We start from the raw sequence: 72,089 nt of genomic DNA on the forward strand, positions 1-72,089 counted from the left end.
ATGGATGTCAAGTAGACATTTTTGAATGGAGAACTTGAAGAAGAGGTATGCATAGAACAACCTAAAGGTTTTCCTTTAATAGATGACAAAGACATGGTATGTAGACTAAAGAAATAATTTTATGGATTAAAGCAAGTCTCTAGAACTTGGTATGCAAGGTTAGACAAGCATTTAAAAAACCTTGGATTTAAAAAAGGTATGGCAAATAGTAATTTATACTGGAAAGAAATAGATGATGGATTGTTGATCTTGCTAATATTTGTTGACGATATTATATTTGGAGGAAATGATGATGAAAGTAAAAGTTTGTAGAAGAAACAAAGAAGGAATTTGAAATGAGCATATGATGGGAGAGATGAATTACTTCCTAGGATTACAGATTGTGTAGGATAAAGAAGGAATATTTATTTCTTAGACTAAGTATTTGAAAGATCTATTAAAAAGGTTTGGTTTGGAAATATTTAAACTAGTTGGAAAACCTATGGTAACTGGAGACAAGTTATCTACAAAGGATGAGACAACTACTATTGAGAAGAACAAGTACAAATCTATGATTGGAGTGTTGCAATATCTGACTTAGATAAGGTTAGATATAGAAAATGCAATCAAAATTATTGTGAGATTTCAAGATGATCTTAGAGAAGCACATTATGCAGCAATCAAAAGGATATTTAGATACTTGAAAGGAACACCAGAGTTCACATTGTGGTATGAAAAATCTAATGATTTCACTTTATATGCTTATACTGATGCTAATTGGGTAGGCAATATGGATGATAAAAAGAGCACTAGTGGTGCAACCTTCTCTCTTGGAGGAAGATTGGTTTCTTGGTTAAGAAAGTAGCAAGATTGTACCTCAAAAAATATAACAAAAGAAAAATATGTTGCAACAACAAACAATTGTAATCAAGTTTTTTGGATGAAGACGATGTTGAAGGCTATAAGGATATAATTTAGTGAACTTGTTGTCATACATTGTGATAACACAAGCACAGTGAATATGTCTAAGAATCCAGTGTTACATTCTAAGACTAAGTACATGTCTATTAAATCTCACATGTTGAGAGAGAAAGTTGTAGAAAAGGAAATTAGAGTAGAGTATTTAAGCACCAAAGAGAAGATTGCAAATATTTTTACCAAGCCTTTTCCCAAAGAGATTTTTGAGTATTTGTGAGTATGCTAGGGGTTATGCCCCTTCCTACATCAAAGTAAATGATGCAAGAGCGTATCAGTCCAGTGTTACAAAGCACTATTATTTGCCTGGGTTCAATTATAATGCTTCCTATATGGGGAAGTATCTGTGATGGAGAGATTCATCTAGGAATCTTGTTGGATGTTATTTTTGAATAGTGTCTTTGGACACTTGACCAAGTTAGAGACAATTGTTGCAAGATTGATGATTGCTAAAACCTTTGACATTGATGTCAATAGGGGAGAGATTACAACATGAAAAAGAGTTCGATATAGAGTTTATTAAAGATTGATATAGAGTACATTGAGGCATATCAATGGGGAGAATGATTGATGAAGAGGATTTGAAAAAAAGGGATAATATTCTTTTATAGTTGGTATTTTTGGAACTAGATGTTTTTCATCTATGTTGCCATTAATGCCAAAGGCTGAGATTTTTGGAAGCATAAATGTTGATGATACTTCTATGGGGGAGTACTATACAAACATGATTAGATCATTATCATGATGATATGTTACATTCATGACTATGTTTTTCATTGATGTCAACATAGTAGTTTTTTGTGGTATCTTATAGAAGAATAAAGGTAAAGATCAATTGGTATGGACATATAGTTAAGAATTTTAACAAAGCAAGGTTAAAGGGAGATACTAACAAGTGTCTAGTGTATGAAACTAACCTTGAAATAATAAGATATTAATTTTGGAAGAAGTTATACAAGTTTTGACGAAGACTATTCTAAGATAGAGTTTACTGAAGTATGTTATAGTAAACTTGTTATATCTCTTAGCAGAAATGATATTTTGAGAAGCTAAAGTTAATGATGTATAGAAGACATTCTAGAGATGACATGGATAAACTCACTCATCAAGATGTCACACATATGGAAAGCTAACATGTTCTTAACGAGGTCCTATAATGATTAATTAAGAAAGTGTAATAGCTGACTTAGGGAATTGTTTTATGGATTTGGTATAAAGGAAGGAAATTTTCCTTTATCATGTATGTAGTGCATGAATTATTGCAAGAAGCACAATGATTAGAATGTAAAGATAAGATGAGTAGAGAAAAGTTGGAGAGAACTTCTTTGTTGAGGTTTTATTTAGTGATTTGAGGTTTTGTATTTGGATCCGAGGTTTTGACCTAGTCTACAAGGTTTGACAGTGATTGGTCTAGTTGATAGGATAGAGGACAGAGGATAAAGCATAATACAAACAATTAGTCTACAAGAAATAGTTGAGAGATCAGTTGGATAGTGAGTTTAGTGGTCTTTCCCTAGAAGTTGTCTGGATAGTGGGTCCTTCTTCCTTCTATAACTCCTAACAAGCTTGGCACAACTCCTAATAGGGACTCATATGTACTAAATCTTGCAATAGACTCCTAATAGCATCCATTCTCTAACAAGGAATATTTATATTAGTACATCATATTTTGGTTATCATTCCCATCAAGGTTTCCCCTCTGATCAAGGGTTTCTCCAATTAACAAATATGGTGTAATTGTTTATGTATATCTTGTTATGATTGTTGTATACCTTGATTGAATGGTTAAGATTAATTAAGGTTGATAATAATTTTAATTGGATAACTAATTCAAATCTTGGTGGATTATTGTTTCTAAAAAACCAAAATGAAGACTAATGCCCTAATTGAGTCCCAACATTGAAGTCAAATTGCATCTAAGTGCTTGTAACAAGGCTACAAGGATTAGCCATCCAATTGCACTAAAATCAAGATAACTTGAAAAAATCCTTAACACTAGTCAAAACAAACAATCATTCCAGATACCCTTTTTAGATTTCTTAGAGATTTTGGAGGTCTTGGACTCCTAACATTTCTATACTATACGAGCACAATTTTAGCCTTAAATTAAGGGTTTTAAGGTTTTCAATGCTATCTGATGGAAAATCCTAACTTTCACACCTTAGGGTTCTTATCAAAGCTTCTCCATCATATTAGGGTTATCCCACAACACCTTCTTACTCTCCACATGGTTAGATTGAAGTATTATCACATCCAATCCCCTCCATGGCTCTCTCACTACTTCATTATCCCTAGCCAAGTTGAAATGACTTGCCTAGGGTATCATCTTACACATCACTATTGTGATGTCCATGGGACCTCCTTCACTATACATGGAGTACATGGAGTCTAGTTTTAAATCCCAAGAGACAATGTAATTCCTATTGTTGGAAGTGGACCTAGATCTCCATCTGTGCATATAGGCTATTTCAGGACAACAGACTGACAAGAATCAACATATTTATTCTACACACACAAAACCATGCTAAATGACAAATGAACTAAGTATAAAATTGATAAATGATATCTACTAACACTTCCAACACTAAAATAAATAAAACTAATCCATACACATACTAGAAACTAAGAAAAACATAAAAATGTTGTTCATTACTTGCTTTCTATATTGTACACATGCTTCATTACTTGGTTGAAATTTTTCCAAGATGTAAGAGGGAGTGAAGGGAAGAAACCAATATCAAAATGGAAGACTACATAAAGAAAGATAAAGGAGACCTATTTATTAGAGGACTATGAGATCAAAATTCACAAGAAAAGGTAGAATCTCAAAGAAAAGGATTTTGATGTGGCTACCCACACTGAAAAGTTCCTAAAACTAGCCCTGAGGTCAAGATTACATCAGATAGAAAGCATCAAGGTGCCAAGATACCTAAATTTCCTTAAGTGGCCTATCCAAGATGAACTAAGTTTTTTCAGTCTCACCACCTTGCATTATTCTTTTGAAATGGCATGAAAGGTGGAAGACAAATTGAGAAAGAAGAATGAACCAAGTTCTAAAGGTAGAGGCAAGGGTAAAGATTTCATATGCAACTTAAGGGGTGGTCCTAGTGGAATGAACAATGAACAAAGGATCTATGGAAAGTCTAAATGGACTGAGAAATCCTATGAGACCAATCAAAGGAGAGGCTCTAATAGAGGAAGTGGTTTCAATAATTATGACCAATGAAGATATGGGAATAGCACTAGGGGATCACATTTTAGCAACATGAAATGTTACCAATGTGGAAAGCTAGGGAATCTAGCCTATAGGTGTCTAGAGAAGGAATTAGCTTCTTATAGTGAGAAGAAAATAACATATGTACAAGAAGATGACAATTAGAAAATAGGTGAGGTAGACCTTGGGCTAGGAAAGGGTGATAACTTGATACTAAGAAGAGTTTTGGTCAAGGAACCAGTGAAGGGGGAAGCCAAACAAAGGGGGGAACATTTTTAGGACTACATGTAAGGTACTTGGAAAGGTATGTAGGGTGATCATAGACTCAAAATCTATTGATAATGCGATATTAGAAGAAGTAGTTCACAAGCTTGGTTTGACAAAAATTCCACATGTCTGTCTTTATAGGGTAACTTGGTTGAATAAAGGGAAGAATATACTAGTAAATGAACAAGTATGGGTGGAAATATCCATTGGAAATTACCAAGAAAAACTCCTATATGATGTACTTAGATAATGGATGATTGTCACTAGGAAGGCCTTGGTAGTATGATAGGGTAGTAGTACACTATGGTAGGGAAAATAAATATTCCTTCAAGAAAGATGGAATCACCTATAGAATATAATCCTTGTTAGTGGAAGACAAAGTTGAGAAGGCTACTGATAGTACAATGTTTATGTGTGGGAAAGAGTACCTAAAAGACTTAAAGGAAGGGGAAGGAGTTGGATATGTTATCATTGTGAAGCCAAAGGAAGAGGAGCTATTAGTTGAAGAACCTATACCTACAAAAGTACAAGAACTAATCGATCAGTTCAAAGACATTATATGTGATGGAGCACCACCAAAATTACACCTAAAGAGGGCCATAAGTCATCAAATTGACATTATACTAGGTGCATCCTTACCAAATAAGGATGCATACAAGATGATACTAGAGAGAATAAGGAGATAGCAAGACAAGTTCAAGAATTGTTTGATCAAGGGCTAATTAGGAAGAGCATCAATCCATGTGTGGCCCTAGTTGTTAGATACTTTAATAGAATTGATCTTAAGAGTGGCTATTATCAAATAGGGATGAAGGAGGGTGATGAATGGAAGTTTTCATTTAAAACTAATGAGGGTCTCTATGAGTGTTTTGTAATGCCATTTGGTCTTACCAAAGCAACAAGAACCTTCATGAGAGTTATGAATTAAGTCTTAAAGGATTATATTAGAGTGTTTTTAGTTGTGTACCTATATGACATCCTCATCTTTAGTAAGAAAAAGAGGAGCACATGAAGCACTTAGAAATGGTGTTGAGGAAAATTCAAAAGGAGTTGACTGTGAACCTTGAGAAGAGTGAATTCATGAAAGAAGAGCTATTATACTTGGGCTTTGTAGTTTCACAAGAAAGTCTAAAAATGGATAAGAGTAAGGTAGAGGCAATATTGTGTTGGCCTACTCTTAGATGTAATACCTAGGTTAGAAGTTTTCATGGCCTAGTAAAGTTCTATAGTAAGTTTGTGAGGAATTTTGGTTAAATTTGAGTGCCTGTGAATGATACCATCAAGGGAGGAATGAAGACAAAATTAACATGGACCAAAGTTGTAGCTGAGAGTTTTGAAAGTTTAAAGAAGGAGGTGACAACCTAGCCAGTATTGGTCTTGCTTAGTTTTGAGAAGCCATTTGTAGTAGAGTTGATGCTAGTAACATACCAGTTGGTTCAATATTAAGCCAAGAGGGGAGGCCTATGTTATTTTTTAGTGAAATAATTAATGATGCCAAGACAAGATATTCAACATATGACTTGGAACTCTATTCACTTGTCCAAGCCCCTAAGAAATGGAGGCATTGCTTACTACCTAAGGATTTTTTTTTCTTCACTAACAACCAAGCACTAAGTTTCATTAATTCATAGGAGAAACTTAGTCTTGGGCATATTAAATGGATGGAATTCCTACAATCCTACACCTTTACAATCAAACATAAGAAGGGCAGCAATATCAAGGTGGAAAATTCATTAAGTAGGAGATTGTTGATAGTTCAGGAAGACAAATTACAAAGTATAGGGAAGGAAGGACTCAAGGACATGTATGGTGAGGATAATGATCTCTCAGAGGCATATAAGGTAAGTAATAACTTTTAAAGTCACATTCATGGTCAATTTTTTGAGTATACATTACAAAATAATTTTTTGTTTAAGGGTCATCAATTGTATATCCCAAGAGAATCCATGATGGAGAATCTCATTCAGGAAAAACACAATGGAAGAATGAGTGGGCATTTTGTTCTCAACAAGGCCCCTAGTAGAAAGGTTTTACTATTGGCCCAAGATGCATAGGGATGTGATGAGATATGTAGAGAAATGTGGCATATGTTAGAAGGTGAAGGGAACCTCATCCAATGCAAGACTTTACCAAGCACTACACATTCCTAGTAGGCCTTAGGAATGCATCAATATGAATCTCATAGTGGCCTTACCTAGGATCAAAACAAGGTTAGACAATGTGTTTGTGGTAGTTGATAGGTTCATCAAGATGAGCCATATCTTACAATGCAAAAAAACTCATGATACTAAGAATATTGCTAACCTATTATTCGAGGAGGTTGTTAGAATTAATGGGCTACCAATAAGTATCATTGTTGACAGAGATATCAAGTTTATGGGGGATTTTTGGAAGACCCTATGGTAGAGATTGGGTACAAACTTAGCATATGGATTTTCCTACCATACCTAAATAGATGGGTAGACAAAGGTCATTAATAGGGTCCTAAGCAACTAATTAAGATGTCTTACTAAAGAGTATGGGCAATGTTGGGAACACATCATTCCTTAGGCAGAGTTTTCCTATAATGATAGCAAGAATAGAATGAATCCCTTTCAAATAGTGTATGGGTCACATTCTAGAGGCATAATGTAGTTGAGAGAACTATAGACACATGACACCATCAATGCACATGCATGAGATTTTGTTTAGTCAATGAAGGAGATACATGATTATGTTAAGAAGACTTTGATAGGGAAAAAATAGAGGTTGAACGAAAAGAAGGATGAAGGGAGGAGAGAACTCCAATTCCAAGTAGGAGATTTGGTAATGGTCTATTTGAGTAAAGATAGACTATAGAAGGACATCCCAAGCAAGTAGCAAGTGAAGAGGATTGGGCCATGCAAGCTGCTAGAGAAGTATGGTTATAATGCCTACAAAATTGACCTACCAAAATACATGTTCATATCTTGTATTTTTAATGTGAAAGACATGATAACTTACGAGGGCCCAGATATTGGTGAAGAAAAGTATCAGGAAAAGCTGAAAAAAGACATATTAGATTTTTAGGTACCTAAAAGGAAGCAACCATGAGTGGAGAAGATATTAGATTCAAGGGTGAAGAATAGCACGAGGAATTTTTTTTACAAGAAACATCTAGTAAAATAAAAAGATGCCCCTAAAGCTGAGGCAACTTGAATTTTTGAGAGTGAATTCAAGAAGTATGGCATTAGCAAGGAGTTCCTCTCCCCATAAGTGTAATCACCTAAAAATGGTCACCTAGACTATTAGCCCCCTTCTCAACATTTTGGCTAAATTAATTTAATCATTTACCTAGACCAAATTGTGAATAATCAATTTATTTGATTATAACCTATAGTTTGACTATTCTATCCTAAGTTAATTATTTGATTAAAAGAACATGTCCGCTTTTAATTAAATAAAAGACCCCATTCTTCTAACCCACTTAAAGTGCACACATAAAGTCATTTTTTGATTTTGCAATTAAAAGAAAAGGCTTTGTGACTTTTGTCCTATATGACAAGTCAACTTATATTCTATTGGTTTACTTGTGTGTGCACATGGATCACTCCTCTTTTCAAATTCCACCATTGATCATCCACCATCTTCATCTTGATCTCTACCATCTGTACAACTTTAAAAGGGAGAGAGCTTTCCCCCTCAAAGGATCCATCCATCATTTGAATATTTTTATGCTGCAGGTTTTCTAATAGGTTTCTTTGGAGCTTTGTGGAGAACTTCTCTTTCTTGTCTACATTCTCTCATCCATGGCATTCTAGCTTAGCTTAGCTTTCTTTTTTTACATTTAGCTTAAATCACATAGTCTAATAGCTGGATTGTAACACTCTCATACATGCTTAGCATAGCTATACTTTGCATCTCATTCTAGCTTAATCTACATTTGCATTAAATCCTTGAGGAACTCCTTGGGACATTTGCATTCTTGCATCTTGTCTTTGGAACCTCCCATTGCATGGTTTACTAGCAAGAAGAGTATTCCTAAGGCTCAACTAAGAGCCTTCTTATTCTTGAAATATACTCTCTTGCACTCCATGGATAGGGAGCTCTAAGATGGCATCCAAGCATTCCTAACTCATGGAATAATTTGGACAAAAGGGCTTAGAGTGGGACACTTTCGAGTGTACATTTTTTGTGCCCACTGTGGGGCTTGAATCAAGTTTCTAGCTCCATTTGCTTTTATTTTTTATCTCTAATTTTTTTATAGCAGCATATTGGATCTAATCAAGTGCTTTTGTAGAATTATCACTTTGGTTTTAAGGCCAACCCATAAGGAGATTGGTTTGAAGGCTAAAAATCTAGTTGGTTTAAAGATTTGATTATATCTTTTAAACTGCTTGGAGTTTAATTTTTGAAAAAAAAAATTGCAGGTTGGGTATATGACAAACATGTCTTAGTCCAATTTTTAGAGTATTTTGATGTGATTTGCGAAAGTTATGATTTTTTCTTTATTTTTCATAAAAAGTCATTTTTTATCACAAATCAATGTATTTTTCAGAAAAACTTAAATTTTGAGAAAGAATTTTGAATTCTAAGGGGGGTTCTTTCTTTGTGTTTTGACTTTTGAGGTCGTATTAGAAATCAAAAACCCGCTTTGATAAATCTGGCCTGTTTTGACAAAATGAGTCTCTAGGGCACAAATGAAGAGATGAATTTCTTACATTTTTGGAAATCTCTCTAGTTTTTAGTAAGGGTCTCTTCTTTCTATTTCTATTTTTGGGTCCAAAATCATAGCAAAAAAGTCAAATCTTGTTGACTAGGTCAAAATCAAAGAGTAAAAATGAGAGCATTTGTGATTAACTTGCACTTTCTTTGCATGCACTTGGTTGGAGGATAAATTGGATATTTGAGGCAACTAACCACTTTTTATTGCAGTTTTTTATGTTATTTCACACTAACTTGTGGTGCTAACAAGTTGTGATTTCAGGTTGCCATCCTTGTGAAAAAATTGAAACATTGCAAAAAAAGAACGCATGTCAAAGCTTCAAATGCACAAGAGCTACTAACGATTGTTTGTAGGGCTGCCCAATGCATAAAAACCCAATTTTTCTTGTTATTTACTTTTACATGTGTGGCATATACTAGTTGTTTATTTTTAGGCACATTACAACTTACATTTGGGATCTTTTGGTGCTAGCAAAGTATGCTCTTCACCTTTGTGGTGAATCAAAAATCTTGACTTACCATTTGGTTTCAAGAGTAAGAGGCAACTAAATCTTCTTGGAATGTTTGGAAGAAAATTATTGGAATAGGAGAGTATGCTCTTCACCCTTGTGGTGAATTAGAAATCTTGACTTCTAAAAGTTGATCCACTCTTTGTGTAGTTTAGAATCCTTTAGAGGGCCTGCTCTCGGAAAACCTAAGAGGAACGACCCAAGTGGGGACAAGTAGATTACCCGGCTCTTCCAACCCACTATAAACTCAAGGCTATCAAGGACACAAAACCTTGGTATACGTAGTGTTTTTCTTTGGCTAGTGTTATTTCTTATTGGATTGCGACCATAGGGAGATCACTAGGAAATAATGCTTAAGGTACTCTTGTGGTCATGAGATCAGTTACTCATCGCAAGGTGAGGTGTCATATAATTGGGAGAAAGAGGAACACTATGAATGGAAGCCCTATATAAACACCCTAAGTTAGTAACTACCTTTTTTAGCCGCTCAACTTCTTGGTGCAAGGATCGATCCTAGTGGACTACCCAGATCACCCCAAAATTTTACACTCACCATCTATGTTTCCTTGGTTATGCTTATGGCATTTCCATGACAAAGCCAATATCTCTTGTGGGCAACCACTTGGTGTGAGGTGAAGGAGCATCAAGCATAGGCCAAGTTTTTGAGTAATGGACCATGTCCCTTACGTAGATATTGCTTGATGTGTTCTCGAATGTGGTATACCTATGGAAATCTTTGGAGCATACACATGAAGATAGTTATACAAATTTCTTTTAAGACCTCATATATGCTTGTATCATGCAAGGTTTCTTTTTCCCTTGCTTGATTGTTTGAAGACTACTCCATGTGTCATTATCTTGCTTGAAAAGAAATTGCTTTTGAACATCAAACTTGCTATGCTATCAACTATTGTCAAACTTTGTCAACCAAGTCAAAACATCAAATGCAAACATTTTCTTGTGTTTCTTGCTAAGGGGAGTCTCATCATTTGATTTTTATTTTCTATGTCTCTAGTGCTTAAACATGCTTAAAGTGGCTCTTTGGTCTTAGTGATCTTGGTCTTTTTGTCTTCATGGTTACCTTGATTTCTTGACTACACTCTTGGGTTGGGAAAGTTGTTCACTTGTCACCCCACTTGCTCTATCTATTTGGCTATTTGGGCATCTTGCCTAGCTATTGACTTGAGTCATTCATGTCGTAAGTTTCTTGGACATATTGTTTGACAAGTCACTTTAATCTCTATCTACTATATTGGCAAGTGAATAATCTACCTCTCTAGTTTGGACATCAAGTTATCTTGTGTCACCTTATTAGCTTCCTCGAGTCTCCTTCATGCTTGATTATCTATCTACCACTATGGAATTCAAAGCTTGTGCTACCAAACCTCAACCAAATCTATATGATCATGATATCCTCCATGTCACTAAAGAGTTTCAAGATCTATATGTGCAATACAAAGAACTAGAAGAGAAAAATTATCTTTCTTACCTTCATCTCTATAAGCGCATGACAGAAATGAAGTCTAAACTTGAGAAAAGGTTAGAGGAGAAGATTGCATCATTACATGAATCTTCCTTAAGGTCTTTACATGCGTGTGAGTCACATACTTTGAGTTCATCCTCTTCTTCTAGGTCTACATTCTCTACTTCAAGACATCAAATGTCTTCATCTTCTAGATCTAAAGACCTCTTTAGAGAACAAGCAACTGATACCTCCTTTGAGCCTATGCTAAAATTTCATGATGGACCTATCTTTGACCAAGATAATGATGAAGACATGGATGCATACCATTCACTTGAGAAACAAAAAAAGGACTCTAGACATAACTTTGATGGAACTTTTACTCCCTTGGAAGATTCTTATGATGACACTTTGAAAACACTTCTTAGCACCAAGCTCATCAGGTTACCTAAGTCTAGCTCATATGGAAACCCATTCTTGGATATCTATTGTGCTTATCATCGACATAATGAGCATAGTACTTCAAATTGCATTGAGCTGAAACATAAAATCCAAGATCTTATTGATAATGGAATTATTGATACCTCTAATGACTCATGTGATGAGGATACTTTTATTGAGAAAGATTATATTAATGAACCTATGTCTAGTGATGGTTTCCTTGATACCTCCACTTCTTCCAACACTCGTGGATCTCCCAACACTTCAAAGCTTTCCAACATGCCTCCATCAAACAAAAAACCTAGTGCTTTCCATATGCAATATGCATACCCTCAAGGGCTACCTCTAAAAGAAACTCAAGCTAACCTTCACTTGGCTACAAACCTTTTCCATGCTACTAATCCTAAATAACCTCAACCTTCATGCACTACTATGACTAATCCATGCACTACTCCATTCACTCTTCATTCTTCCTTGTCCTTAGAAGTGGCTCCATGTCAAGAGGAATCTCAAAAAGAAAAAGATATAAATGTCAAGAAAGATCAAGATCAAGCACCCTTTCATCTCTTTCAATATTTTTCCCCTCCATATCTTATATCTTGTCCACCTCCTAATTATGATGAAGATACCACTTCCATTATATCCCTTGAGCTTACTGAAAATTATGAGAAAATTTCTCTTCATATGCTATCCGGAGCTACTTGTCAAGATCAAAGTGTCCCCTCATGTTCTACTTCTCCATATCCACTTCAAAATTGTGCTCAAGCTTCAAGTGCTCCTATTAAAAATGGTGTTCCTATCAAAGCTACTCATGAGTCTATTGATGGCTTTGACTATATTTCTCAATCTAAAGATGTTGATATCCCTTCCCACTATCCCTTTGCATCTTCTAAATCTATCCTTGGTCCTCATCCATCTAAGTTAAAGCTTTCAAACCTTCCATCCATATTGGGACCTTATGTTCGTCCATCTCCTACATTCACTCCTAGCTCTCCCATCATATCTCAAGATCAACAAAGACACTCATCATTGATGACTTTTCACCCATCTATCCATCTAAACCAGTCATGTCATCCTTATTCATCCACAAATCCCAAGTCCTTTGGAAGTGAGAATAAACATAAGAATCCATTGAAAAATAAAGATCACTATGTCCCATCTAATTGACATGTGAATGCTAAGAAGGAGAATGCACAAAAGAGACCGCAAAGGTCCACTATTAAAAAAGCTAAATCAAAGAAAATATGGGTTCCTAAACCCATTATTGAAGAAATGTGTTTTGAAGTATCCAAAGGAAAATATAAAGCTATATGGATTCCCAAGTCTCTTTTAAAAGACATGAATATTGAAAATACTTCAAAGTTGACATTTAAGCTTCCAAAGGCTTTCATTACATCTTCTTCCAAAAATATTTCTAAAAATATTCCAAAGCCTTCCACTCCACTTTTTTCCAAATATCTTCTACCACCTCATACATCTAAATCTCAAGCTATTTCATCCATGATTCCTCCATTGTTCCAATACCCTTCAAGGTGTGTGTCAATGTTGATCTTGTCCAATATTTTAGCTACCCTCATGAAATTCTCTAAAGCTTACACTTACTTTCTATACATGAACTCTTATCCTCCATATACTCTTCCTACTACCATTTCTCTTTCATCACCATATCAACATCTTTGAGCATACCTTTCTATGGCCTTCTCTTATCATGACTTATCTTTCCTATAGGAGCACTATCTACATTCAAAAGCTTGAGCTCTTTCTAAAAAGTAAAAAAAAATAAAAAATGAAAAAATGGAAAAAATGAAAATGTGCCTTGGTGAAAACCACTTCTTGTGGCACCTTGGCAGCAAAATTAAAGAGAAATAAATTTATCCTATGGTGAAAACTACTTCTTGTGGCACCTTGGATAAGTACCATGATGAAAACCTGTCAAATAGGCATCATGCGTAATTCTTCCATCATCCATCTATCCCCTCTTCTCTCTTTGATCTTGACAATGTTGAGCTATCTTTGCATATTGGCTATCTTATCCATGAGATTCTCTATTTTTTCCATCTCATTCCCTCATAGCCTCTATTCTGAGCTTTATTCTTATTGCTCTATCCCATTACTATCCTATCTAGTTGACCCTTGAGTCTTGATCATAATAAATGAAACATGGTTCTCATAGGTCTCTTGACATGGCTACTCTTTTGGACTACACACTTCATGCTATCTCACTTTTTGGCTTCATTTCTTATCCTACATGCTATCTTTCTTATTACTTCCATTGCTTATCCAAAATATTCTTCATATGACTATTTCACCTCTTTCCCTAGCTTGGATACTCTTGAGGAGTCAGTTCTTGAGGATCACTTTCACTTGCTTCACATTCCTTTCTTATGCATATTTGCTTATCCATCAGCTTGTTTCTCCATCATGTCCTATACCTTGCTAGAAATTGGGAGAAAATGATGTGATCTTGCTTGAGAACTAGTGATCTCTAAATTATTCTAAAAAATCCAAAAAATCATATATGATGCTGGAAAAATTCTAAAAATTAGAAAATGTCTTGAAAAAATGATCATCTTAGTGAAAACCTAGCAATAGGTGCTTTGATGTGTCACCAAAAAAATCAAAAAAATTAAAAATACAAAAAAAAATTGAAAAAAAGTCCTAAAAAAATCTGTCAAGTGGTGAAAACCTGGAAATAGGTGCTACTTGAAACCCTTTCACCTATGTCTATCAGTCTCAACCACCCCTTCGCTACACATTTCCTAGCTTGGAATTGTTTCTTGTCCTTGTCTCGGGGGCATAGCTACTTAGCCTATTGAGGTATTATTCTGCATTAGGGTTTCTTTGACAACTCACAAAATAGTGTTTCTCAACACTTTCCCCACCTTGACATCAAGTTTTTTTTCACACTTTTTAGATAGTTTACCTATGGTCTTCGATGTCGCGATATTTCTCACAATCAGAATCAAGTCTTGAAGAAATGGCCATGTGACTTACACACATGCACTTTAAACACTCAAATGACTGAGCTATGTTGATCTTTATCTACTTTGTGTGATGTCTATGATGATTTCTTTTCCATGTGTTCCCTCCCTAAACGTCTTTCGAGGATGTCATTGACTAGAAGACTAGGGGCATGGGACATATTTTTTTGATTTCTGCTTGTGGGTATACTTTGTTTGTCTATAGTGTTGTAAGCATTTATGCTTGTCCTATTCAACATTTTGACTTACAAATGTATCATCCTTGACTATTTTGCAAGACCACACTTGGGGTTTATCCTAGCGCTTATGCCTTGATATAGGTGTAATCTTGCTAAATTAAACTTAGGGAATCTAATCGCGTAGCTATCTTGACTTACATGTCTCTGATGCTTAGATTGGATTTCCACATACCTATCTAATATCAATCATATTCATATCCTCATAGTTATACTAGTGATGGTTGTATGATCTCATGATGTCCCTAATAAATGCTCAATGATGAAATTAAGAGTATAAATGTTATGCACTTCTTGCTGGTAAACCACTTTGCATATTAGCTTGCATTTTAGGTTCATTTTCTAGCTTAATCTTGTATTCTTGCATATAGGGAGAGCTCGCTCTTCATCTTTTTGTGGACATATTGGCTAACTCCATTCATATATTTCTTTCTTCTTGTTCATGTCTTTTCACCTTCTTAATCTTTCGCTTCATATCTTTTCTATCTTATCATCACATTATATAAAGTTTTGACCTCTTAAATAATTTCGATGTCTTAGATTCATTTTTGGGATCAAAATCCAAATTCGAGTTCATCTTGATGGTCAAAATTATCTTTTAAAATTCTACTTTCTTCTGAGCAGTTAGCTAACCTTTTGAGGTCTAATCTCTAAATCATCACTAGGGCATCTTCATTTCTTCATGTCTTCATCATTTCCATACTTCATATCTACCTCAATTCACTATTTCATGTCTAAGATCACCTTTCTACTCATTTCGACCTAATTTTTATGCTATATCCTTCAAGGTCAACTCTAGTCAAACTGGGGTATTTTATCAGTTTCTTATAGTCATTCTTGGGTTCTAATCCTCTATCTCTCATCTTGTACATGTCTATATTCTGATTTTCTCATATCTAGATTTTTTCTATGTCCCCTTACCTCATTTTGATTTCAATCCCAAGGGGACAAAAATACTCTATTGCTGATTGTTACAACTATCTATTTCTTAGAAGCATTTGTTTGACCTTATCACTTGCTCTCGATCTATTTTCTTTGCTCGGTGTTAGAATTCTTTTTGGATCCTAACATCATCCTCCTAGTGTTCAGTACTACCACTATTAGGCTATGCATTAAGGACTTGCTATCTATTTCTGCATTTCATTCTTCAGAATTAGACATTTATTTCTATTGCTGCCTACTTGGCTTCTATTTTCTTTGACATAACGTGTTCCCTGATTGATCATGCATTAGTCAAAGAGGGAAAAATATAATCACCTAAAAATGGTCACCTAGACTATTAGCCCCCTCCTTAGCATTTTGGCTAAATTAATTTAATCATTTACCTAGAGCAAATTGCTAATAATCAATTTATTTGATTAACCTATAGTTTGACTATGCTATCCGAAGTTCATTATTTGATTAAAAGAACATGTCCCCTTCTAATTAAATAAAAGACCCCATTCTTCTAACCCACTTAAAGTGCACACATAAAGTCATTTTTCTATTTTGCAATTAAAAGAAAAGGCTTTGTGACTATTGTCTTATATGACACGTCAACTTATATTCTATTGGTTGACTTGTGTGTGCACATGAATCACTCCTCTTTTCAAATAGCTTAAATCACATAGTCTAATAGTTGGATTGTAACACTCTCATACATGCTTATCATAGCTATACTTTGCATCTCATTCTAGCTTAATCTTCATTTGCATTGCATCCTTGAGGAACTCCTTTGGACATTTGCATTCTTGCATCTTGTCTTTGGAACCTCTCATTACATGGTTTACTAGCAAGAAGAGTATTCCTAAAGCTTAGTTGAGAGCCTTCTTATTCTTAAAATATACCCTCTTGCACTCCGTGGATAGGGAGCTCTAAGCCGGCATCCAATTATTCCTAGCTCATGGAATTGTTTGGATAGAAGCGTTTAGAGTGGGACACTTTCGAGTGTACAAAAGGCACCTTAGTCTTCTTCTTGTAGGGGAGTATGTTGCAAGAGTACCTTAGGGAAGGGAAAAACACTAAAGCATTTTTAGCTTTTAAATTATCTAACCAACCATTTGATGAATGAGGACTAATTATGAAGTCCTAAGGTGTGTCTAAGTGATGTAAATAGATAGAGGTGAAGTCCTAATCATAAACTTAGAAGATAGGACCTAAGTATGACTATAAGTCAAAATTTGGTCAAAGAGGCAAAATATAGAACAATTCTTAAAAATGGGGGAAGGAGTGATTTGGAAATGTCTTTAGGTGTTCTTGGAAAATTTTAGGATGTTTGAAATTAAAATGGATCAGTTTAGAAGGCTAAGAAGCCATATTAAAAAAAATGTCAATTTGCTCATTGACAACTTTGTAATTTTTTGCAAAGTTGCAATTACAAATTCTGCACTTTTAATGAAAAAGGGTAAATTAGAGTTTGTTACTTGACCTAAAGGTTTGATTAGTTAGGGAAATGGTATATAAGCATCATCCATCTCATTGATAGGGGTTTGTTTTGTGAATGTATGAACAATCCATGAAAGAACAAGAAATTGCTGAGAGGAAACAAGGTTTTTGATTAGAAGTTTATTTTCTTGCATTTATTTACTTATTGTTATGAATAGAATAAATGAGTAGGGTCATGTAGTGACTCTTTGAAATATTGGTTTGGTCTTTAGCATTCATTTTATTACGTTTTAAAAATCATTTTGTTTCATCATTTCTACTAGTTAGATTTGACAATGCTACACTAAACTGGCTAAAACTTGAGTCCTCACTATTGAAAACCTATGACCTTTTGCAATCAATTAATAGCCTATGTAGATAATTTAAATATAAATGTTGGTGGTTGTAGGAGTTACTTTTCTATTATTGCAAGTGAGCTATAGGAAAGCTAGTGAAATCTTGGCAAGGCACAATGATGCTTGCAAGTGAGCTCTAGTATGAATAGTGGATTGATATGTGCCAATCTTGGTTAGGAAATGGTAGATAAATGTGTCAAGTTTACAAAAACTAGTGGAGAAGGTTTGATACATAGGGTAGGTCATCTTTTAAGTTGGATTGCTATCATTGCCATTGAAACCCTTAAAAGTAGGCTAGAAAAGTAGTGCATGAACACCATGGAGGCCTAAGACCTAGAAATTCCTTGAGCCTAAGTCAATTGGAAAAAAATTCTAGAAGAAAAAAATAGGGCTTGTTAATATTTTTAACAAATTATTGAAGAACCCTTATGTTTAGGAGGGCTAATTTGAGCTCTTTGGGCTACACAGCCAAATAGAGCAAGAATGGGGTTTGGGTGTGTGAGACCTAACAAGATGGTGTAGAATGACTTGGAATGTGTTAGGAACCTCATGAGGAAGGTCTAAGCTTGGTTTTTCCTTTCTGGGGGCATTTTTGGACTTTTGGATTGATAGGCCAAAAAGGTGCATAGTTGGGATTTTGGAGTTAGATGAGTGAAAATTGAATTGATTGGTGAGTTTCTTGGTGGAAGGGGATTAGGAGAGGGTTATAGAAGAGACCCTAATAAGGCTAATAGGTAGCCTTGGTAGAGAAAAAAGTCTCTAAGAAGAAGAAGATCTTCATCAAGAAGGTAAACTAGGGGTGATACCACTATACAAAGCTACTTAAGAAACAAGAGTAATGCCTTGCATCAATTGAGTTGAATGACATATTTTATAAATTGATGTAGTGGACCTATCTAAAGTAAAGAAGGAGCCACAAATAGAAGATTTACAATTACATGCAAGGTGATAGAGGGAGAACTTGAATTGATTATATTTGTATGTATAGATGACAAGTCTTTTACATTGTTGTCAAAGATGGAGACATCAAAGAAAGATAGAGAATACACAAAGAGTTGTATCTAAAGAATGTATTGAGGGAGATAGAGATATCAGAATGATAGAGATATTAAATACATATAAGAAGGAAGGAGAAATATTATCAAAGAGGGACAAAATTAGATAAGAGAGAAATCAAAGGAAGAGATTAGAGTTTATAGAGGAAGGCTAATATACTAATAGAGGGAGAGATTTCAATAAAATGTATTAAGTTCTTTTTTGGTATTGTTGTTGGTATTGGTTTTCCATCAATGCCAAAGAGGGAGATTAATTGAAAGAATATTGTTGAAGTGAAGAGGATTGATGAAACCTATCATTGAACAATCATTCTTTTGTCAATGATGTCAAACCTACTACTTCTTGGTAAGACAATTGCTTACTTCAGGCTAAATGCTATCAATTGATTTATTGATGACGAGGATTTTAAAAGAAAGGACAAAAGGAGAACCTAGCAAAAGGTTGAGTTATATGGTTTATAAAAAGAGCACTAAGACCAAGCAAGACATTGATGATATGGTGTATTCTTTATCTACTTAATGTTATAATGAAAGGATACTTGAGAAAAAACTAGAAGAAGGATAAGTAAAGAAATGTGTCTGCCATGCCTAACCAAGAAAACAATGCAACCTGAGAAAAGTTAGTATTGGCTGAACAAAAAATTAGTTGAAGCTGAGAAATTAGTTTAGTGTTAGTCGAGAAAGAGAAATTTAGTTGATTTTGAGTTAAGAAATTTAGTATGTGTCGATCAATAGTATAGATTTATTAGATGTCAATAAACCTAGTATTGGTCAAGCATCAAAAGACATTGTTTTCTAAGAAAGCAAAGTGTTACTACTAAGTGATAGTAAAATGAGTTATATCAAGGATTTAAAAACTCTAAGATGACAAAGTTGTAAGGAAACTCAGGTGTGAAAACAACTTCCTACACTAATCTCATATGGAAAGTATGGTGCAAATCCTATTAAAATCTTCTACACTTATAGATTCAATATCATGTAAACAACAATATTGCAGCCAACCATGCATACAAAAAATAGATAGAGAAAAGAACACATAACACAAAGATTTTCTGGTGGGGTAAAACCTTTCGGTAAAACAACCCCACCCCTTAAGAACCTGTACAATGTATTATCTTCAACAAAAGGTTACAATACACTTGCAGTGCAAGCTCAACAGTGACAACAGAAGACTCTAATAGCAACTCACAGTACCAACAATACACTCTCATGCATCATCTCTCTTCGCAACCCTAAAAATGCTTATAACATGTGTTTCACTTTAGGGCTAATCCCAAAGGTAAACCATATTAGGGTTTTACCATTCTCCGAGAAAATAGGAACCCCAAATTTTTTTTTGGGGTGATGCCCTTGTTGGTGTTTGAAAATGTTACCCATTTCCAATTACCCTGATGAGAACAAAAAATATCTAGGGGCAACTAACTCCCATTTTCAACATGCCCATTTAGACACCAGGCCAACTATAAGGCATGACCCTTCTTCTTCTTCAGGCTCTGCAAAACCTAGGCGGGTGGATCTACAGATTCTTTATATGGTACCAGTTATCAAAGCATACACTGAATCTACTATGAAGCAGATAAAACCCTTATTTCTCCTGATAACTCATGAAATAACATCAAACTATAGTAGCTAAATGCAGATCTAGGAACCTCACAAGCTAAGTGAGGGTTCAACTTTTATAGCTCTTCAACATGAGAGGGGAAAAGCATTTGATTATTGATGTTGATCTCAGTAAAACCTCAATTATGCGGCAGTATAACAGGTGATCCTATAAATGATCAGTACCTTATCTATTGGGCAATTCACACAAAAACCTAACACACATCCCTAAAAATCACTGACATATGCCATACATTAGGACTTCCTGATCTATCTATCCACTTTGTGAATTAGACATCTGCATCCTTCTGAACCTCATACTCGACTTATCCCTTCATGAAATCTACAATCCTATGATGAAGAATCAAGCATTTACATAACTCTTTGATTCATAAGAAAAATAAATCAACATATACAACTAATAGGTTGCAACTGAGTTTCATATTCTTTGTTTACAAAACACAAAAGATCACAAACAACATGAATAGGAGACAAGATATCAGAATGAAGATTGACTTGCTGCTACCTTATCATTCATTTCCTTGAAACAAATTACAATAGGATGCATGGAATTTAAATGCAAAGCTACCTAACAGATCAGACTATCTATATTCTTATTTCTTGCTATTCATTACATGAGAAATTTGTTGAAGAATGAAGGTGGAATTACAGTTCTAGATCCAAAGAAATGGTCTCACAGAATGACTGCAACTTTCCTACCAACAATGGTCTCACAGTAACAAAAAATTGGAACCAAAAACTAGAACAAAGAAAGAATAATATAGCCAGGAGATGAATTCTTGGATTGAAACTGAAGACAACAAGTGTCCATTTGGAATCCCATCTTGTGCAACTGAAAATCTCTTTCATCCTTTTACCCATCTGATCTGATTTTCTATTTCATCATTACATTGCAACTGCTTTGAAATATCTCTGCCTAATGATGCAATCCTTTTGCATATAAAATATCTGAAACCTTATGCAATTCTGGTGAAATTGTGATTCAACTGATTTGAAAATAGTTAAAATCACCTCAAACCTCATTTTCATTGCCTTTTAGCCATATTCAGGTCATTCCCATGCTAGAAAACAATTTTGAAAATTGACACTTGAATTCGGTTGCAATCTGGGAACCTAAAAGAAAACCTCTTGTAGCTTGAACTAGCTACTACCTATGCAAAAACTGACTCCAGAATCGAATAGTTCATCTTCTCCTGATTTCGACGATAGATAACATTGCCTATTTTGTATCTCAAAAACCTACTGAAAGTAATTTTGCAAATGACTCCTCTGCTAGAAAACCATGGTCTAAACATTTGATTTTTTTTAATGTTTGAAAAATTTAAAAAAAATCTAAAGTTCAAACTTTATATTAAATGACCTCTTTTGATTTAAAGAGAATTTGAACGTGCAGACTTGAAAACAATTTTAAAATGAAATTTTAAATTTTTTTTTTTTTTTTTAACTCTTCAATTTTGAGGTCAAACCTCTGTTGACCAAGTGCCACATGGCACTTTGTGATTGGCCCACCATCTGCACATTTGCCACATCACGATCTAGTCGGGCCCAGTGACACGTGGCAAAATCTCGCTTTCCCACATTTTTTAAGTCACGTGCATTTTTGTTTTGTGGGAATGTGGATGTCATCAGATCGTGACACGTGTCATGATCCTGTACGTTGTATCTGAACTGCTCGCCTGTGCCACCTCATCACATCCGTGAGACCCACTACCACATGGCAGCTTCCCGCATTCTCGCATTATTCAACATCCTTGCAACTTGTTATTGCGGGGAAGCGGGTACTGTTGGATGAATACACGTGTCATGATCTCCTAAGTTCGGATCCACATCAGCGCATTTAGTTGTTTGTATAAAATTTATTCATACTGACCGCCAGCTGTCCTCATGTTTCTAACTGTCCACTGACGGACCTCGCACACAATGACATGGCTTTCTAAAAGCCATGTATGTGACTTACAATGCTTAGAGCTTGGAATCATATTTAAAACATTTAAAACCTCTCCAACATGCAATGTGGGATTATTAGCTTCACTTGTTGCGTGAATCTACTTTATATGCTGTGGAGTTGATTTGTTGTTGGGCATTCTTGAACTCAGTATATAGCTTTCTTATTTGTTGAAGCATCTCTCTCTTAAACATGCTTGTGGCTGCTACTTACAATCAACTTCTTCTTTTATTAAAACTTTCCAAGCTCCCCTGTTCAGAATTGTGGGCTCCCTTTTTGGTTGCGTGAGAGTTTTTCTATTTGCCTTTCTAATTCTTGGAGTTTTTAGAAGAATGTCAACAGGCCCAAGATGACTCATCTTGATATCCTTGGCATTAAAACATTTTAAGCTTCTTTGTCTTTTGACAAAATAATATCTTCATTTGCTGCATTTATTCATGATCAAGTCCAAGATGCTCAGGAAGGGAATGTGATGTTACATGTTGTTGAGAAGTGGACACCTCCATCTACAGGCTGCAAGCTGCAACTTCTTCTTTGATAAACCTATAAATACCATCATATTTAAATGGAAATGGAAGCTACATCATATTGCTCTTTAGTTGTAATTATATATTAACATCACCACTTATGTTGCCTGTATGCAATTTGTTTTTTTTTGTATAAAACATTCTTGCATATGTAAAACATCTCCTCACGTGCTTTTGCTTTGTGTTTATGTAGTGGCTTCTTACATATCATAATTTCTCATTTGATGCAGCTTTGCGTCTACCCAGAACAAACTCCAAAGTGGCTCTTCTTCTACTAGCAATGTTTTCCAGCATTGTAATATTTGAGGTAGAGAATGCTCCCATAATATAAAATTCATTTTTTATTAGTCTTCACGTTTTCATCAAGTGGAAACTCTTTCATTGCATTTGTGAACTTTGATCATACATTATCATAATTTAAATTATGATAATATTCTTTTAATATTCATAAACACCCATGCCTGAAGAAATTAGTCGGACCCCAAAGTGGGTCTGGCTAAAAAAATTTGCCTTTCAAACAACTGGCATCCTCATATTGATACCTTGACCCCATTGGACATCTCTGACTGACGAGATTCAAATTCAATCATCAATTCATTATCTGAAACTCACTTTTAATCAAATCTGCAAATTGTGAATTTGTGTCTGGAGGCTCGCCAGGTGGCCTTAAAAACTGATTCAATCAAGTAACCAGGCCACGCAAATCGACATGAGTGTTCAATCCTACATACTCTATCACACTGCAAATTTTTAGCACAAGATGAATTCCCAGTCAAGAGATTTTAATTGCCGAACATCCATACTTCAATAACCCTATAGGCAAACAATGTTAAAAAACATAAACTGGGCTCGGGTTTAGCATTATAAACTGAGTTATTGATCACTTGGGGTTCTAAAACCTAGGATATAAGTTCTTTGCCATGAAGAATTATAATTCCATGTTTTGGGCTCATGACGAATCACGGGGCACATTTAGCGAATTTTTGAAAATAGGCACTTTGGAAATTTTAACTGAGAAAAGTGTCAAAAAGTAATTTTTAGCAAATGTACGGACATAAGAAAGTATGCAGATGGATTCGTCATGACTTAATAATTGGCATACTTCAAGGATTTTTAGGATACTACACAATGGTACAATCAGTTTAGGCTTACCAATCATAGGATCAAAGTTATAACGTGTCGAACAGGGGTACAAATCAATCTGGATACCATAGCCGTAACAAAACAATGCAAACTGGGTTTTTAATCATGTTAGAAAATTGATCAAATGGATTTGTCATGACCTCAAAATTTGAATATATGAATTGTTTGACCCCTGGAACACAATGAAAAAATAAATTTTTCATTTGGGTCAACTAGGTCAAAGATATGATTGGTCGAACAGGGCTTCCCAGAATTGTGAACAACTACACAAATGTACAAAACAGTAAATGACCAACTTTGAGGGGTTCGAAACCGAGTCAAACGAATTTGAAATGACTTGAAAACTGAAACATAGGTTCTCTATTACGGACACTAAACATACCCAAAGTGGCGGGTCATGACACATTCCTGAGTAAAAGATAATAAAATGCAAACTAGGCCTCTGGTCACTATTTGACACGGGCTTAATTGCAAATTTTGACACTAGCTCAAAATGGGACTTCGTAGAATGGTTCGAAATGTCATATTAACTTCATAGAACACATAGACGCACTAAATGAAAGGTGTTAGAAACATTAAACACCTCTTAGGCCTCAGACTGACATCCAGGTACAATCTCATCTAAAAGCATTTAAGGGCTTAATTTCTCAATGGTACTAAAAATTGACCTTGCAATTTTTAGTCCCAACAGCCCTAAACCCCACTTTTGGGGTAGAGTTTACAGTACTCAAATATCTTATTTTCCATATGTCTTCACCTGTCATTGAATCTTCCTAACATAGCTCTTATGTGTCATAGGAATCCGTCATAACCGTTTTAGCCATGATCTCCTTACACACAATTCAAGATGTCGACACATCAACATTATTTGCATGAAATACATTTTACAAAACAAATACTAAGAATAGGAATTATACAAGGTTGAGACACCTTATTCCTAACAAAAGTTGATTTCATGAATTGTGTAAAGTATGTAGAAGAATACTATGATGAGTTGGTGGCACAAAATTGAAGATAAAGCATTTTGAGATGAATTGAAAAATGGATTATAGAGAAAGTTTCTAGAAGGGAATAAAATGGAAAGATGGGTAGATTCATTGGATCTTACCTGACACTACAATGGACGGTTTTGGTTAAGTAGAAAAGATCTAATTTTTGTATTTATAGAGATAATAAGCTAGAAGAAATTCTTTCCATGTGCAAGAGCCTAACCAAGACAAGAATTCTAACATGTTGCTTCATATGGTGGTTGAGTAGAAGAGTTTGTAGTTGGCATAAAAATCAAGAAGGCTTAAGGTGATGAAGTGTTGAAGGGTGAACAAGTTGTTAGAGATGAAGATGATGAATGCCCAATAGAATGGAGGATTGAATGTGATATTTGTAATCTACAAGTGATTTTTTATTATTATCAGATCAAGTCCCAATGTTATTGTCTAATAATAGTATCAATTTGGGTAAATCCTTTGGACTAAAGTTGACCTAACATTCATTAGTAAATCCTTGAAGAGGGTGACATTCTAATGGAATGTTCTAAAGTCCTCTAGCAAGGATAACTCCTAACAGGGTGATTAAAATCCTTTAACTAGGTTACATTTAGTAGTGTGCATTGTAACCTTTAACAAGGTTGGCTCCTCATAGGGCTCACTTCAAAATATTAAAAATTAGTAGTATGTTACTCATGGTATTTCCTAAATTTGGTTTCCATTTAAAATCCTTGTATCAAAATGTGTGATCGGTTTTGTGATATTACATGTTTACATTTCTGCAAACTTATTTTCACATAGGAAAACAATATGAATATGTTTAAGATATTGAATGGTCAATGCATGCATAAGAATAAGTTGTTGTACTAAAAAGGTTTTATTTTTACATTTGGATATTGGATAACTGATTCACCCCCCCCCCCCCCTCTCTTATTTAACCTAGAGTATTCCAACATTAGATCTTGATAGAAATATTGTAATTTTATGTATTATGGAAATGATCTCCTACTTATCAATTGATGAGTTAAGGGGCTTTCTAATGTATTTCTCATAAGGCAAAAAACCTTGTGAAGGTTTTCCAAATGGGGTTTCAGGAAGAGTGGGTTTAATCATGTAGGAAACTTCATAGTTAAGTGTGCTCAAACTTTAGAAGTACTACAATGGGAAACCTCCCAGGAAGTCTCAGTGCTTCACCTCTATGTGCATCACCTAGATCCAATGAGTGGTAAGTGTTCCATTTATTCTCATGATATATGGACTCATGTTAAATCAATATTGATAATAGATGGGTCAATGAGTTTGACTCAAAAATTACATAGTTAAATCCTAATAGCAATATCATAATTTGAATTACTTTGGAAATTATCTCCTATTTGTCAAGTAATGAGCTTAAGCAGATTTCTAATGAATTTTTCATAAGGCACAACACTTGGTGAGAGTTTCAAAAATGGAGTTCCAAGAAAAGTGTCTTTAACAATTGTGGAAACTTTGTGGTTAAGCACACTCAAGCTTGATTACTACTATGGTGGGTGACATCCTAGGTAGTCCCAGTGCTTCACCTATGTGAGAATCACCTAGATCTAATGGGTTATAAGTGTTGCATTTATTCTCATGAGAGATGGATTTATGTTGAATCACTGCTCATGATATGTGGGTTAATTATTTTGACTCAAAATCTACACGGTTAATTCCTAATAGCAATATCATAATTTGACTTATTATGGAAATAATGTCCTACTTATCAATTGATGAGAATAAGAGACATTTTAATGAAATGTTCAAAGTGCACAAAACTTGGTGACAATTTTCTAAATGGGATTGCAAGAAAAGTGTGTTTAACATGGTGGAAACTCTATACTTAAGCATGCTCAACCTGAAGTAGTACCGGGATGGGTGAGCTCCCAAGTACTATCAGTATTTCACCTCTATGAGAATCACCTAAATCAAATGAGTGCTAGGTATTCAATTTATTCTAATGAGAGATGGATTCTTGTTGAATCACTAGTCACAATACACAGGTCATTGATTTTGACTCAAAAACTACACGGTTAGATCCTAATAGCAATATCATAATTTGACTTACTATAGAAATTATCTCGTACTTATCAATTTATGAGGTCAAGTTGATTTATAATTAATGGTTCATAAGGAAAAATAGTTGGTAAAGTTATGTCAAATTAGGTTGCAAGAAAAGTGGATTTAATGATGGAGGAAATTGCATAGATAAGTGTGCTCAATTTGTAGTAGTACTAGGATGGGTTACCTCTTGGGAAGTCCTAGTCCTCCACCTCTTTGAGTATCATGTAAATCCAACGGGTGTTAAGTGTTCAATTTATTCTCATGAGATATGGATTCATGTTTTATCACTACTCATGATACGTGGGTCAATGAGTTTGATTTAAAAACTACACCCTTAGATTGTTATAGCAATATCATTATTTGACATACTGTGGAAATTATCTCCTACTTATTAATTGATGAGCTTAATGGGATTTATAGAAAATGGGTTATTAGGAAAAACACTTGGTAAAAAAATTTCAAATGGGGTTGCAAGAATATTTGATTTAACCATGAAGGAAACACTATAGTTAAGCATGGTTAGGATAGAGTAGTACTGAGATGGGTGACCTCCCAAGAAGTCTTGGTTCTTCACCTCTATAAGCATCACCTATATCTGATGAGTTCTAAGGGGTTGATTTATAATCATGAGATATGGATTCATATTGAATCACTCCTCATGATACATGGGTCAATCATTTTGACTCAAAAACTACATAGTTAAATGCTAATAGCAATATCATAAGTTGACATACTATAAAAAGTATCTCCTCCATATTAATTGATGAGATTAAGGAGGTTTTTAATGAATGGTTCATAAGGAAAAACACTTGGTGAGGGTATTTTAAAGTGAGTTTCAAGAAGATTTCTTTTAACCATAGTGTAAACTCTATAGTTAAGTGTGCTCAAGTTGGAGTAGTACTAGGATGGGTGACCTCTCAAGTAGTCCTAGTCCTTCATCTCTATGAGCATCACTTAGATCCAATAAGTGATAAGTGTTTCATTTATTCTCATTAGAGATGGATTCATGTTGAGTCACTAGTCATGCTACATGGTTTAATGAACTTGTCTTAAAAAGAGAAACACTTAAATCCTAATAGCAATATCATAATTTGACTTACTATGGAAATTATCTCCTACTTATCAATTAATAAGCTTAAGGAGATTTCTCATGAATGGTTCATAAGAAATAAGATTTTACAAATGTGGCTGCAAGTACAATAGTTTTAACCATGTAGGAAACCTTTTTTGTTAATCATGCTCAAGCTAGGGTAGTAGTGGGATGGGTGACCTGTCGAAAGTACTAGAGTTTCACGTCTATGAGCATAACCTACATCAAAATATTTCTAATTATTCTTTTTATTCTCATGAAATATGGATTGATTTTGAATCACTACTCACAATACTTGGTTCAATGAGGTTGACTCGAAAGTCATACAATTAAATCTAGATAGTAATGTCATAATTTGACTTAAGGTGGAAATTATCTCCTACTTATAAATTGATGATTTTTAGGGCCTTTCTAATGAATGGTTGATAAGGGGAAAAAATTGGTTATGGTTTTACAAATGGGGTTGGATGCAAAGTGGGTATTACTAGGATGGGTGACCTCCTGGGAAGTCCCAGTGTTTGACCTCTGTGAGCATCACCTATATCGAATGAGTTCTAAGTTTTCCATTTATTCTCATGAGAGATGGATTCATTTTAAATCACTACTTATGTGAAGGTTTTACAAATTGGTTTTCCACTACAATGGGTTTAACCATGGATGAAACTTTGTAGTTAAATGCACTCAAGCTATAGTAGTACTAGGATGGGTGACCTCTCGGGAAGACCTTTTGCTTCCCCTCTATGAAAATCACCTAGATCTAATGAGTTCTAAAATTCATTTTATTCTAATAAGAGATGGATTCATGTTGAATAACTACTCATGATACATGGATCAATGGGTTTGACTAAAAAACTAATTAGTTAAAACCTTATAGTAATATCATAATTTAACTTACTATGGAAATTATCTCCTACTTATAAATTAATGAGCTTAAGGGGATTTCTAATGAATTGTTCACAAGGAACAGTAATTGGTGAATATTTCCCAAATGGGGTCACAAGAAGAGTAGGTTTAACCATGGAGGTAACTTCATAGATAATTGTGCTCAAGATGGAATAATACTAGGATGCATGACTTCCCGAGATGTGTGGGTGCTTCACCTCTATGAGAATCACCTAGATCCAATGAGTGGTAAACATTCAATTTATTCTCATGAGATATGGATTCATTTTTAATCACTACTAATGATACATAAGTAAATATGTTTGACTCAAAAACTACACAGTTAAATCTTGATAGCAATATAATAATTTGACTTACTATGGACATTATCTCCTACTTATAAATTGACAAGTTTAATGGGATTTCTAATGAATAGTTTATGAGTCACAAGACATGGTGAATGTTTTTAAAATTGGGTTGCAAGAGGAGTGGGATTAACCATGAAGGAAACTCCATAGTTAAGCACACCCAAGCTTGATCCTCTAACAAGGTGAAATTTCTATTGAAGTGTCTAAAGACCTCTAATAAGGCCACTCCTAATAGGGTGATTAAATCCTCTAATAGGATCACCCTAATAGTGTGTTTTATAACCTTTAACAGGGTTGGCTCCTAATAGGGCTCACTTTAGATGAGTGAAAATCAACAACTCGATGCAATTGGTGGTTTTTCCCAACTTGGGTTTCCACATTAAATCTTGGTGACATATGTGTTCATGTTATTTCTTTTATGTGTTTGCAACTAAATTAAATTAATGGTAATAATAGATAACATATTAACATTTTCATGTTAAGTATTTACCGAGCTATTTCAATGTTTACTGAGTTACAACATTTTTGTGTATTTTTCGAGCATCAACAGAGTTCAATTTTTAGAGTTTATTTTGTAGTGACATCTAAGGGATCTAGGATTTATTTTTGTAGTAACTAATTCACCACTCCCCTCTCAATTGCTCCTCTTATATTTCTAATAGAAAATAAGTACAAATTACACTGCCATCACAAATTGCCATCACAAGTTGACCTCGAATGTTGTAGTGTGACTTGGTTTACACTAAACCCCTTTGGTAACTAACTTGACCCAATTTACACAAGAATACTTCAATGAATGACCTAGCTTGATTTGCACTTGATCACTGAACTTAGCTTCTTCTAAACATTTTCTTGGCTAATACAAGAGTATTTTGAGCATGATTACTACTGGAAATGCTTGGTTGGAATGTAACATTTGCATAACATCAATGGCAATATACAATTAAATAATTATTTTCAACAAATGTTTAGTATTAACCGACTAATTCATGTGTTAATTGAGTGATATATTCCCCAAGTGAAATGTAATGTTTACTTTGTATAAGATGAAAGAACAAGTTAATAATGATGATATTTAAGGCTAACTTATGATTAAAATAAATAATGTTCAAGAATTTTAAAGGAAAAATTCAAAGTTTGTTACATGGTCTATGTATATAAAAATGCAATGAAGATGTCATGAAGGAGATTGAAAGAAGATAAGAATAAGCATAAAGTTCAATGAAAGTTCTATTTTATAAGTGATTAAATACATTGAATATGACATATACATAAGTCATTTGGAAAAAAAACCTAAAGAATCTGGAAGCAGAGAGCTCATTATTTAAGGAGATGTTTGTGTTAAAATATATAGTCCACTAATATAATTGATGGGGGGGTGAATCAATTATCCAACTATTATCACAATCATTAACCTTAAAATATCCTAACCATATGAATAATGCTAACTGAAACCACAAGAAGATGCTAATACACAATTAACACTAGATATGTTAACTAGGGAAAACCCTAGTGGGGATGGTACTAGATGATGATGTACTAATATAAATGCTCCATGTTAGAGGAAAAATTCACACGTGTGAAACCACATCTTGTGCACATTCTGGCATCACCATTTGACTTTCATCTATCACTATGTAACTATGCATCTCTTTATTACATCTCAGATGAAAGATAGTAATAGATCATTAGAACTCTTTTTTCTAGTACTTTGTTTTTGCATTGCTTCCACTAAATCAAGTGTAACTTCTATAGAACATTGACTTAGACTTAGTCCTCTTAACCATGTCATCAAAACACCCTTAGGAACATGTCCTCAACTATACATCATCTAAAGCTACCTTAGCTTTCATGTACACTAAGATTACTAACTGCTATTCTTCCAATCTTTCTAGAATTACTACTATGTGGACCATTGGAAATATAGATGGAGTAGCTAAGACGGGGGTGAATCAGTTACCACAAAAACAAATCCACAAATCCCTTAGATGTTTGATAGAACTAGTTACTATAGTTACTGGGTAAACATACAAAAATTTGTTGTAACTCGATAAATGTAGTGTATGTTAACTTATTATTGATCTTTAAACATTCACAGTGATTAACATGTATGCATAAAGGAAATAAAATGAACACATGAGATGACATATTTAACATGGAAACCCAATATGGAAAAAATCACCAAGTAACTAGCTTCTAATTTTCACTCTTCTAAAATGAGCCCTATTAGGAGCCAACCTAGTTAAATGTTACAAAACACACTATTAGGTGTTGACCTTGATAGAGGATTCAATCACCCTATTGGGAGTGGCCTTGCAAGTAATCTTTAGAAAAATTCAATTGAACTATCACCTTGTTAGAGGATTTACAAATGGTTGTTAAACCAACTTTGCTAAGAGATTTTTGAATCACTACTACAATGGTAAGAAAGTAACAATGAAATGACCTGAATTTAAGATGCAACTAAATTGCTAATCACAGATCTCTATTTTGCTTCACTAGATCCTTCTTGATCAAATGCAACTTTGCTACTCCTTAAGGATATCAAACCATTCTTCAAAATTGGCTCACACTTTCGTCTTCAAACAATCAATACACTTGCATACTCGCTCATACTCTTTAGAATTCCAACTTGACCTTTCATATATACCATACATATTATCAAGTCAACTCATTTAAAACTTACAATCACGAATAATTATTACCTCACTCAACTAGAATCATTGCTTGAAACAATTAAAATTTATTTCTTAAATTAACAAAATCATTCATTAGCCAACCTTGCTTGGTAAACACTATTCTTGAAATGATTTTCTATGTTAACCAACAAAAGCTTGGTTAACATTGTGAACCCTACAAAATCCTTTTGAGACTTAGTGAAGTTAGTAAATACTAACTTATTTCCATTAACCATGAGAGCTCGGTTAACATTGCTTTCTACCACAATTTCCTTTGATGCCCAAGTGAGCTTGGTAGACAATGTCTATGTAGAGTAATTTCTAGGAGTGCTCAGTAGACACTAAAAATCACCTTGCTAATAAACTAAGCTTGGTAGACACTAACTGATAACTGATATGAAATTTGTGTGACTTCAAAGAAAACACACAATTGGACAATTGTATCCAACAATCTCCCTCTTTGGCATTGATGGAAAAACAACATGTCATAGCACAATGAAATTTGAAAACAAGTTTTTCTTTAATAGAAATTCTCTCCCTCTTAGATTTTATGCTACAAACTTCTCTAATGCAGTAATCTCCCTCTGTGAAGGAATTACCTAGCTTCTTCTTCAAACACCAAACTCTCCCTCAAATAAATTTTAGAAAGATATGATAGTAAATTCTCCCTCTTTGACAAAACATGCCAAAGAAAACACATACCAAATGAGTATCAATGTACCTTAAGTACTGATTCATATGCAATATTCCCTTGACCATGTTACATCAACTGATAGATTTTCAACTTGGTACCTATTGATGCATCACTAAAACTTTATTTTAGTTAGCTTTAGATAGGGGAATGACTCCTAACTTACCTCTTAGATACAAGAATACATCCTTAGGTAATGGCTTGGTAAATATGTCTGCAATCTATTCTTTTGTATGGACATATTCCAATCTAGTCTCCTTATGTTGTACTAATTCTTTGACAAAATGGTACTTTATAGCAATGTGCTTGGTTTTGGAATGCATCATTGGATTCTTTGATATGTTAATTGCACTTGTATTATCACAAAACATAACAACTAGTTCTTTGACATCAACCTTCATGCCTTCCAACAACTATTTAAACCAAACAGTATTAGAATAATTCACTACTACTACAACATATTCTACTTCTACTATAGATTGGGATGTGCAATTTTACTTTTTGCTTGTCCAAGATACCAACCTTTTTCCAAGAAAGAATGCTCCACAACTTGTACTCTTTCTATCTTCAATGTTTCCTAACCAATTAGTACTAGTAAATACTTTTAAGTCCAAATTTTCTCTAAGTTTATACCACATGCCATAATCTTCTGTTCCTTTCAAGTATGTAAAGACCCTTTTGATTTCCATCATATGATTTTATCTAGGTTTTTCCAAGAATCTAGCCATTATACCAACTGCAAGAGCAATATCAGGCCTTGTATGAACTACATACTATAATTTTCCAATCATTGATCTATATAAGGTTTGATCTACCTCTTTTGAATCATCATATTTGGTAAGCTTTAGTTCAATACACATGGGGTTCCAACTAGTTTACAATCTTCCACACCAAACTTCTTGAGTATTTCCTTGATATACTTAGATTGAGTGATGCAAATTCCATTCTTGCTCTATTGTATTTGAAGACCAACAAAGAACTTAATCTCACCAAACATAGACATTTCAAATTCTTTGTTCATTTTCTCTAAAAATTCTTTGCAGTGATCATCATTCCATGTAAATAAAGTATCATCCACAAATATTTTTGGCAAGAGAATCTTGTTATTTGGTCCTTCCTTGATGTAAAAACTACTATTATCACTAGTTCTCAATAAATTAATCCAAATAAGATAGTTATGCAATCTCTCATACCATGCTTTAGGGGCTTGCTTTAGACCATACAATGCTTTGTGTAATTTGTAGACCATGTCCCTTTTTTTGGATCAACAAAACCTTCAGGTTGTCCAATGTAGACTTCTTCATCAAGAATACCGTTGAGAAATGTTGATTTAACATCCATCTGAGATACCTTAAATCCTTTATGTGCAACATATGAAATTAAGGTCATGAAACCTTCCAATCTTGCAATAGGAGAAAAAGTCTCACCATAATCTATGCCTTCTTCTTGAGAATATCCTTCACATACCAATCTAGCTTTGTTTCTTGATACCTTACCATCTTCATTTAACTTAATCCTAAATACCCATTTTTTTCCAATCACATTTTTATCTTTAGGCCTAGGTACAAGAGTCCAGGTTTTTGTTCTTTTCTATTTTCTCTATCTCTTCATTCATAGCCTCCATCTAATTTTCATTTTCCAATGCATCTTTGATGTTTCTAGGTTCAAAATCAGCAAGAAAACATGTACCTTTTTTCTTACTTCTTGTCATAGTACCTTCTAATTTGTCTCCAATAATCTAGCACATGATGTCTTCTGACATACTTGTCCAATATAGGTTCTTTGCCTCTTGATTGAGTTCCACTATCTTCATTTTGAGTTTCAACTTTTGACATTGGTTGTTCTGTCTATAGCTTGGGTCATTTAGACTCTATAGGCATTGGCTCGATAGATTCAAAATGTGACTTGGGTCCTTGTGAATTGGTTTAAACTTCTTGCAACTCAGTGGCTGAGGAAGACTCAGGAGTAGAAGTTTCTTGGTTGACAAATGTGTCTTGCAATGTATCAGGTTCAATGTAAACAAATCTTCTATATTTTTTGGTTCCTTTTTGCTTTCTTCTACATTCATTTCTACAAACTCAACAACTTTCACATGTGCACTTTCTATGACTTTCTATGACTTTGTGAGACAAACTCTCTTGTAAGACATCCTAATCTTTAGCTTAGGTCCTTGAAACCCTTCCTGTAAGCACCAAAAGCTCTGATACCAATTGGTGGAAATATAGATGGAGTAACTAAGGGGGGGCAAGGGTGAATAAGTTACCAAAAAAACAAATCTATAGATCTCTTAGATGTCTAATAAAACTAGTTACTACTCACTCGGTAAACATGCAAACATTTTTGGTAACTCGGTAAATGAAGTGTATGTTAACTTATTACTAATCTTTAAACATTCACAATGTTTAACATGTAAGCATAGAGGAAATAACATGAGCACATGAGACACGAGATTTAATGTGGAAACCCAATATGGGAAAAACCACCAAGTAACTAGCTACTAATTTTCACTCTTTTGAAGTGATCCTTGTTAGTAGCCAACCTAGTTAACGGTTACAAAACATATTGTTAGGTGTGACCTTGTTAGAGGATTTAATCACCCTATTAGGAGTGGTCTTGTAAGAGGTCTTTAGAATAATTCAATTGAACTATTACCTTGTTAGAGGATTTACAAATGGTTGTTAAATCAACTTTGCTAAGAGATTTAGGAAACACTACTATAATGGTAAGAAAGTGATGCAGTAGCATCTTGGGTTGCCTTGTTATCCTACTCATTTTTCTTCATTCTATAGTTGGTGTTGAGTAACTATAGCACTTAGCTAGTGCTAAGTTACTGTAACACTCTTCATGTGTCAAGTTACTATATCACTCTTCATGTGCTAAGTTACTATAGCACTCTTCATGTGCCGAGTTATTTTAGCATTCCTTCATGTGTCAAGTAACTATGGCACTCTTCATGTGCCAAGTTAATGTAGCATTCCTTCATGTGCCGAGTTACTATAACACTCTTCATATGCCAAGTTATTGTACCATTCCTTCATGTGTCGAGTTATTGTAGCATTCCTTCATGTGCCATGTTACTGTAGCACTCTTCATATGCCGAGTTACTATAGCACTCTTCATGTATCGAGTTACTGTAGCATTCCTTCATGTGCCAAGTTACTATAGCATCCCTTCATGTGTCAAGTTACTATAGCATTCCTTCATATGTTGAGTTACCCAGTGTATGCCGAGTGCCAATTTTGGAAAGCTTTCTTTTGCTGAGTAATTTGTGTCTGGTTCCTATTTGGGCCAACTTTGCTCACATTTAATTTTGGTATAGGTTGTTATATTTGCTAAGAGCTGACTTGTGGCTTCTTTTTGTTCTAGAATGTTCTATAATCCATTTTGGAAAGTATAAATAGAGTGTTTAGGCTTAGAGTTAAGCAAGTTAAAGGTTGAAGAAGGTTTTGGAGAAGAAGTTTTTGGGAAGAAGATTAGAGTGCAGAACTGAAAGTGTGAATTTGCAGTTGGATCTTTAAATGTGAATGTATTTGTAATTGGTCACAACCTAGAAGGCCTTATAGCTGGGCATGTATGAAGATATCTTGATGAATCAATAAAATTATTTCACTCTTCTTCCTCCTTTGGTTGTTCTTCTTGTTAGGATAAAACCATGCATAGAAATAAAAACTACATGTAAATATAACCAATAATAAAAAATAATAGATCAAAAGAAATGAACACAAGACACCAAGATTTAATGTGGTTCACCCAATCGATGGGCTACGTCCACCAAATAGCAAGTCCAATCTTATTACAATCCAGTGATTACAACTTGATTACAATCCATAATCCCTTACAGCTCAATACTGCCACAAGAACCAATTTCGCATCACAAAATAATGAAAAATACCTAACCCTAAACCCTTATATACAAGTATTTTATGTCATTTTAGGGTTACAAAATATCATCCATATGTTATCTACAACATCAGCCACGACCATATGTCAGCCACGACCCAAAATTTTGGCCATATGTCGGCCATATGTCAGCCATATGTCGGCTACAATGTCGGCCAAGACCCAATTTTATTTTACTAATTATGAAGTATGTATAGTACTTTCTTGATCAGTCACCATAATCTAATAATCTCCTACTTGGGGACTAATCAGGCTCCACACTAAACAATAATCTCCCACTTGGAGACTGATCTTGTAGCAATACCACTACCACATTGGGCTCCCACTGGATCAAACCACCCTAGACGATGTTGTTCTTTTATTCATGTTAAGTCTAAAAGACCAACCGAAGCTAAAGAGGAGTTTAGCTTCTCCCTTGTTACAACCTTTGTCAACATATCTACTAGATTGTCATTTATATGTATCTTCTCCAACTTTAACTTTCCATCCTCCAAAATGGATCGAATGAAATGGTACCACAACTATATGTGTTTGGTCTTAGAATGCAGAGCTGATTTTTTTGTAAGATGAATGGCACTCTGACTATCTGTGAACAACTAATTATCCTTCTGAGGATGTCCCAGTTCTTCCAAGAAGAACTAAAGCCATATCATCTCCTTGGTTGCCTTTGTAGCAGCAACATAATCTGCCTTTATAGTGGATAGACCATTAATGTTCTATAACCTAGAAACCAAGCTCACGACTACCCCACTAATAGTAAAGACATAACTTGTAGTACTCCACCTGGTATCAATATCCCATACCAAATCTAAGTCAACATAGCCTTGTAAATTAGTAGTAGAGCCCCCAAAGTGTAAACACTTATTGGATGTGCCTCTCAAATATCTGAGAATCCATTTGATTGCATTCCAATACTCAATTCCTAGATGACTCATATAGCTGCTAACCACTCCCATTGCATGTGCAATATCTAGCCTAGTACATACCATAGCATACATCAAGCTTCTTACAACTAAAGCATAGGGTACCTTGGTTATATCCTCCTCTTCTTGTGTCTTAGGACACATCTCCTTAGTCAACTTCAAATGACCAGGTAAAGGTGTGTTGACAGCTTTAGCATTCTCCATAGAGAAACATTCCAACACCTTCTCAACATAATCATCCTGAGATAGCATCAATGTTCTATTCTTCCTATGTCTGCAAATCTTCATACCAAGGATTTCTTTTGCTGCCCCCAAATCCTTCATAGAAAATGCATGTGTTAACTAGCATTTCAGCCCCTTAATATGATCCATGTTAGACACATCTACAAGCATATCATCAACATATAAACATAAAATAATGTAGGTATCATCACCCAACCTCTTAAAATAAACACAATAATCTGAAGGGCACCTATTATAGCCATGCTCATGCATAAACCTATCAAATTTCAAATACCATTGCCGAGGTGCTTGCTTTAAGCCATATAAACTTTTCTTCAATTTGCACACTAAGTTCTCCTTACCTTTGACCTCAAATCCTCATGGCTGAGCCATATAGATTTCTTCATCCAAATCACCATGAAGGAAGGTTGTTTTAACATCCATCTACTCTAAATGCAAATCTTTAGTAGCCACAAGACTTAAAATAGTATGGATAGAAGTCATTTTAACAACAGGAGAAAACATCTCATCAAAATCAATTCCCTTTTTTTGTGCAAATCCTTTTACAACTAACTAGCCTTAAATATTTTCTTACCTCCTTCCTCTTCTTTCAACTTTTTAACCCACTTATTCTATAAAGCCTTTTCACCTGCATGCAACTTGCATAAAACCCATGTCTTATTCTTCAACAAAAGAGTCCATTTCATCTTTCATTGCAGACTCCCACTGAATCTTAGTATCCACCTGCACAGCTTCATCATAACTTTTAGGTTCACCAGCATCAGTAAGTAAAATAGAATACGAAGAGTGAGAAAATCTTTGTGGATGTCTAATTTGCCTCATTAACCATCTAACATTCACTAGTGTGTGTGGTATTTTTTGTTGCAGTTGTTGCACATCATGAGGAATGGCTGGAACATCAGCTTTTGGAGTATCATCTAGCACTACATAATCATCTTCTTTCTTCTCATGTTGCTGCAACAAATCTTTGTACAACACTTTCTCATTGAACATGACATCCCGACTTCTAACAATTTTATGATTTTCAAAATCCCAAAGCCTATAACCAAATTCATTAATGCCATATCCAGCAAAGACACATTTCTTTGATTTAGCTTCTAGCTTGGTTCTATTTTTAGAGTCTATATGAGCAAAAGCTTCAGAATTGAAGTTCTTGAGAAAAGAATAACTCACCTTCTTACCAGTCCATGCTTCCTCTGGAATACCACAACTCAAAGGAGTAGAGGGGCCTCTATTAATCAAATATACAGTAGTATTAATAGCCCCCACCCACATGTGTAAGGGCAACCTAGCATGTAACCTCATGCTCCTTACACGCTCCATTATAGTCATGTTCATGCATTTAGCCACTCCATTTTCCTATGGAGTCCTTGGAATAGTTTTCTATCTATAGATACCATTAGTGGAGCAATAATCTTCAAATTCATGACTGCAATACTCACCACCATTATCAAATCTGAGACATTTTAATTTCTTACTAGTCTCATTTTGAACCAAGCATTTCCATTTCTTAAAAGTTTGAAATACATCATATTTATGTCTAAGAAAATAAACCCATACTTTTCTAGTTGCATCATTAATAAATGTAACATAATAATGAGAGCCACCAAGGGAAGATACTTGAGCTAGTCCCCATACATCTGTATGCATAAGCTCTAATTTCTCCATTTTGTTTTCCTTCCCAATCTTTACAAAACTCACTCTCTTTTGTTTTCCATACACACAACTTTCACAAAAATCCATATTAACACATTTTAGACCTGGTAAAACTTTCTTTGAATGAAGTACTTTCATACCTTTCCCACTCATATGCCCAAGTTTGTTGTGCCACAACACTGTATAAGAATCTACAACAGCTATTTGTTCTCTCTGCTCAACTACAACAATTCTTCCTAAATATTCATTTTTCTCTGAAACAACCAAAGTAGAAGGAATAATATGACCTGTACAAAGATATAAGGTGCCTAATTTCACACCTTTTGCTACTACAAAGGAACCTTTTGAAACCTTCCAATTTTTATCATTAAAAGTAACTACACAACCCTCATCCCCTAGTTGCCCTACTAAAATTAAATTCCTACTCAGCCTTGGAACATGTCTTACCTCATGTAGTAGCCAATGATTCCCATTCTACAACTTAATTTTAATTTTTCCATTTCCAACAATTTGACAAGGTTCATTATCCCCCAAATAAACAAGCCCAAAATCCCCTTGGACATAATCAATGAAATAACCTCTATGAGGTGTAGCATGAAATGAAGCACCAGAATCTAAAACCCATGAATCATCAACACTTTCTAAAGATAGAAGCAAAGCATCCTCATTTGATTCATTACTTACCACATTTTCCTCATTGTCTCCATCTGATTTAGCTCCTTCATTTTTCTTTCGATTCCAGAAATCTTTATTTTTATGACTTGATTTCCCACAGTACCAACAATCATTCAGTCTTCTTTATTGAGACCTCTTCCCCTTTGACTTTCCTCTTGATTTCCCATGATTTCTAGAGTTACTTCCTCTCTCAGTCGTTCTGCCCCTACTTTGTTCATTCAAAGAACTTCCTGATGTAGATCCACGTAATGATTTCCTACTAGTTTTCTCACTCAAGACAACACTGATCATATCATCATATTTTAGAGTACTAGATCCAGGAACATAATTACTCATAGCCATTACCAAGCCATTTCAGCTTTCAGGCAAAGAACACAAAATTAAGAGAGCCCTAATTTCTTCATCAAAATTGATACCCACAGAAGATAATTGACTAGTAATAGTATTAAACTCATTTAAATGATCTACAATAGATCCACCTTTTTCCATTTTCATATTAAATAAACACTTCATGAGAAATACCTTGTTTGAAGCGGAGGGCTTTTCATACAATGTCACTATGGTTTTCATCAAACCTTCTGTAGTATTTTCTTTTGTAATATTAAATGCCACCAATGGTTCCAAGCATAACTAAATGCTTTTGAGTGCCTTTTTGTCCAAAAGATCTCATTTAGCATTTGACATAGTTCCCTAATTTTTGGTTGTGCCTTCCAACGGCTTCTATAAATCCTTCTGATAAAGATAGTCTTCAATTTGCATATTCCATAACTAGAAGTTCTGCCCATTAAACCTGTCAACCCTCAGCTTACCCTCATCTTCCATTGTGCTCACTCAACCATGAGACTCCCACTTAACCACGAGACTTTCCTACAAAGGATAACTAAAAGAAAACCTTGCTCTAATACCACTTGTTAGGATAAAACCATAGACAAAAATAAAAACTACATGCAAATATAACCTATAATAGAAAATAATAGATCACATAGAAATGAACACAAGACACCAAGATTTAACGTGGTTCACCCAATCCCTGGGCTACGTCCACCAAATAGCAAGTCTGATCTTATTATAGTCCAGTGATTACAACCTTATTACAATCTGTAATCCCTTACAACTCAATACCACTACAAGAACCAATTTTGCATCACAACATAATGAAAAATACCTAACCCTAAACCCTTATATATAAGTATTTTATGTCATTTTGGGGTTACAACATGTCGGCCATATGTCGGCCATGGCCTTGAACCCCACTCATGATGAAGTATGTATAGTACTTTCCTGATCAGTCACCATAATCTAACAATTCTTTGTGTTTATTTTTGTTGTGTTAAGTCTTGTAGGCTGGTTTGGATAGTTGAGTGAGCCTTTGGCCCTAGTTATTCATCTTCTTGCCTGTGTCAATTGGTATTAGAGCTTGAGGTTCATCCTTATGGAGATTGGATCATGTAGAACCCTAATTTGGATTTGGTTTTAGGGTGGCAGATTTGTGGATTTGACCTATAACTTGTAGAGGGTTACAATCTTGCAGGAACCTAATTTGTGAAGATAGTTTGTGGTAGAGGAAATAATGTTGATGATGCTATATTGGATCAATTCAGACAAATTGTAGCTAGATTAGATGCTGTGGAGACAACCAAGAGGAGAGGAGTGCATCTTGAAGATGTGAGTGATGATGAAGTAGTAGCACCAAACCATAATCCAGAACCTAAAGAAGATCAATATGAATAAAGATTGTTGAGAGTATTGGCTAGAGGGAATTCAAAACTTGCTATAGAAGTTGTTCCTTATGATGGAAAAATGGATACCAATGCTGTGCTAGATTGGATCTCTGATATGGAGAAGTTCTTTGAGTATGAAAACACTCTTGATTATAGAAAGGTGAAGATTGCAGTCACTAGGCTGAAAGGTCATGCATCACTATGGTGGGAGTACTTGCAAACTGATAGACAAAGGAGAGGAAAGGAAAAGATCACGACATGGCCAAAAATGGTGAACAAGGTAAAGAAAAAATTCCTTCTTGCTGATTACAAAGTTAGCTTATTGAGAAAGATGCAAAATTTGAAACAAAAGGACATAACTATAAAAGAATATACCAAGAAATTCTATAGATTAGACATCAGATCTGGACATGTGGATGATGATGTTGAGAAAATTGCAAGGTACATTAATGGATTGAGATCTAGAATACAAGATGAAATAAATGTTGTGAAGCTAGAAAGTGTAGAAGAAGCATATCAATATTCCTTGAAAGCTGAGGAGAACTTGACAAAGAAGCATGAACAAAGATAGAGAGGTAGAGGTGGTAGATTCTAGAGAGGCAGAGGTAGATCTTATGGAGAAAGTGGCAGATCTGGCAGTTCTATGTAGGATAAAGGAAAATCTAAATGGAAGAATGATGGGAAAGGCAAGACTGAATGAAAAAGGGTAATTCTTACTGAGGAGGCACTAATTCTTACCAAGGAAGAGGTAATTCTTATTCCAGGGTGGATTTCATGGTAATTGTTTTAGATGTGGCAAAGAAGGGCATAGATCCTTTGAATGTAGATCTTCTAAAGGTGGACAGAATAATATAAATGTTATGATTAAAGAAGACATTGAGAGTTCACCAAGCGGACCTGAGGCTAGAGAAAATTTGATGGTGAGAAGAGCATTATGTAATAAGGGAGGTGATGAGGAACCTATTTTAAGGAGAAGTATTTTCAAGACAAGATGTAAGATGGTTGGAAAATGTTGTAAAGTGATCATTGACAGTGGAAGTTCTACAAATTTGGCATCATAAGAGCTGGTTAGAAAGTTGCAATTGTGGAGGCTGAAACATCCCAAACCTTATCATGTTTCATGGATCAAAGATGAGCATAAAATATTGGTAAATGGGCAATGCCTTGTGAAGTTAAAAATTGGACATTACTTTGATAAAGTTTTGTGTGATATTATGCCCATAGATTGTTGTCATATTTTTTTGGGTAGACCTTGGAAGTATGATAGATATGTTGTACATGATGAAATATTGAATCAATATACTCTTTGGGTAATGCTAGTCTCAGAATGGTTTTGACACTTGAGTGCCAACAAACTTAAGCACTTTCTACATTGAAGTTGAGCAACCTTTAGGTGTCAAGTGATCTTTAGGTTCCGAGCAGCCTTCAGGTGTCAAGTGAAGATCAAGTGCCAAGTGACTTCAAGTGCTGAGCATGATATAGGAGCTGAGTGATATTTAAGTGCCAAGTCACAGACGATGCCAAGAAAAACAAAAATGCAATAGGAGCTGAGTGAGATAGTTTTGTTACATGTGCCAAGCATCAGAAATTAGTAAGTGCCAAGTAACATAGAATGCACATATGAGTTTGTAACGTCACTAATTTAGATGGACACCATTTTTATGGCCGACATTGAAGGATCTAGAATGATCAAATAGATAAGATTGAATCTTTTATTTTTCCTATGCAAACTACATGCAGCCAATTAAAAAAAAGAAATGAAGAAGGCATGCAACCAATAACAAAAGTGTAAGGAATGAGTAGGAAACAAAGATTCAATGTGGATTGTAGATCCACACCTAACCCTAAGTCTTCAAATGTCTTTATAAGGAAGATGAAATCTCATTGTATTAAGAATGGATGAAGGAGTGTGTGGAAAAACTATAGTGGAGTTCAAAGTAAAGAGTTAAAAGACTTAGAGGAAGGATATGAAAAAATATAAAATCTCAAAGGATCAAGATCAGAGAAAGTAGATCAAGTACCTGTATTCAACAATCAAGGATTGTAAGCTATCAGGTTTATTATACCTAATAATCTCTAGCCATTGAATTAGAAAGGAAACCCTATGTTGATAGGTTAGCTTAACAACTATTTTGTAGATCCTTTGAAAAGGTAATTAAATCCTTTAACAGGGTAACACTTCATGTAAAATGTTTGTAAATCCTTTAACTAGTTCACTATTGACATAGTGTAAAGCCTTTAACAGGGCATGCCTTTAATAGGGCAAACCACTAGAAGTGGTTGAAATCAATTGCTACAGTAATTTTGTGGGTATCATCCCCACCCCAATTTTACCTTCTTATTCCTAGAGGGTTTCTAGGTTACCAAAATCTCAAGTGTTATGTGGTGATACATGTGTTTACTTCATATTTTTTTGATATGTTTACATGCATGCAATTTACTTTCAATTAAAAATTTAAAAGGATAGAGTGTAATACTTTTGATTCAGCCCCCCTCTCAAAAGCATTCTTCCCATTTGAATATTCCAACAATTGGTATCAAAGCTAAGTTCTCTAAAAAAGAAGCCTAACAGCTTGGAGGAAAAGATTTGAAGATGGAAGTTTTAAAACTTGGAAAGTTCATTGAGAACTAGGTGATAGATGTGCATCTCGCTCTGCACAAGGTAGAGGAAGCTAGAGAGGAATTAAGAAAATCCTTGAAAAGAAGGAAGTAGATAGCTATAGCCAAAAATGATATTCACTACAAGGAGATGACACCACACAAGTATTTTCCAAAGGAGATTCAAAAGAGTTTGATGCAGTAATATCTGAACTGATGGAAATGAATAGAGCTCAAGCAGAAGAAATTAGAACCTTGAACATTGAACAAGAATCACAAGTCATAATACTTTATGAAGTGACTGAACAAAAGAGAAGAGCCATTGAAGAAAAAGACATGACAAGAGAAATCTTAAAAATAGATTGGAGGAAAAGACAGTTGAGTTTGAAAGAATTTCAAACATGTAGCTATTTACCTTAAGCTAGATGATGAATGCACATCATGAGCTGAATATGAAGGACATTGAGATCTCTACATTGAAAATGCAAAATGAGCAATTGCAGAATGACTTGAAAAAAGAAAAGGAAATTTTAGAGAGCTTCAACAAACCCAATGAGGCCATAAAGTATTTTGAGTAGTTACTAAAATCCTCAAGGTCCAGCCATGACACTCAAGGATTAGGATATACCAGCACTAAAGAAGGAGAGTCATCCAAGACTGCAGAAGAAAGAAACAACAAAGGTAAGAACACCAAACCTACTTGTCATTTCTGTGGTAAGAAAGGACATATCTCTAATGTATGCAGAAGCAAGAATTCCCATCAGCACGATAAGCATAAGAGTGCAAGCTATAATCATAAGTGCAAGAAGCAAGGACATCAAGCACATGAATGTAGAACTAGGACTATCAAGATACCAAGATTTGAAGGTCACTGCTACAACTATAAGAAGTATGGACATAGAGCCTTTGAATGTAGATCAAAGCCTATGTGGACACCAATTCAGCATGTAAGGAGGGACAACTATATACACCATTACAATTGGGATTAAAATACAAGGAAAAGCTATCATTATTCTCAATAATATAGGCATATCCTTGAAAATTGTATAAGGACACACTTTAGAGGGAATTACAATAGGTGGCTAAGTCAAACCACTTGTTTCAGCTGCTTGAAAACTAGTCATATCAGCAGAAACTATCCTACAAGGTCAAAAGCACCAAAAATTGAAGCCAACAAAGGAAAATAAAAGATTGATGTCAAAAAAATAAGAGGACAAATGAATAAGACTTGCAAGAAGAAAGATGAGTGCAACAAATCAAGTGAAGGGATCACTTCACCCAATGGATCAAGTGATTATACCTTATCAAACTAAACATAATAGATGCATGGGATTGATATAAAAAGTTATATCATACACCAATCCCAAGACAAAGAAGTACTAAAAAGAAGAAATCAGCATAAGCAAAGATGCCAAGTCATAATATGAAGATTCTTACAAAATTGCCGAGTTGTCCTTAGAGGCCGAGTAAAACTCTGGTGGGTGTCGAGTTCCTAACAATGATCAAGTTGATGATTGATGCCGAGTTGAGTAACTCTAATGGAAGCTAAGTGAAGTAGAAATGTAGTGCGAGCTAAGTAATGTTAAAAATCCTTCAGAAGCTAAGTGGGCTATTGAGCATTTAATGCGATGGAAATAGGGTATATTATTGTGATTTTAATCATTTTTCTTCATCATGAACGAGAAGCAAAGAAGAGAAAGAGAGTGGAGCAAATTCATAGTAGAGAATCCAGTGTTCCAAGAAAATTCCAACCTCTTATAATGTGTTTTCATTGATCTTGAGGTATTTTCGTTTGTGTTGAGCTACGCAATTTCATATTTCTTTGTAAAGGAAACCCTAGTTTGCACAAATGGATTCAAGTTCTAAGTAAACCCATGAAAAATTGTCATTTGAGGTACAACTAGTATCTAATGAGGTTAAGTAGCCTAATTTCCATCCCATCCTTGAAGTTGAATATAAGAACAATCCTGTTGGAGCCCTTTCCTACATAACAGCAATACTTGTAATGGTTCAAGACGTAAGGAGATCCTATAACTGTAAGATAGGAGCCATAGGAGATATGGAAATAAGGGAAGCCTATGAGAAGTTATGTGTTGATGGAGTTTTGAAGGATGAATATAAAATTGCTGAGAGGAAGGGTTTAACACGAGCTTTGGGTTTTCCCACCATATTTAAGATAGAATGGATTAGACTTGTGTTAAGCAGAATTCATGATGGTAGTCTGTGGTTAGAAGATGTTCCCATAAAGATCATGAAAAGAATCATTCATAGAGTAACTAGATATCCTACCCTATATTAGTACAAGACCTTGAGAAATGATTCCAAGGAGGTTATTCAGAAAAGCATAGTTGCCAAGTGGAATAAAAGAGGAATGACAATTGACACCATTCAAGATCCTCTTGTTGAATTTGCTATTAGAGTTATTGCCCATAAATTCTATGAATCTAGTAGACTCAATAGTGTACCTTGTATTGTAGTAGATGTAGGCTACAAATTGGTGAAAAAGGATCATACTTATGATCTTGTAGAGCTACAACTACAATAGATTAATGAAAACTTAGCAGCTATAAGGACAAAGGGTGCCTAATGCAAATTTGGTGCAATTTTTGTTTGTATATTCTTCTATGTTCAAAATGAATTTCCTTCTTTTGGAAAAGTTGCATGGAGAAATGATAGAACTATCATAGCCCAAATTAATGAATATATAGAACAAATGGGAGACAATTTTGACACACTAATGACAAGTTATTTTGAAGATTTTAAGAAATCAATGAAGCAAAGACTCAGGATTCCAGTTTCTTTAGTGAAGAAACATGTAAATGATGTTTGTTTTGTTGTAGATATTGACTATACCTATGTACAAGCCATCATACCAAGAGTGAGATGGTTAAGGCCTCTTGGTTATGAGATCAACATAGATGAAGCATCTACAACAATAACTGCATTATTGGTAGAAGAGATAGACAAGAGTGTCCCACACTTTGGCACTTATGATGTTGTAAGGTCAAAGGTGGATAGGGAGTTAAAGACTCCCTCCACACTCAAGAAAAAGGATAAATTGGTTGAAAAGCTAAAGGAAAAACTTGGTGAAGGCACAACAGAAGGGGATGAAGAAGAGGAAAGTGTAGAGAAGGATGCATCCAAGGCTGAGCCCAAGAAAAGGAAAGCAAAGAAGCAACCAGTTGCACAACCTAAGGCATAGAAAACTATGACAAAACCTAGCCCAGTAAACCCAACTACAAGAGCAGATACAAGGGGAACAACCAAAGTAAAAAAGGAACAAGAAAAGAAGAAGGCAATAGAGCAAGGTGGGCCTACAAAGTAGAAGAGAAGAAATTTTATTGCACCACAGGAGTTAGAGAAAGAAGAAACATAATATGATGAAGAACAATTTAGAATGGTAAGATGCTCCACTTCATCCAAATTAGAAAGCATTTGTAATGATATTAGAGATAATGCAAATTTGTCTGGTCTTAAGACCATAGAGTTCAATAAGTTGTCTATAGAACAACAAAACACACTCAAGGAGTCCATCTACACTATGATGGCAAAGTTCAAGACTACTCCACTTGAACTTAATGACTCAATACCCAAGGAGCTAAGCACATTAATTGAGAATAAGTGGGATTATTACCTCAAAATGGAAAAGGAAATAAGAGAGTAAACTTTGGCTTGTGTAATGCCAGACCTTACTAGAGGTCAAATTAGTAAGGCAAGCAAATTTGTACCTAAATATCAAGCTTTCAGTATCCTCCAGAATCGAATTGAAGATGTTGTCAAAAAGTCTACACAAATATGGAAGGTAATCTATGGATTAACTATAACAAAGGAGGGAGAAGAGGGCCCTTTTTAAGGGAGAAATGAAGAAGAAGATATTGATGAAAGTGAAAAAGAGGAAGATGTGGAGAAAGATGCCCAAGAAGGTGAACAGGAAACAACTGAGGAGCAGCAACAAAAACAGAGTGTCTAAGACACCCAATTGCCACCACCTAGTCCTCGACATATTGCAACTACACCTGCAAAATTTGTAACAATAAAGGATGTTCTTGACACCTCTTGTCTAAAAATCAATCCACTTATGATAGAGGATCTCAAGAAGATTATTCACCAAACAACATTGCAATGACAATTATGCACTAGCCTTGTTTTGGTGAGTGTAGAGGAATTGTAGAAGATAGTAGCTGAAATTACCAAGGAAAAGGTGAATCCATAATAACCACCTTCACAACTTCCTATAGCTACTAGTACTCAACCTAAAGAGCACAAAATCAAAGATACAACTGCTAAGATTGACACTCCAAGTACACCTACAAGGGAGACAAAAAAAGAGAAAACTAGATAGAAAGATACCTCTGTATCTATAATACAAACACAAGGTGCATTGCCTAAGATAACTTTCATTGATCAAGGTAAAGAAGAACAGGACAAGGAAGGGGAGAGCCCTAAGGAAAAGGAGCAGTAGGTAATTCAAACATTGGCCAACTTGCCTAGAATAGGGACTCCCACTAAAACTTCACAATAGCCGAGCTCTGCAATACCATTGTAGATATCTGTACTAGGCTTGAGTTCTACCATGGTTGCAAGGGTAATTCACTATGGAGACCCTACTCTTGATGAAGAGATAGTCATTCCCAGGTATGACTTTAACACCATGACCATTGACCAAATGATTGAAGTGCAAGAGGCACTTGAAAGGAAGAAGAAGCAAGAGGTACTTAGGAATGAGTACAAACAGAGGAAAACATTAGTAGAAATTGAGGATATATCTCTAGATGCTTTCAATTTATAGGTACCTGATGAAACAAAGCCCATAATGGAGAAACTAGACAATATAGTGGACCAAGTACAAAATGAAGACCAAGAGACCAATGTAAAACTAATGGAATGGTCTACAAAGAAATTTCAAGGGAAAGTAAACAAGAAAATTGCAAATGAAATAGCACTATCACAAGTTGAATTGGCCATGAAAATTGAAAAGGTCAAACAGGTACTTGAGAATATATTCTTCATTGTACAAAAAGTTGTGTGACTTCTCATATTTCACACAAGAGACCAGCCAGAGGATAATGAGCTTGGAGAGGAATCTAAATATTTCAAGCATGTAGCTACCTAAGGATCCATCTCAATGTGAGAAGCATTTTTCTCAAATGCTTTGTACTCAGAAGGAATTGGCTGAATTGACAACAAGAGAAAGCACCATCAAAGCCAAATTGCTACAACTTCAATCTTCCATCACCCCACACTTGAAAATCCTACATAAGGATCAAGCCTATGTAGAAAATGTTCTGATGAAAGACCCTAATTTTTTTACTTTAGATGGTCTTGTTCATCTTGCTGCACAGACTGCCATCTAGCACAAATCTCTTGAAATTGCTTTAAGTAATTGGGATGCTTCTCTCAGGATGATTATGGAGGTAAATAGTACATTTTTGGTGAACTATGGTCTGAACCCTTAGAACCCTTTGAAATAAGTGTCAAAAAAGGAGAAGATAAAGAGAATGGGGGAGATGAGATAAAGGTTGAGATATAATGTTATATCAGCATTCAACATGAGACATATTCAACACAAAAACAAATTTTGGTTACCAAGACATAATAGATAATGGCACAATCAATTCAGGGGGAGTTACAATAATTTTTCCATTAGTGAATGTACACATAAGGTTAGATAAATAATGCTTAGTTAAGTGTTTTAGACACTCATTTCAAAGGGGTAGATTGTTACTCTCAAAATGGTTTTGACATTTGAGTGCCAAAACACTTAACCACTTTCTACATTGAAGCCGAGTAGCCTTTAGGTGCCGAGTGATCTTCAGGTGCCAAGCAGCCTTTAGGTGTCGAGTGAAGATCAAGTGCCAAGTGACTTTAGGTGCCAAGCATGATATAGGAGCTGAGTGATATTTAAGTGCCAGGTCACAGATGATGCCGAGAAAAACAGAAATGCAACAAGAGTCGAGTGAGATAGTTTTGTTACATGTGTCGAGCATAAAAATTTAGCAAGTGCCGAGTAAAACAGAATGCCCATATGAGTTTGTAACATCATTGATTTAGATGTAAACCATTTTTATGGCTGACATTGAAGGATCTAGAAGGATGAAATAGATAAGATCAAATCTTTTATTTTTCCTATGCAAACTACACACAGACAATTAAAAAAATGAAATGAAGAAGGCATAAAACCAATAACAAAATTGCAAGGAATGAGCTAGAAATAGAGATTCAATATGTATCGTAGATCCACACCTAATCCTAAGTCTTTTAATGTCTTTATAAGGAAGACAAAATCTCATTGTATTAAGAATGGATGAAGGAGTGTATGGGGAAACTATAGTGGAGTTTAGAGTAAATAGTAAAAAGACTTAGAGGAAGGATATGAAGAATTATCAGATCTTAGAGGATCAAGATCAGAGAAAGTAGATCAAGTGCCTGTATTCACCAATCAAGGATTGTAACCTATCAGGTTTATTATACCTAATACTCTCTACCCATTGTATTAGAAAGGAAACCCTATGTTGATAGGTTAGCGTAACAACTATTTTGTAGATCCTTTGAAAAGGTGATTAAATCCTTTAACAAGGTAACACTTCATGTAAATTGTTTGTAAATCCTTGAACTAGGTCACTATTGACACAGTGTAAAGCCTTTAATAGGGCTGGCCTTTAATAGGGCAAACCATCAGAAGTGGTTGAAATCAATTGTTGCAGTAATTTTGTAGGTATCCCCACCCCAGTTTTACCTTCTTATTCCTGGAGGGTTTTTGGGTTACCAAAATCTAAAGTCTTATGTGGTGATACATGTGTTTACTTTATGTTTGTTTGATATTTTTACATGCATGCAATTTACTTTCAGTTAAAAATTTTAAAGGATAGAGTGTAATACTTCTGATTCACCCCCCCTCTCAGAAGCATTGTTCCCATTTGAATACTCCAATAGGTAAATGGGTAGAAATAAACATTGTTGCCTTTGATCGAAAGTCCAGATGAGGTTAATTGTACTACTGTAAAAATTTGCATGGTTAATGGGAAACAATTTGAAAAGGAAATGAAAAGGAATCAAGTTTTTTTTGCTATAATTCCAAGAAAACTATGTTTTGTCAATGGAGACCGAGTGCAAGAAAAAAGTGTTAACGGAGTGCTAGTTAGTGGTGACTAAATGATAGATGGTAGTATTGACTGAGTGCCAGAAGAAATTTTAGAGTTGTTGAATGAGTATAAACAAATTATTGCTGATGATATTCTCGATGGTTTACCTCTAGTAAGAAGTATAAGTCATTGTATGGATCTGATCCCTGGAGCTAGTTTTCCAAGCAAAACACCATATAGATTAACACCTATAGAGAATGAAGAACTTAATAGACAAGTGCATGAGTTATTGTAGAAAGGTTTGATTAGAGAAAGCTTGAGTCCATGTGTTGTACCTACTGTACTAGCACCTAGAAAGAATGAAGAATGAAGAATGTGTACTAATTCCAGAGCCATTAACAAGATAACAGTGAAATATAGGTTTCCTATGCCAAGGATGGATGACATAATGGATTGTTTGAGTGGATTAAAGTATTTTACCAAAATTAATTTGAAGAGTGGCTATCATCAAATCAGAATTAGAGAAGGTGATGAATGCAAGATTGCTTTCAAGACAAAGATGGTTTATATGAATGGTTGGTTATGGCTTTTGGTTTGACTAATGGACCTAATACTTTTATAAGGTTGATGAATGAAGTTCTGAAAATATTCTTGGGTAAATTTGTGATTTTTTATTTGGATGATATTCTAATATTCAAAAAGACTAAGGAAGAACATCTTGAGCATATTAAACAAGTATTGCAGAGGTTGAAAAAAGAAAAGTTGCTAATTAATCTGAAAAAGTGTTCTTTTATGGAAGAGGAGATTGTTTATTTGAGATTTTTGATTTCATTTGATGGATTGAGGATGGATCTTGAGAAGGTTAAAGAAATTTTGGAATGGCCTACACCTAAGAATCTGAGTGAGGTAAGATCATTTCATGATTTGGCTAGTTTTTACAGAAATTTTAGAAATAATTTTAGTGCTATTTATAATGCTATGACAGAAACAATGAGGGGAGATAAAAAGGAATTCAAGTGGACACATGGAGCTGATAAGAGTTTTGAGACTTTGAAACAAAAGGTTGTTGAATTACCTATATTGGCTTTACCTGATTCAAAAAAGTATTTCAAGTTGAATGTGATGCAAGTGGTAATGCAATAGGAGCTGTATTAAGTCAAGAAGGTAAGCAAGTTGCTTTCTTTAGTGAAAATTTGAATGATGCTAAAAGGAAATATTTTTTGTATGATTAAGAGATTAAAGCTAGTTTTCAAGCATTGAAGAAGTGGAGACATTATTTGATGCCTAAGGAGTTTGTGTTGTATATTGATCATAAAGCTTTACAATACTTGGGAAGTCAACATAAATTGAATCAAAGACATATGAAGTGGATTGAGTATTTGAAAAGTTTTACATTTGTGATCAAGCACAAGAGTGGAGTTACTTACAAATTTTTTGATGCATTGAGTAGAAGATGTTCTTTGTTGCCTAAAATGATGGTTGAAGTTCTTGGTTTTGATGAGATGAAAGAGTTATATGATGCTGATCCTGATTTTTCTAAGGCATGGAGAGAGTGCAGAGCACCAAATTTGATAGATCACATAAGTAAGTATGATAAGTATTTCATTCAAGAAGGTATGTTTTTCAGAGGCATTTAGTTGTGTATTCCTAGAAGTTCTATGAGGTTGAATCTGATTAAGGAAAATCATAGTGGTGGATTAGCTGGACATTTTGGAATTGATAAGACATTGAGTTTGCTGAAAGAGAAATATTATTTGCCACAAATGTATAAGGATGTTCAAAAATTTGTAAAGAGTTGTGGAGTTTCTCAAGTTTCAAAAGGAGTGAGTCAAAATATTGGTTTGTATACAACTATTATTGTTCCTGAGAAACCTTGGACTGATATCAGTATGGATTTTGTTCTTAGATTGCCTAAAACAGTGAAAGGGTGTGATTCCATATTTGTTGTAGTGGAAAATTTTTCTAAGATGGCTCATTTTATACCATGTAAGAAGACATCAAATGCTGAGCATGTTGTTGAACTTTTTTTTAAAGAGATTGTGAGATTGCATGGATTACCAAGAAGCATTATTTCAGATAGAGATAGTAAGTTTGTTGGTTATTTTTGGAAGACTTTGTGGAAGAAGGTGGGTACTGAATTGAAGTTTAGTTCTACATTCCATCCACAAATAGATGGATAGACAAAGGTTGTGAATAGAAGCTTGGGAAATTTGTTGAGATTTTTAGTTGGGAATAAGCCAAGTAATTGGGAGATGGTATTGGCACAAGCTGAATTTGCATATAACAATTCTATGAATAGGAGTATAGGGAAGACACCTTTTGAGATTGTTACTAGAATGCATCTTAGAGGTATATCAGATTCAAGAGATATTTCTAGTGAAGAAAAGAAAAGTGCTACAGGAGAATAATTTGCTGATTTTATGGAGTCTTTGCATAAGGAAGTGAAGTTGAGGTTGGAACAAAGCAATCAAAAGTATAAGGAGAATTCTGATCAGTCTAGAAGACACCATGATTTTTAAGTTGGTGATGAGGTGATGGTTCATCTGAAGAAAGGAAGATTCCCATTTGGAACATATAGCAAGTTGAAGATGAAGAAATTTGGACCTTGTAAGATCCTGAAGAAGTTTGACAGTGGTAATGCTTATGAGGTTGAGTTACCTAATGACATGGATATATCTCCTATATTTAATATTGTTGATTTGTATAAGTATTGTGAGTTAGAGGATGAAGTTGTTATACCAAATGATTATTGCAAGAAATAGATTGAGGAAGTTGAATAGATATTGGATCAGAGAGTTGGCAAGAGTACAAGAGGAAAAGATTACTATGAATATTTGGTGAAATGGAAGAATAGACCTATTGAAGATGCTTCATGGATTTCTCAATTTGAGTTTGATTTAGCTCAAGTAAGGACATCTCAATGATTTAGGAGAATCATTTCTTTCAACCCAGGTTGTCTGATGTAGGAGCATCCTAGGTTGCCTTGTTATCCTACTCATTTTTGTTCATTCTACAGTTGGTGTCGAGTTACTATAGCACTTAGTTGGTGCCGAGTTACTCTAGCACTCTTCATGTGCCGAGTTACTATAGCACTGTTCATGTGCCAAGTTATTGTAGCATTCCTTCATGTGTCAATTTACTATAACACCCTTCATGTGCTGAGTTACTATAGCATTCCTTCATGTCCCAAGTTACTATAACACTCTTCATGTGCCGAGTTATTGTAGAATTCCTTCATGTGTCAAGTTACTATAGCACTCTTCATGTGCTGAGTTACTTTAGCACTCTTTGTGTGCCAAGTTACCATAGATTCCTTCATGTGCCGAGTTACTATAGCATCCCTTCATGTGCTAAGTTACTATAGCATTCCTTCATGTGCCAAGCTACCTAGTGTATGTCGAGTGCTAGTTTTGGAAAGCTTTCTTTTACCGAGTAATCTATGTATAGTTCCTATTTGGGCTGACTTTGCTCATATTTAATTTTGGTATAGGTAGTTATATTTGCTGAGAGCTGACTTGTGGCTTCTCTATATTCTAGAATGTTTTGTAAGCCATTTTGGCAAGTATAAATAGAGTGTTTAGGCTTAAAGTTAAGTAAGTTCTAGGGAGAAGAAGTTTTTGGAGAAGAAGTTTTTGGGAAGAAGATTAGAGAGCAGAATTGAAATTACGAATTTGTAGTTGAATCTTTGAATGTGAATGTATTTGTAATTAGCTGTAACCCAGAAGGCCTTATAACTGGGCATGTATGAAGATATTTTAATAAATCAATAAAAGTATTTCACTCTTCTTCATCCTTTGGTTGTTTTCCTTTGTATTCGTTTTGATTGTGTTAACTCTTACAAGGTGGTTTGGATAGCTGGGTGAGCCTTTGGCCCTAGTTATTCAATTTCTTGCCTGCATCAAAAAGTAACAATGAAATGACCTGAATGAGATGCAACTAAATTACTCATTATAGATCTCTATTCTACTTCATTAGATCCTTCCTAATCAAATGTAACTTTGTTGCTCCTCAAGGATATCTGACCATCCTTCAAAGTTTGCTCACACTTTCCTCTTCAAATAATTAGTCACTTACATACTTTCCCATACTCTTTAGAATTCCAACTTGACCTTTCATGTATACCATACAAATTATCAAGTTGGCTCATTTACAATTTACAATCACCAATAATCATTACCTCAATCAGCTGGAATCATTACTTGAAATAATTAAACTTTATTTATCAAATTAACAAAATCTTTCATTAGCTGATCCTACTCAATAAACATTGTTCCTAAAACGATTTCCTGTGTTAACCAACAAAAGCTTAGTTAACACTACAAATGCTACAAAATCCTTTAGAGACTAAGTGAACTCAATAAACACTAACTTTCCTTTGTTAAGCATGAGAGCTCAGTTAACACTGCTTTCTACCACAATTTCCTTTGCTTCCTGAGTGAGCTCAATAGACATTTTCTACGTAAAGTAATTTCTAGGAATGCTCGAGAAACACTAAAAATTGCCTTGCTAACCATTTGAGCTTGATAGACACTGACTGATAACTGATATGACATTTATTTGACATCAAAGACAATACACATTTAGACAATTGTATCCAATAGTTGACATCAATGACAAATACAATCATAAATTCAACATATCAATACTCTTCATTCTTAGGATACTCCCTCAATGTAGTATCATCAAAATTCATGCTAACAATCTCCACTTTTGGCATTGATGGAAAAATAGATGAAACGCATCTAAATTTCAAGAATACCAAATTGTACTCTATTGTTGCTATTGCTACCATCTTCTCAAATCCTCTTCTTCAATCTAAAATCTTTTGGCTTCTATCATGAGTTGTTTATGGTAAACAAATTCCAAAACTTTTTTGGTTGCATATATTTTCCATAGAGATATCCTTTTGGTTACTTTGATATTCTTCTATGCACTAACATATTCTTTTGCGTACCATCATATTCTTTTGCACACTTACATATTCTTTTTTGCACTTACATGAATCTTTCTAAATCTCCTTAAAGTGGTAATACTCCCCCATTGAAAAATCAACATGTACTTCTCTCACATTTCCTCTCCCCATTGCCTAGGAGATGTTCTTAATGTACATACTCTCTCTGACATTGACATCAATGCCAAAGGTATCAATACAAGTATAAAACTATACTTCTTTCAACTCAAACAATTAGCTCAGCTGTCCAAAGATACTATTCAATAAAAAATATTAAAATAAATACCAAGAGTCCTCAGTGACTCAATACATACTAGATACTCCCCCACATAGGAAGCATCATAATTTAGTCTAGTCTAACCATAGTGCTTGGTATGACTTGACTGATGCACTCCTTGCATCATCTTCTCTGAAGTAGGTAGGGGCATAACCCCTAGCATACCTCTTAGTTACTCAAAAGTATCTTTAGGCAAAGGCTTTGTAAAGATACCTACAATCTAATCTTTAGTACTTACATACTCCAACCTTATTTCCTTTTTAGTTGCCTTCTCTCTCAAAACATGATACTTTATGGATATATGATTTGTCTTAGAATGTAATACTAGATTCTTAGACATACTTACTGTACTTTTGTTATCACAATAAATAATAATAGCTTCTATAAACTCAATCCCAATATCCTTCAACATTTTTTTTATCCACATAACTCAATTACATTTATTTACTATTGCAACATACTCTACCTTAGTTGTACTCTAAGATATACAGTCCTATTTCTTGCTCAACCAAGAAACCAAACTTTCTCCAAGAAAGAATGCTCCACCACTAGTTCTCTTTCTATCATCCATACTACCTACCCAATCTGCATCAATATATGCACACAAAGTGAAATCACTTAATCTATCATCCCAAATTCCATAGCTACATGTAGCATTCAAATATCTAAATACCCTCTTTACTACTACATAATGATACTCTTTTGGATCAACTTGGAATCTTACCACAATCCCAACTACATTTGATATATCTAGTCTCATGTGAGTTAGATATTACAATCCTCTAATCATAGATATATACTTTTTCTACTCAATTGTAGGTGTCTTGTCTTTACTAGATAAATTGTAACCAGTTATCATGGGTGTACCAATAGATTTGCAACTTTCTAAACCAAACCTTTTCAAAAAGTCTTTTAGATACTTGATTTGTGAAATAAATATCCCATCTCTATTCTACACAATCTACAATCCTAGGAAAAACATAATTTCTCCTATCATGCTCATTTCAAATTCATTTCATTTATCTCTTCAACATAATTATCACTTTCTTTATCATTTCCTCCAAATATTATATCATCCACAAATATTATGATGACAAATAAACCATCACCAATTTTCCTCAAATACAAATTACTATTTGTTGTACCTTTGATAAATCTAAGATTAGACAAATAGATATCCAACCTTGCATACCAAGTGTTGGTGTTTTGAAACATCCTAGTTTCAAATTACCCTGATGAGAACATAGATGCATGATGCATGAAATTAAAACATAGAAATGCCTAATAGATCAGAACTGGCTATATTATCTTCACTACTATTGTTCATATAAGAGAAATATGTACTGAAGAATGTGGTGTCATGGTGATGAAAAGACATCAAAATTGGAACCTATGGTCTCACAAATCTAAGAAAACTCAAGACTAGAACACACATGGTATTATAGTAGTGAGTAATTTTTCTCCAAAACTAGAGCCAACCCTTACAATGGATGAGAAGTAGGAAGATATAGAAGAAGAATGGAACTCCATATCTGATCTCAAAGTGACATGTGTCCACTTGAATCTCCATTCTTTATTTGTGTAAAACATCTCTCCTCTTTCTACCCCAAAAATATGATCTAGATTTCATCATTATTCTCTAACCAACTTTGGAATATCTCTTATGAATGATGAAAACCCTTGTGTCACTCAAATATCTGAAATGCATCATAAAATGCTGATAAAATATGGGTTTAATTGGCCTGAAGGTGACCAAACTCAACCCTAACTGCATTTTTACTACCTTTTATGCACATTCAGTTCATCATTGTCTTATAAAACACATTTGAACCTTAATACATGAATTTAGTTGCAAGTTGAAAATCTAGGATTAAACCTTATAAGCTGAATAGATACCTTCCTATGCAAAAACAATCTCAATAAACAAAAAGTTCATTCTCTCCTGGTTCCAGTGATACATAATATTGCTATATTTGTTGGAGTTGATGAAATCTAAGTCTGAAGATGCCCAAGATCACCTGCATGCAAAAACCTATCAAAGGGAATCCAAGGAAGGAAGAGCATGGAGCTAGGGAAAAATCCTAAATGGACATGATAGAGAAAATATGCAAAACAATGAAATTGTATTTACAATGAGAATGTGATATGTTGTGTTATGTGATAATACAATGAGGGAGCTCAAATAAAAAGAGCTCAAGGAATCTCCTAGAACAAGCTAGAAGAGGCTAGGAGATAAGTGTGACAACTAAGAATACATCTACTTGAGGTGGAAAGTCCTCAAACAAGGTGAGAGGATAAGTATGACTTAGGAGAGAACAAACTCTCGTATTGTCAACAAATTATAACAAACTACTAGACTACAACTAATTGATGAAATGCATTTACCTAAGTAAGCTTAAATAAATAGAATCAATAATTAATAATTAATAATTTACTCTAACACCCCCCCTTAAGTGCAACTTAGGGAAATGCCTTAAGCTCACAAAACTAAAAAATACAGAAATGCAAAATGGGTCCTGGAAACAAGGCCATGTTAGGTACCCAAGTACAAATGCAAAAGATTTCAACATCTATAAATTGGGAAAGAGAAAAAACCACATGGAAAAAACCCTCCCCCAAAAAGAGGTAAGAACCTAGTGAAGAACTGAAAAAGCTTCTAGCTAGGAGAATGTCCCCTAAAACATGAACAATGAGTGATCATGAAGAGCATCACTAAAGCATGAAGAAGCCACAAATCTACCATCAGAAAGAAAATTTCTGATCTGAAGAACCTCCATGGAAGAAGAAGGCATGAATCGAGTGTGTCTATATGGTAGATGATCCATCTCACCAAAATGCATAGGTAGCTAGCCACTACAATCACCTTGTATATAGGATCAACCACTAAATACATTGTTCACACTATCAAACCATTGAACCATAGATGCATTAGAACAACAGCTTAACCCCCCTTAATGAAGATGGGGTGAGATGATAAGCACTTGAGAAGATGGGCCAAAAGTCTCTTGCAAACAAACCAAGAACGATGAGAGAGGAAGAGGTACAAACACCTATAAAGACATAGTGACACTGACACTGCATGGGGCTAATGTCATGGAAGGGACACTCACTTGACAAAGAGAGAATTCCTAAAATAGTAAACAACTATCCCCCCATGGTGCTTTATAAAAATAGTGCATGTAAAACTAACTCAAAAACAATGTTCATGACCCCCAGAATGCAAGAGTGACACTTTATCTTAGTGTGTATACAAAAGTGCTTACAAATGATTTCTATAATGATCAAAATAGGAAAAAGTTGAAAAAAAAGAAAGTACAGCATAAAACAAAAGAAACCATGCCAGTAAAACAATCCTAGGACCTAAAAAACCCAAGATATCCACCATAGAGAAAAAATGCCAACAACATGATAGAAAGAGCATGGGTCAAAAAATAAAGAAAATGACTACATTTATGAAAAGATGTCAGAACTAGCTTTCCAAAAATATAACATTTTCAAAAAATTGACATGGGACACAAAAGATATGCATGCCGGAGTCAAAAACACAACTTCAAATTTTAACTAAAAAAATGGGAAACAAAAATGCATCAAAACCTAAAAAATACCTACACCAATGTCTCCATCTCAGAACCAACTTTTTGACACTTCTTTTGGATTGGAAAAATACCTTCGTATGCTCATATTGATGTCAGCAAATCACATGATTAAATTTGATGACCTGTCAGTCATCATCGTAAAAAGAAAGCCACGTGGCATGCCACATGGTAGTCCATGTGGTAGATGGCTGAAGTGGCAAGGACCATGTTGAAAAGTGTCACATGGTAGCCCCACCACATGTCACACACTGAGCAACTATCAAAAGTGCCATCTGGGCTGTAGACTGTGCAAAAACACTAACTAGGTTGGAGTTGACACATAGGTAGAAGACACGTGTCCAAAATCTATGGCTCCATGCAGGCAGGCATAGGATGGGCTATGGAGATGAGTGTTTTCTGATAGAAGTTGCTAAATTAGGAGGCACAACCAACAAAAGCTCTATAGAGAGGAGGGGTCGCTGGCAGAGGCAATGAAACAAGTGATGCCCGGGCCGCAGTGGGGGATGGGAGGAGTGCAGGTGGCACAGTCGATCATAGTAGGGGATAGGTGGAGTGCAGGCAAACCTGCGGTGACTGTTAGGTGGAGCCACGGTCGCGCTCTTGACACAATGTTTTTTTTTTTAAATTTTAAGCTTGCGCGTCCATACGATCCATATGGAAAAGTTGTCCGAGTACAAAAAATTTTCCTCCCAGAGCCTTGTCTCTAGAATTGAAATTTTTTATATGAATCCTGATTGCAAACAGCCTTTCGAATCTAATGGTAGCATCTGTTTGGACCCAATGTGCTCCAAAAATTTACTGTTCCCATGATTTGAGGAAAAATGCACAAACAAACTAGGGTTTATGTCTCCAAATCATGGCTTCAAAAATTCTTCAACCAAGCAGCAGTAGGGAGTCTTTGATACCATGTTGGAATTGATGAAATTCAACTCCAAAGATGCCCAAGATCACCTGCATGCAAAAACCTATCAAAGGGAAGCCAAGGAAGGAAGAGTGTGGAGCTAGGGAAAAACCCTAAACAGACATGAGAGAGAAAATATGCAAAATAATGAAAATGTATTTACAATGAGAATGTGATATGTTGTGTTATGTGATAATACAATGAGGGAGCTTGAATATAAAGAGCTCAAAGAATCTCCTAGAACAAGGTAGAAGATGCTAGGAGATAAGTGTGACAACTAAGCATACATCCACTTGAGGTGGAACGTCCTTGAACAAGGTGAGAGGATAAGTATGACTTAGGAGAGAAAAAACTCATGTATTGTCAACAACTTATAACAAACTCCTAGACTACAACTAATTAATGAAATGAATTTACCTAAGTAAGCTTAAGTAAATAGAATAAATAATTAATAATTAATTATTTAGTCTAACAATATTAGCTTACTAGAATCAACCAAAATCTTAGTTTAAAAATTTAGGTCTATTAAGGCTTCATATAACATATTTGCAAATATTTTAACTTTTCCTAAAGTTTTAAACTATAGGTTTAAATAAAATTTTACTTAAAATTTACCCTACACGTTCAGAAGAGGAGAACAATAAAAAATTAATTTTTAAACCTACTGATTTTTCCCTCCTTTTCTCTATCTAAGTCAAAATTATTTGACTATCCATCTAACATGTATCATCACCAGATTGGTTGAATCCTACACAATCACTAGACATCTACCATGTGTATGGTATATGATTTTTGGGAAGATTGTTTATGAATTTTTTCATCAATGTTTAGGATCATACTACATGATCCATCATCAGCATGCTAGAGAGTCAATGAGTCATTTTTTTCTCATTGACTCTCTGGCATCCTGATGATGGATCATGTATTATGATCTGAAACATTGATGAAAAAATTCTTACACAATCTTTCCCAAAAATTATATACCATATTCATGGATTGTGGAAATCTGATAGCTTTCATCTACCATGTGGCTACAACATGTCTTGCACATCATCGATCACCATGTTGCATGATGAGTTAGCATCATGCCATGTCATTGTGACATAGTGACTAACTAACACTTGTCATCTTCTTCCATATTAGTGCCCAATCATCATGACATATCAACCTACCACAATCATCACCATGTCACCTCCACATCAGCTGGTCAGCGTATCGCATTGTTAATGTTTCAGTATCTTTCCTTTAGCAACATAGTGACAACCATTAGATCTACCATATGGCACGATTTAGTGAATTTAGTCTATCTTGATCTAGCTGGCTCCATGTACTACCACTTGTGGCTCTGTGATTTCTCATCAGGTTTCATGTCATCAGTTGAAATCATTTCTTTGGCATGCATGCTTGTTAAAATATGTTTATTCCTCCAGCCAACCATGGATCCCATAGTTAGCTTGCCTTGTGTCTAGAAAGGCATGAGCCTTTTAGACACTATCATATTGTGTGTTGGTGTATTTAAAGAGTAAAATGAACATCTACCTTACAAACGTAGGACAAAATGTTATTCTTTATTCTCCCCTTCATTTCCATTAAACATAGATGGATAGTTTACAAAAAGAAATAATGGATGAAATCTATGAATCAATCAGATCATTTATCCATGTAGTTATAGCCATAATTAATCATGTAATAACATGAATCAATGCAACCATGTTTCACTTCCCTTCCATCCATAGGGTTGATCCATTAGATTTTGTGACTGAATAGGGCAACAAGCAGAGAATTGAGGGAGGCATTTGAGCCAATCATGCATCCATTGTTGGATCTATCAATCAAGCCAAGATGGATCCATCTCCCTCTCCCCAGCACCTACCTCTGAAAATTACCCCATAGAGCCACATGAACTGACTAGGTTCAACATTTATGGTTTTATGTTTTAAAAAGCTAGTCCATGACCAAGTTGCTTGTGTTCAAAGTTAGAGAAAAGGTGAGGCGTCTAGGCACATGGTGACTCTTACTATCTTCACTTTTCTATCCTTGAAAAATTGAGGAGTGTTATTGTTGTGGAATCCTTTTCATTCTCTACCCAAGGTAATAGAAATAGGGGCAAAAAACCTCCCATGAGAAGAAATAAATGACAACCAAGGAAAATATCCCACTAAGATCAAATGGTAGCTAAGTCTTCAAAAATCTTACATACACATCTTGTATTTCTCAATGTTAACTTTCAGAGGAATTTGAGCTTCCAAATTTTCCTACCTTTCTGTCCTCCCAAAATAACTACTCTCAATCAATTTCTCCTTTCTACAAATCTCTTAACAGACATGGAAAATCTACATAGTTTAATTGCTACACTATTAGGCAATGCCATATATCTAGCTATTTATATTTGTTGGAATTCATGGGTTATGACTATAAGTTAAAATTTCTACAAATTCTCCATTTGATTCTTAAAGAATACCATCAACTTGAAAAGCATAATCAACTTGTTCTTTGGTGGAAAAGTGTGGATAAATATGTTTAAGTTGGTCAAGCATGATTTATTTCTTAGGAAATTCCTGATGCATATTAGTTTTGAATAATGTGAAGAATGGGTGCAAGGGCTCTTAGTTAGATTCAGAGGAACAAGTAAGAGAATCATTGCTATCTCATGTGTACTCATTTACCTCTTAGTCATGCCTTTGTTCTGGGTGTGAGTAGCTTTAAGATTAGAAGCTAAAGCTTCAAAGCCAACAACATTATATCTTTCAAGAATTTCTATAATCATGGCACATAACTTCCTTCTTGAGGCTGAAAACCATCTAATTAATGAACCATTATGGCCCTTTTTATGAGTTCAAATCCTCTTTTATTGGACACTTTGTGTATAATCTCTCATAACTATCTTATCTTGAAACAATAACATGCATACGCTAGATCTCATAATGATAATGATCAATATAACCCTCTTATTTTAAAATTTCAATCCCCAACATCTTATTTGCTTGAGAACATCAATTAGGCCACAAAGTGGGTCTGGCTAAATTTTTCTTGTTTTCTAACAATTGATATTCCAAACTAATTCACTGATTGGCTAATATTGATTTGAAATAAATTTGACCATTAGAAAAAAATTTAAAACTCATTTGACATCTTTTCACAACTTGTCAACTTTGTGTCAGGAGGTCCTTTGACTAGCTTTAAAAATTGACAAAACACTTGATCGAGCTCTAAAATCAATAATATTGATTCTTTGCTCCACATTCTTTACCCTATGAAATCTTGTCTCATGAAAAATTCTTAGTCAAAAGATATTGAGTATAAAATTGTCCTTCTCTGAATTACTTGCAAGAAAACATGTCAGAAAACCATAAAACACATTCGAATTTGGCTTTGAAAATAGGGCAACTAACACTTGGGAAATGAAAGCTAGGTAATTGGTTCACTACCATGAATAGATTATAACTTTCTGATTAGGGCTCATGAAAAATAATAGAAAAAATTTGGCAAGTGGTCAAAGTACGCTACTTAGATTTGCAGGACTAGAAGCACTGGCAGAAAAGTAGATATTTGTACATGAAATGGACCTGGGAAAGTGTGCAGACAGATTCATCAAGATTTGAAAATTGGAAAACTAAAAGAATTTTTAGAGTAGAACACAATGGTAGAATCCATTTGATCTCACCTATCATGGATTTAGAGATATGACATCACAAATAGGGGTACTGATAAATCTACCTTTCTGGACATTAGTAAAAAGTTACAAATTGCTTTTGGAATCACCTTTGAAAATTGAGTCAAAATAGATTTGTCATAAGCTCAAAATTGAAACATAGTAAGGCTCTAACCTCTAGAATGCAAGACAAAATGAATTTTCTAATTTTGGTCAACTGGGTCAAAGTTATAACAAGTCAAACAGGACCTCCCAAAATTTTGAACAATTTGCATCAGCATGACAACAATAAATGACCAACTTTGAGGGATTCAAAACCTAGTTAAAACATGTCAAAATGGCTTGAAATGTGAAACATAGGTTTTTTTTTATGAACACTAAACACTCTGAAAGTGATGAGTCACGAAAAATTACTGTGTACAAGATATTCAATTGCAAACAAAGCCTCATGTCGTTGTTTGACACTTGGGCAAAAATATAGATTTGGACATTTCTTAAAACAAAACTTCACAAAATGACTTGAAATGGAAATTTATCTTCATGGGATGAGTGGATATTATGAATGCAAGGTGTTAGAAACATTAAACACCTCTTAGGCCTCGAACAGATAGTCAGGTACAGATGCATCAAGAAGTGCTTATAGGGCTTGATTTTTTGGATGGTACTCAAAATCAAGACTTCAATTTTGAGCCCCAATAGTGGCTTTGTATAGGGATACATGTCCCTTATAGGCATGTCAAGGATTCAAATCTTTGTGAGAAGTAGACTACACACTTGATAGCAAAAACTTCTCTCGAACAACTTTATTGAAAGCAGGGAAATCTATTCCTAAACTATACAAATGATGGCCCTGGGCCACCAAACTTCAACAAAAACTTTTACCTCTATAATATATCTGATTTTAACCTACACTTTCATGAGGTAAATTGGAAAAATCACTTCTATTAGTTTCACCATTCAAATTAACATCTTGAAACACACCACTTAGCAAAACTAAATCTACCACTTCACTTTCATAATGCATATAAAAACTCTGATCACTTCCTACAACTTGCTCATTATGAAAGTTTTGATAAGCATGCTCAAAAAAATTTGACTCAAAATGAAACTCTTCTTCATCAAAGGAATCATGCATTCTATCACTCTTGAATATGAAGGCTTCATACTTATTGAAATTGTGTCTCCTTATGTATAATTGGATGGTATTCGAATGAGAAATTAGAATTATATTCAAAAATGTTATCAATGTCAGAATCTAAGACTAATCCCAAATCTTTAAATGGTCCTTTGGAATCAACAAATGGATTAGTCATCACATTTGAGTATTCACCATAGAAATTGCTATAAGGTGCATGCTAATCTTCAATAACAACTTCATCAAACAACTTGTTATCATCATCATGAGATACAACATCATCACCATGATCACTACCACATCTGAAAGAAGAACAATCTGATCGCCTAAAATAGTAAGAAAATGTATCATCATTAAACTCATCCTCAACTAAATCTAAACATTCCATGTGCTCTTCAAAAAGCGGGTTAATAATTCCATCCAAAGCTCCTTTGTAGACAGTATGACAAGTGATGTCCTACTCAACATCAAACTCTTCACCATAAAATGGATTGGTGAAGACCTTAAAACCATTTCCAACATTACTATCATGGAAAATTTCAGCATATGAAGAAGAAAAATCAGAATCACCACCCGAAGACACACCATCCAATTTATCAACAGAGCAAGTAGAATATAAGTCAATGTTACTTGTATTGTCTTCATTAAGGTGATTCAAATGTCTTACAAACTAATAATATTTCATCTTACTAATAGGTGTTGATGCATTAATTTGAGGATCACTCATGTACTACTGATTACTATTGTGTGCAACCTTAGGACATTCCTCTATACAACTAAGCAATTCATCCTTATAAATGATCTCTTTGTCCTCATATAGTGTAGACAATTCCTCTTGAAAACTTTCAACCTCAAGCTGATTTGTATAATTCTCAAATGGAACTTCACTTTCAGATTTAGAAAAAGAACTCATAGCTCTAGTAACATAAGAGTACTCACTTCCACCATTGCTTTCATCTTCCCAGTTTGCATCAGATTCATATGAAGATGAACATGTGTTATCACTGTCCTCCTCTTGACTTGAGTACCAACTCTCATCATTGTCTTCACATGATGCTTCTTCACAATATATTGGATCAACAACTTTTCCTACATCACTTGAAATATCGCTTTCAGCTTCTTCATCCTCATACTAAAATGAACATTTTGCAACTTCATGATTAGTAATGTTTTTTGCAGAAAGAAAATCATCAATAGGAGAAGAAACAATTGAATTTATATCTTGCATGTATAACTTATCAAGTGAATTAACTTTGTCGTCTAATGCTATGATATTATAAACACATGCACTATTTTCATCAAGAAAAGAATCAACTCCTCTTTGCAACAAAGAGTCTTCATCTGCACATGTCTTTAATTCTAAATTTTCAATAAAATTGTGTACAAAAATAGGAATACCTACTTGTTGATTTGAATTTGAACACTTTTTATGACATTGATTTGTCCTTTGAACCTCATCTTGCTGGCAAACATTTCTAGAGAACTAACTCCTAGTTAAAATCATACTTTACATTATTTTTAATCACTATCCATGTCATGAATGCCTGATGCAAAGTCTCTAGCTCTTTATCTCTTAATAGATAATTCATATTTTTGTCAAATGCATCAAGATAAACCACTAAAAACACTCAATGATTTGGCTAACAATTTTCTAGAATCTCATTCAAAAATTTTGCAAATTTGATATTAAATTTAGGAACTAATTCGCCATTCCTAATTTGGATCTTCAAGAACTTCTCAAAAGAATCATAGATGCTAACTCTTTGCCCAAATAGGTTCATGAAGGTTGAAATTAATTCATCGCAAGATGAAATAGAAAATGTTGGCAGAAAGGAAAACCAATCCCTAGTATCACCTTCTAAAGTTTGGACAAACAATGTCATATGCATGTCTTCATGGCCAATCTCAATATCCCCAATCAAATCACTGAATAACTAAACATGAAGACTAGCTGAATTTTCATGGTTCCCACTAAACTTAGAATACTTTCTAAGATCATATGGCATATGGTTTGGGAAACCATGAATGCCATCAAAAATTAGTGAGATGTATCTTTTGGCAGAAATTGATTTGCAATCTTTATTCATGAGTTGCATGATAGGTGAAAAGAAATTTACTATCTCTTATAAACATAAAGCTCATTCACCACAATTACTTTTAGAATTTATTACTTGCAGTAGATCTAAAAACTTTTTTACCAATTCAACTCTGAACATACTTCAAAATATAAAAACATTTTCTAAATCTATCCTTCACAAAGTATGTTGAGATGTATCAAACCGCTCTCCTATTTAGTGCTGAAAATACCACTTGATAGAGAAATTTTTTGTAGAACCTACTTTCATGGAAAGGAAATCTTATGAAAGTGGAAAAATACCTTGAGTGTTGATGCTTGCAAACTTAATCTTCTGATTTGGCTCAAGTGCAAACTTCAATTCTTCTCACCACTAATCAAATCCATGTAGAGTCACCATGTCCTCGAGGATAACAAAATGAAATCAATTCTATGATTCACTTTTAAAATTTGTAATTCTTATAACAACACATCATATACAACACATCAAAACTTATTAGTCAAGAGCCTATATATTCTCTCTTATTTCTGACACCTTCTTATAAAAAGTTTTAGATCTATAGAATTTAGTTGAAAGCTCTTGAGAACATTTAAATAAAACCAATTTGCACCGGTACAGAGATATTTTAGAGATTTTCCACTCACAAACATGAGAAAGATTCACAACATGATTTATAACATGACAAATCTGAAGTAAACTTTCAACTTATGGGACTGTCAAATCATCAAACACTTTGAAGAGAGAAAATTCCAAGTTTGAGCCAAGATGTCATTACCACCAAGCACCAATAGAAGGGAATCAACAGTATTATTCAACACTCGAAAGAGGAATATCAATTGATTAGCAACCAAGTTAGATGTTGGGGAATTGATGGGAAAGGTCATAGTAAGAGTATGTAGTTACATACATCATCTCAAGAGCAAGAGGAAAATCAATAGAGTGGAAACAATATGAACATTATCAAGATATTATACACAAAAGAAGACTCAGGAAGCATGATATATTGTTCAACGCAGAGGTATTGGGAAGACACATCATAATTGAGGATCGAGATATTGAGGATCGACAGGCTTTAAAAGGCCACATTTTTTGATAGTCAGCTCTTTGCCTACATTGCCATCTCTTCTTCAAGCAGTTGTATACACACATTTGGGGCTTTCTTTTCTTGATATCCTACACCTATACTTGTATTGTCAATCTACTTTTGTATAGGTTGATTTTTGCTAGCCACCTTTGATTTTAAGACTTGTTGTCTAGATACCTTTTGCTTTTAACATCTCTTATAGTTTGCTCATTTGTAAAATTTTCCATCTCTAATTTGAAAATTTTCATAACTCAGTTGGGAGCATTAAGTTTCATAATATTATATTGTGTTCAATGGATGAAAAAGAGTGAAAATCATCAAACACTTTGAATTTACAATAGTACTTTGAAAACCATAACCAACTGAATCGATTGAAGATAAAACCTTATAACAATATAATTTGCATTCAACCTTCAAAGATACTGCTGCCCTGAACAAAGCATGATTGTGGTGCATGATATTTGAGTAAGAAAACTAGAAAACACATCAGATAACTTACTTCTACAACTTTTCCATGCATTTCTCCTACTATATTGAATCTTCTTCTTTTAAATTCTCAAGGTTTGTCTAACATTCAGATTCTTGTCCTTTTATCAAGGCGTATTGCCATCTTATCTCCCCAACAGAGTCACCATTTTGTTGGTGTTTTGTAGCATCCTAGTTTCAAATTACCCTGATGTGAACAAGATAAATCTAGGGGTAGCTACTTCCCATCTTCAAAATACGCTTTTAGAAACTAGTCCAACTATAAGGCTAGACCCTTCTTCTACTTTAGGCTCTACAAGACCTAGGTGGATGTACCTCAAATTCATTTATATGGTACTAGTAGTAAAACATACACATGAATCTAACAAAGTAGATAAAACCCTTGATCTTCTAAAACTTATGCACAATTCTTAGACATGGAATAGCTAATAACATGGCCAAAGAAACTCCTAAGCTAAGTGAGGGCATCCTATTTTAGCTCTTCAACATTAAAGGGAAAGACATTTGATTAATGATGTTGATTTCAGAAAATCCCCAAATATGTATAAGTAAGAAAAAGTTGATCCTCTAGCTGATTAGTACCTTATCTATTGGGAAATTACACAAATTAAATACATACATTTCTGATATTAGTGACATATTTCTTACACCAAAATATCAGATCTATCTTATCACCTTCTGAATCAGAGATTGATGTTTATAAAGACCTCATTCTCATGAAATATCCCTCTCAAAAAAACCAACAACCCTACCAAATGCATCAAGCATTTACTTGGCCATTTGTTCCAATAGGAAAATATATCAAACATACAACCTTAAGGGGATGCAAATGGGTCTCAGTTCTTTGTCCCTAAACCACATAAGATTACAGATTACAGTGATAGGATATGAGAATTAGAATGAAACTAAAAAGATTCTTGCTCATTTGTATTCATTTCCTTAAAACTATATATCTAGATGCATGAAATTAAAATATAGAAATGCCTAATAGATCAGAACTAGTTATATTATCTTCACTACTATTGTTCAGAGAAGAGAAATATCTACTAAAGAATGTGGTGTCACAGTGATGAAAACACACCAAAACTAGAACTTATGGTCTCACAAATATGAGAAAACTCAAGATTAGAACATACATGGTATCACAATAGTCAGTTTTGTTTCTCCAAAATTGAAGCCAACCCTTATAATGGATGAGAAATAGGAAGACATAGAAGAAGATGGAATCATGGAATTGATCTTGAAGTGATACGTATCCACTTGAATTTTGATTATTTGCTATTGTAGAACATCTCTCCTCTTTCTACCCTTGAAATCTGATTTGGTTTTCATCATTATTCTATAACCCACTTGGAAACATCTCTTATGAATAATGAAATCCCTTGTGTAACTCAAATATCTAAAATGCATCATAAAGTGAAAACCAAATTTGGGTTTAGTTGATGTGAAGGTGACCAAACTTGATCCCAACTATATTTTTCCTACCTTTTATGCACATTTAGTTCATCACCTTGCTAGAAAGCACATTTGAACCTCAATACCTAAATCAGGTTGCAAGTTGAGAAATTGGGATAAAACCTTGTATGACCTAAACAAATGGCTTCTTGTGAAAAGACACACTCCATAAACATAAAGTTTGTTCTCTCTCGGTTCCAATGATATATAATAACACTATGTAATATCTTAGAATCTTAGTTTGAAAAATCAGCTCCTGTCAAGGCTTTATATGACATATTTGCAAATATTTTGACTTTTCCTAAAGTTCTAAACTATAGGTTTAAATGAAATTTTATTTAAAATTTACCTTGCATGTTTAGAAGAGGAGAACAATAAAAAATTAAATATTTAAACCTATTGATTTTTCCCTCCTTTTCTCCATCTGAGTTAGACCTGTTTGAGCACCTTCTAACACATGTCATCACTAGATTGGCTAATTCCTACATAGTCACCTAACAGCTTCCATGTGGCCACCACATGTTTGCCAAGTCATTGGTCACCATGTCACATGATGAGTTAGCATTGTGCCATGTCACTATGACATAGAGACCATGTGACACGTGTCATCTTCCAACACGTCAACACCCAGTCATCATGCCATACTAGCTTGCCACATCATTAGTCCATGACACTGCCATGTCACCTCCACATTAGCTAGTTTCCATGTCACATGGTTAACATTTGAGCATCTTTCCTTTAGCGACATAGCGACAACTATTAGTCTACCACACAGCACAATCTAGTGCATTTGGTCTATCTCGATCTCGTTGGCTCCACATACTACCCCTTGTCACTTTGTGATTCATTGTTAGGTTCCATGTCATTAGATGACATCATTTCTTTGGTATGCGTGCTTGTTCCAAATTTGTTTATTCCTACAGCTAACCATAGGTCCCATCATCAACTTGTCTTGTGTCTCAAAAGGCATGAGCCTTTTAAAAACTATCATATTGTGTGTTGGTATATTTAGAGGGTAAAAGAATATCTACCATACGAATGTGGGAAATAATGTTTTTCTTTATTCTTCCCTTTGTTTCCATAAAATGCAAATGGATAATTTGCAAAAAATA

Source organism: Cupressus sempervirens, chromosome 4 (genome assembly GCF_028749045.1).
Source record: "Cupressus sempervirens isolate cs-2001-9-10 chromosome 4, ASM2874904v1, whole genome shotgun sequence".
Taxonomy (NCBI): domain Eukaryota; kingdom Viridiplantae; phylum Streptophyta; class Pinopsida; order Cupressales; family Cupressaceae; genus Cupressus; species Cupressus sempervirens.